The sequence below is a fragment of the Ochotona princeps genome, chromosome 10 (genome assembly GCF_030435755.1).
Source record: "Ochotona princeps isolate mOchPri1 chromosome 10, mOchPri1.hap1, whole genome shotgun sequence".
NCBI lineage: Eukaryota > Metazoa > Chordata > Mammalia > Lagomorpha > Ochotonidae > Ochotona > Ochotona princeps.
The window spans coordinates 74,509,432-74,575,769 of NC_080841.1; the positions used below are offsets into that span (position 1 = coordinate 74,509,432).

At 46.1% G+C, this 66,338-nt stretch overlaps 1 long non-coding RNA gene across 1 annotated transcript; it reads left to right on the top strand.

Annotated features, from left to right (window-relative positions):
* Window positions 1-21,104: 21,104 nt before the first annotated feature.
* Window positions 21,105-22,231, top strand: LOC131481206 (uncharacterized). Its single transcript, XR_009246125.1, has 3 exons — window positions 21,105-21,461; window positions 21,583-21,744; window positions 22,103-22,231. It is a non-coding gene; the product is annotated as an uncharacterized LOC131481206 (long non-coding RNA).
* Window positions 22,232-66,338: the final 44,107 nt, after the last annotated feature.

Below are 66,338 nucleotides of genomic sequence, written 5' to 3' on the forward strand. Positions count from 1 at the left end.
GATTCTTAGGCAGGTTTCATCCAGGGCCCATTTAGGAGAAGACTAGGAAGGGGCCTTACAAGAGGGACCCAATCTCCAAAGCGTTGGCGAGAGACAGGCCTGCCTGGGAAACAGAAAAGGAGTCATAGGCGGGCATGGTGCCAAGACAGCAGAAAGAGAGGAAATACCAGGGGTCCCAAAAAAGGGCAACAAATTCCCCTAACTGTACTAACTGAAAGGAAACCTCACCAAAACCCATGATGAGGACAGAAAATGAAAAGGAACCAACAATGTGACCAAGCCTGTGTAGCAATGCTAAGAGTAGGGAGGCCTAACCACAAGCCACGAGGACGAGAGCAATTGAAAGGGGCCCACCAATGAACAACAAACTTCCTTACTGTGCCTGGGAAAGGCCTGCCTGGGCACCAACATGGGGTCTTCCAGGCCCAACGGAGAGGACAAAATACTAGGGATCTGCCTAGGCACCCCATAATGGCTCAGGACAAGCCTACATGAGCACCTGACAAGGAGCCATAGGTAGGCCACACCCCAGGCCAACACAAGGGGAGGAAATAATAGGGGCCTGACCAAAAGGCCACAAACTCCCGCAATTAGGCTAACTGCAGGCCTGCCTGCGTACCAAAAGACGGTACCTAGCAGGCCTCACAACAAGAAATGAAGACAAGAGCAATTGAAAGGGGCCCACCAAATGGGCCCCAAACTCCCTTACTGTACCAGCGAAAGGCCTGCCTGGGCACCAACAAGGGCTCTTCCAGGCCCAACCGAGAGGCCATAGTACTGGGGTCCTGCCGAGGCACCCCATAATGGTTCTTGGGCAAGATTCATCCCGGGCCAAATGAGGGAAAGACTAGGAAGAGGCCTTAAAAGAGGGTCCCAAGCACCCCAGCCTTGGCTCGGGACAGGCCTGCCTGAGACCCGATAAGGAGCCAAAGGCAGGCTCATCCTGAGCCAAGACAAAGAGAGCCAATTAAGGGTGCATTAACAGGGCCCCAAACTCCCCTAACTAGGTTAAGTGTAGGCCTGCCTGGGTAACTAAAGACGGTACCCAGTAGGCCTCACCAAACGCCAGGAGGATAAGAGCAATTGAAAGGGGCCCACCAATGGATGCCAAACTCCCTTACTGTGCCAGGGAAAGGCTTCCCTGGGCACCTACAAGGAGTCTTCCAGCCCCAACCAAGAGGACAAAGCTCTAGGGTCCTGCCTAGGCACCCCATAATGGATCTGGGCAGGCATGCTAGGACACCCAAGAAGGAGACATAGGCAGGACTCACCCCTAGCCACCACAAGGGGAAGAAACAATAGGGGCTACCCCAAAGGTCCCCCAAACTCCCATAACTAGGCTAACTGTAGGCTTACCTATGTACCTGAAAACGGTGCCCAGCAGGCAACCAGATGACTTGAAGAGGAGAGCAAATGAAAGGGTCCCACCAATGGGCCTCAAATCCCTTACTGTGCCAGTGAAAGGCCTGCCTGGGCACCAAAAAAAGGTCTTCCGCACCCCAGCAAGAGCACAAAGTGCTATCCCTGCTTAGGCTGCCCATAATGGCTCGGGACAGGATTCATCCCGGACCAAGTGAGGGCAAGACTAGGAAGGGGCCTTACAAGAGGACCCTGAGTGCCCCAGACTTGGCTTGGGACAGGCCTGCCAGGACACCCAAGAAGGAGCATTAGGCAGGCCTCAGCCCTAGCCACCACAAGGGAAGGCAACACTAGAGGCCGACGAAAAGGCCCCAACCTCCATTACTATGCGTGGGCACCTACAAGGGATCTTCAAGGTCCAACTGAGAGGACAAAGTTCTAGGGTCCTGCCTAGGCATACCAGAATGGTTCTTGGGCAGGATTCCCAGTCCGAGTGAGGGGAGGACTAGAAAGAGGCCTTACAAGAGGGCCTCAAATGCCCCAGGCTTCGCTTCGGAGAGGCCTGCCTGGGCACCGGACAGGCCTGCCTGGGCACCGGACAAGGAGTCATAGGCAGGCCTCACCCCTAGTCACCACAAGGGGAGGAAATAGTAGCGGACCAACCAAAGGTCCCCAAACTCCCATAACTAGGCTAACTGTAGGCCTGCCTGAAAACGGTACCCAGCAGGCCTCACCACATGCCATGAAGAGGAGAGCAATTGAAAGGGGCCCAACAATGGGCCCCAGACTCCCTTACTGTGCCTGGGAAAGGCCTGCCTAGGCACCGAGAATGACTTTTCCAGGCCCAACTGGAGGACAAAGTTCTAGGGCCCTGCCTAGGCATACCATAATGGTTCTTGGGCAAGATTCATCCTGGACCCGAGTGAGGGGAAACTAGGAAGGGGCCTTACAAGAGAGCCCAAGCACCCCAGCCTTGTCTAGGAACCAGGAATTCTGGCACATGACAAGGAGCCACAGGCTGTCCTCACCCCTAACCACGACATGGGGAATCAATACTAGGGCCAACCAAAAGGGCCCAAAACTCCCCTAACTAGGCTAACTGCAGGCCTGCCAGGGTACCCAAAGACGGTACCCAGCAGGCCTCACAAGCCATGAAGAGAAAAGCAATTGAAAGGGGCCCAACAATGGGCCCCCAACTCCTTTCCTGTGCCAGGGAAAGGCCTGTCTGGGCACCCAGAAGGACTCTCCCAGGCCCGAATGAGAGCACAAAGGGCTAGGGCCCTGCCTAGGCACCCCATAATGGTTCTTGGGCAAGGTTCATCCTGACCCGAGTGAGGGGAAACTAGGAAGGGGCCTTACAAGAGGGCCCCAAGCACTCCAGCCTTGTCTAGGAACAGGACTGCATGGGCACCCAAGAAGGAGCCACAGGCTGGCCTCACCCCTAACCACGACATGGCGAGTCAATCCTAGGGGCCCAGCAAAAGGGCCCCAAACTCCCTTAAGTAGGCTAACTGTAGGCTTGCTGGGTACCCAAAGACAGTACCCAGCAGGCTTCACCACCTGCCATGTGGAGGAGAACAATTGAAAGGTTCCCAACAATGGGCCCCAAACTCATTTCCTGTGCCAGAGAAAGGCTTGCCTGGGCACCCAGAAGGACTTCTCAAGGCTCGACTGAGAGGACAAAGTGCTAGGGCCCTGCCTAGGCACCCCATAATGGTTCTTCAGTAGGATATTCCTGTGCTGAGTGAGGGGAAACTAGGAAGGGGCTTTACAAGAGGGCCCCAAGCACCCCAGTCTTGTCTAGGAACAGGACTTCTGGGCACATGACAAGGAGCCACAGGTGCTCCTCACCCTTAACCACGACATGGGGAGTCAATACTAGGGGCCCAGCAAAGGGCCCCAAACTCCCCTAACTAGGCTAACTGCAGGCCTGCCTGGGTACCCAAAGACGGTACCCAGCAGGCCTCACCACAATCCATGTGAAGGAGTGCAATTGAAAGGGGCCCACCAATGGATGCCAGACTCCCTTACTGTGCTAGGGAAAGGCCTGCCTGGGTACAACCAGGGGTGTCCGGACCAAACCGAGAGGACAAAGTGCTAGTGCATTGCCTAGACACCCCATAATGGCTCAGGACAGGCCTGCTAAAGCACCAAAGATAGAGGCAAAGGCAGGCCTCACCCCTAGCCACCACAAGGGGAGGAAATAGTAGAGGACCACCCAAAGGTCCCCAAACTCCCATAACTAGGCTAACTGTAGGCCTGCCTGAAAACGGTACCCAGCAGGCCTCACCACATGCCATGAAGAGGAGAGCAATTGAAAGGGGCCCAACAATGGGCCCCAGACTCCCTTACTGTGCCTGGGAAAGGCCTGCCTAGGCACCGAGAATGACTTTTCCAGGCCCAACTGGAGGACAAAGTTCTAGGGCCCTGCCTAGGCATACCATAATGGTTCTTGGGCAAGATTCATCCTGGACCCGAGTGAGGGGAAACTAGGAAGGGGCCTTACAAGAGAGCCCAAGCACCCCAGCCTTGTCTAGGAACCAGGAATTCTGGGCACGTGAGAAGGAGCCACAGGCTGTCCTCACCCCTAACCACGACATGGGGAATCAATACTAGGGCCAACCAAAAGGGCCCAAAACTCCCCTAACTAGGCTAACTGCAGGCCTGCCAGGGTACCCAAAGACGGTACCCAGCAGGCCTCACCACAAGCCTTGAGGAGGAGAGCAATTGAAAGGGGCCCACCAATGGGCTCCAAACTCCCTGTTTGTGCCAGGAACTGAACTGCCTGGGCACCAACAAGGGGACTTCCATGCCCGACTGAGAGGACAAAGTTCTAAGGCCCTGCCTAGGCATACCATAATGGCTCGGGACAGGCCTGCTAGGACTCCCAGGAAGGAGCCATAGGCAGGCCTCATCCCTAGCCATCACAGGGGGAGGAAACTATAGGGGCCCACCAAAAGGGCCCAAAACTCCCATAACTAGGCTAACTGTAGGCCTGCCTGGGTACCCAAAGACGGTACCCAGCAGGCCTCACCACAAGCCATGAGGAGGAGAGCAATTGAACGGGCCCCACCAGTGGGCCCCAAACTCCATTACTGTGATTGGGAAGGGCTTGCCTGGGCACAAACAAGGGATCTTCAAGGTCCAACTGAGAGGACAAAGTGCTAGGGTCCTGCCTAGGCATACCATAATGGTTCTTGGGCAGGATTCCCAGTCCGAGTGAGGGGAGGACTAGAAAGAGGCCTTACAAGAGGGCCTCAAATGCCCCAGGCTTGGCTTCGGACAGGCCTGCCTGGGCACCGGACAAGGAGTCATAGGCAGGCCTCACCCCTAGTCACCACAAGGGGAGGAAATAGTAGCGGACCAACCAAAGGGCCACAACCTCCTTATCTAGGCTAACTGCAGGCATGCCTGGGTACCCAAAGACGGTACCCAGCAGGCCTCACCACAAGTCATGAGGAGGAGCAGAGCAATTGAAAGGGGCCCAGAAATGGGCCCCAAACTCCCTTACTGTGCCAGGGAAAGGCCTGTCTGGGTGCAACAAAGGGTTTTCCAGGCCCAGTGAAGATGACAAAGTGCTAGGACATTGTCTAGACACCCCATAATGGCTCGGGACAGGCCTGCATGGGCACCTGAGAAGCAGCCAGAGGCAGGCCTCACCCCTAGCCACCACAAGGGGAGGAAATAATAGTGGCCCGCCCAAAGGGCCCCAAACTCCCCTGAATAGGCTAACTGCAGGCCTGCCTGGGTACCCAAAGACGATACCCAGCAGGCCTCACAAGCCATGAAGAGAAAAGCAATTGAAAGGGACCCAACAATGGGCCCCCAACTCCTTTCCTGTGCCAGGGAAAGGCCTGTCTGGGCACCCAGAAGGACTCTCCCAGGCCCAAATGAGAGCACAAAGGGCTAGGGCCCTGCCTAGGCACCCCATAATGGTTCTTGGGCAAGGTTCATCCTGACCCGAGTGAGGGGAAACTAGGAAGGGGCCTTACAAGAGGGCCCCAAGCACTCCAGCCTTGTCTAGGAACAGGACTGCATGGGCACCCAAGAAGGAGCCACAGGCTGGCCTCACCCCTAACCACGACATGGCGAGTCAATCCTAGGGGCCCAGCAAAAGGGCCCCAAACTCCCTTAAGTAGGCTAACTGTAGGCTTGCTGGGTACCCAAAGACAGTACCCAGCAGGCTTCACCACCTGCCATGTGGAGGAGAACAATTGAAAGGTTCCCAACAATGGGCCCCAAACTCATTTCCTGTGCCAGAGAAAGGCTTGCCTGGGCACCCAGAAGGACTTCTCAAGGCTCGACTGAGAGGACAAAGTGCTAGGGCCCTGCCTAGGCACCCCATAATGGTTCTTCAGTAGGATATTCCTGTGCTGAGTGAGGGGAAACTAGGAAGGGGCTTTACAAGAGGGCCCCAAGCACCCCAGTCTTGTCTAGGAACAGGACTTCTGGGCACATGACAAGGAGCCACAGGTGCTCCTCACCCCTAACCACGACATGGGGAATCAATACTAGGGGCCCACCCAAAGGGCCCCAAACTCCCTCAACTAGACTAAATACAGGCCTGCCTGAGTACCCAAAGACGGTAACCAGCAGGCCTCACCACAATCCATGTGAAGGAGTGCAATTGAAAGGGGCCCATCAATGGGTCCCAAACTCCCTTACTGTGCCACGGAAAGGCCTGGCTGTTAACCCATAAGGGTCTTCCAGTCCCGACCAAGAGGACAAAGTGCTAGGTCCCTTCCTAGGCACCCCATAATGGTTCTTGGGTAGGATTCATCCTGGAGTGTGTGAGGGGAAGAGTAGGAACGGGCCTTACAAGAGGGCCCCAAGCGCCCCAGCCTTCTCTCGGGACAGGCCTGCCTGAGCTCCCTGTGTTATGGTCAGGCCTAACTGGATATTTCTACATATTGTCTCAAACTGAACAATAAACCAGCCGTGTTCCTCTAAGAAGTGATTGAGCCCCCGTAAACGCTGGAATCTTCCTGTTTACGCCAATTGTGTGGTACAACTCAGAAGCCTAAACTCGAGCGCTTGAGAGACCTAGGTGATTAATTTTTTGTGCCTCCAAATAATGGCCTAGCTCCCTGGGCTGTATTAATGTGAAACCTACCTTGGTACCCTAAACAGGGTCATAGGTTACCTCACCCAACCCATGACAAGGGGATGAGTTACTACTGGTCTGTTGAAAATGCCTCAAACTACTCCTCTCATCCCTATGTGTATGCCCTCCTTGTCCTCCAAAAAACCTTAATGTGGGTGTCTAACCAGGGCTAAACAGGGTGAGAAACTCATGAGCCCCAAAAGAAGTCCGCAAACTGCCGCATAATTTTTCTTTGTGAGAGTTATGCCTGCCCAGCACCGCATATCGTGCCTTCCAGTTCAGTCTTAAGGGAGAAATTCCAAGTGGCCCTTTGAGAGGGCCACAAATTACCTTCATTTGTGCTGGGGTGAGGCCTGACTTGGCACCCCAAAATGAGGCCTTAAACTGGGCCCCACCCAAACTGAGGTCAATAGTTGAACTATCTGGGTACCCAAAAAGGACCCAAATCTCCCCTGGCTGTGATGAGGGTGAAGGTCAAATGAAATGGGAAATTGTGCCTCAGAAGAGACTATGGGAGAGTAATTGCTAGAGGGCATGGTGAAAAGGCCCCAAACTCCTCAAGCTCTACTATCGCCGACCTGTCTAGGCACCGGAAATAAGACCTCGTAGGTCCTCACCCCAAGCCAGGATGAAGGAAGTAATTGCTAGCGGCTCAGCAGAAGGACCCCAAACTCCCCCAGCTGTGACAAAAGAGCCCTTACAGACCAGTTGGAAGGGAGGAATCTGCAGGGGTCCCCAAAGCCCCCCGCCTAGGCTACGGTGGGTCCTGCTGTGCCTCTAGAACCACCTTAAGGTGGGCATCACCCCAGGCCCCAGTGAAGGAAGGAATTGCTCAGGATTCCAAAAGAGTTGCCCAAAATACCTTAACCGTGTTAAGGGCAGCTCCTCCTGGGTACCCCCAAAAGGACCTAGACAGTCCTCACCCAGAGCCAGGCTGAGTGGAATAACCGCTAGTTGCCCAATAAAAAGCCCCAAATAACCCAGCTGAGTTATGAGCAGGCCTGCCTAAGCACTGCAAAAGGGGTCTTCCATGCCAAACGAAGGAGAGGAATTGCTAGGGGCACCAAGAGAGAGTCCCAGATTCTCCAAACGAACCTAGAAGAAGGCCCTCCTAGGTCCCGAAAGGAGCTTAAAGTGGGCCTCACCCCAGGCCAGGTTGAGGAGAGGAATTAAGCTCCCCCAGCTGTATTAGGGGCAGGCTTGCCTGGTACCCCAAATAGTGGCCTTAAGCTGGCCATACATACCCCAGGCCAGGCTGAGGGCAAGAATTTCTAGAGGCACCAAAATATGTCCCTTATTTCCTAGCTTTGCTAGGTGCAGGTTTTCCTGGGTACACTAAAAGGAGTCCTAGGTGGGTCTCACTCCAGGACAGACTAAAGGGAAAAACTGCTAGGGACCCTACAAAAGGGCCCCATACTCTGCCTGCCAGACTAGGGTGCAACTGCCTGGACACCCCAGATGGCACCTTAAGGTGATCCATCAAATGCTATGCATAATAAGGAATTCCTTAAGAGAGACAAAGAGGGCTCCAATCCCCCAATTGTGTTAGGGGCAGGCCTAACTGGGCATCCTAAATCTAGGCCTTAAGACATGCCTCACCCCAAGCTAAGTCAAGGGGAAGAGTTGCTAGGTGCCTCAAAACTGGGCCCCAAACTCCCCTGTCCAGCCCAGGGCAGAGCTACCTGAGAATTAAAAAAAAAACAAAAACAAAAAACGGGGACCCGTGGCAGGCCTCTCCTCTGTCCAAAAGAACCTCCCCCTGCCTGCTAGGGTCAGGCCTGCATGGGCACCTCTAAAGGAACATTAAAGGGGGGTCTATTCCCAGGCCATGCCAAGGGGAAGAATTGCTTGGGCCTCGAAACTGGTCCCAAAACTCCCCTGTCCAGCCTGAACTAGGTCTACCCTACCCCCAAAAAGGGGGACTAAAAGGACCTCTTCCCAGGCTTAGCTAAGGGGAGGAATTGCTAGGGTCCCCAAAAGAGAGCTTCAAACTGTGCTAGGGTACATCTGCCTGGGCCCCTCAGGGACTCTAAATTGGTCCATTCACTAGGCTAGGCCAAGGTTACCAATCGCTAGGGGTTCCAGGAGAGTGCCTTTAACTGTCCCAGTGGCAGGCCTTCCTAAGCATTGACACTAGTATCCCATGGTGGCTCTCTTTGAGTCTAGGCCAATGGTTGGAGATGCTAGGGGTCTGCTGAGCGGGGGCCTCAAACTCTGTGACCAGAATGAGGGCAGGCTCTACTGGGTATCCACTCAGCCTCATTAAGGTGGGCCTCCCTAAGCATGGAAACTTAGAGGAATTGCTAGGAGCCCCATAGTGTGTGTTGATTCCCACAGCTAGTCTGAGCACAGAACTAAGGCACCCACCAGGCTGCTCTAAATTCAGCCATTCCCCATGCTAGGCCAACGGGAGGGATTGCTGTGGGGCCCTACATTAGGGCACAAACTCTCTGGGCTAAGTTGGTGGTGGGCCTTTCTGTGCTCCCTAAGAAGAGCCCTAAGGTGGGTTGCTCCCTAGTCTGGGCCAAGTAGAGTAATTGATAGGGGCTCCATGAAAGGGGCTGACCTGACTAGATACTTACATAGGAGCCTTAAAGGTATTCAGCCCTAGTCCAGATCCAAGGGAGGAAATGCTAGTGACAATAAGAGGGGGCCCAAATCCACAGCTGTGCTGGGACAGGCCCTTCTAACCACCCATGCAGGCTCACTATTGCGGGGCCTCCCCATGCTGGACAAACTAGAGGAGTTGCTAGGGGCCCCCAAGAGTGGGCTGAAATTCCCACAGCTGATCTGAGGGCAGGTCTAAGGCACCCACCAAGGTGCCCTAAATTTGACAACTCCCCAGGCCTAACCCTAACTCCATGCATGGGCTCCAAGGCAGACCCATTCCCTAGGCTAAGCCTGGTGGAGACACGGCTAGAGACCCCACATGAAAGCCCTAAAATCCCTCTGCCACTCTGTTGTAGCAGAGCTGGGTCCTGCCAGATTTGCCTCCATGAACCTGTTTTTGACCAGAGGACAGGTGAGGCTGTTGCCGCACACAAGCCTGGGACTACATGCATGGATCCTAAGGCAGGCAGCTCCTACAGAATATGCTGAGTTCAAGCAACTCAGGCGCTCCACTCCAAGGTCCTAAAACAGGACATTCCCAGAGGCAAGGTGTGCCACTGGCGCAGTGCCAGGCTTGGAGCAAGCAGTTTAGGAGCCCCTTATAGGGATCCTAAAGCAGGCAACACTCACGGCCTGCCACCACATCCTATTGGGAACAGGCAGGCTAGAATCCCCACTGCAGGGATCTGCTCCAGTGATTGGGAACAAGCATCCCAGGGGCCCAATGGTGGGGTTCGCATGCCATTGCACTGGTCCAGACTACTGGGCTAGGAGCTGTGATCCAAATGATGCCTTTGGGAAGCCAAGTCTCTGACATGTTCTAGAAAGACTGCTTGGGGCACAACACTGCCCCAGTCTTGCAGCAACAGGCCAGGAGCCTCTGAGTCCTTGGCATGCCACCACACTATGCCAGGAGCCTGAGGCTAGGGTGCGAGGCAAAAGGTTGGTTAGAGCTGAAATGAAAGCCACACCTTCCCCAACCCATGTCCCATGTAACACTGTCTGCCTATCTGTCAATCAAATGAACCATTTTCCAGGATGTACTCCCCTCTTACCTGGGACTTGAGGATGATGTCATGTAACCACTCCCATTTCCAGTCTCAGAAGAAGCCAGGTGATGGGTAGAGTCTGTTTTTCCAACTTTGCCTGTCCCTGCCCAATCTATCCAATATAGGCATGCACAGACATACACACACACACACACACACACACACACACACACACAAACCCCTACAAGCATACAGCATGACCAACTCCCTCAGAAAAAGCAAGCATGGTGCTGCTACATAGTCTATGATTTTTGAAAGGTTTCTTATGAGTTCATGTATGCAGACATTGGGAGAATATTCTCAACAGCAGGCACAGAGAGTCCAAGCCATGTAGGAATGCCCAAACCACAGAAATTGGAGGGTTTTGCATCCAAGGAATGGATTCGGTTGCATTCCTCCTGATGTAAGGGCATACTGAAATACACTTGTTCTGCACTGATGAGGGAGTGAAAGAGTAAAGTACCTACCTAGTGAGGAAGGAAACAGATGTTGAGTCAGTGTTAAAAGGTTATTAATAAAGACAGAGCTGTCCCTATCTTGATAGGACTCCTCCTGGTCATTCCACTAAAGTGAGTCATTTGTATTAATGTGAGTGGGACAGGTTCTCAAATACAAAGGAGCTTCTCAGGGACTCAGGAGCAGAAAAATGGAGAGCTGTTGAATGGGTTGACAGAGTCCACCAACTGACAGCGATTAGGATAAGAGTGATATTTTTGAGCTTGGCTCCGTAACAGTATTGGCAACCTCGGCTTAGGTGATTTCACAGGTGAATTACTTCGAGGTTAATTGTGTGTTATGTGCCCATGTGTGTGCATATGCCCAAATATGTGTTCGGGCTAAGCAAATAGTGTTTTGAGTGTAAGCATATAATTTGAAAAGTCTGAAATCTAAATCCATTATAATAGCAGGCCAATATTGGTAATGAAGAAACTCCTGGGTGTGCTATGAAGGCAAGGCCTTCCCACTTGGAGTCTAAGATGGTCTGCGTGAAATACAAGAGTGATAGCTGTGAGAGTGGCATCAGACTTAGCAGTATACTTCATCCCCAATCTAAATACCGAGCGGAAGTAGTGGGTTAGAAGAGGGCATACGGAAATATGTGAATGTGGCTATGCAATCTAGAACATGTTCTGAGACAGTACCATGACCTCAGATAAACACCAGGTTGCTGTTCTGAGAAAGGAAAATGGGAATGATTTCAAGGTCATGCAGCAAGACCCAAAGCAGAATAGTCAGAAACACTTGCTTCTCTCAAGCACATGTGTTCAGCAGGGTGCATCCCTGATTTGAGAGCATTATGCAGTACACCTCTCATCTGGCAAGAGAGAGTCAATAAATACATTTCCAAAGAGCAGTGCAGGCCTGGAGTCAGTATTTAACTGCCTGCTGAAGTCTCCCTGGTTGCTCTGTCTGGAGCAGTTCTAGTGTTTCCTTTGTAACAGCACTACATAAAGGATGTGGAGGAACCCACTACACAGAAACACAAAGGAAACTGCAGATTTCAGGAAGGGGAAGATGGAAAATGGATGAATTGGGGTGAAAAAGTCCACCTATGGTAGAGATTCAGAAAAAGAGTATTCCATGTACATTATTGTCTAAAGATACTGACAAGATTGGTCTGAATGTTTTCATAGAAGATATACATCCAGGTATGTGTGTGTCTTTGTGTACACATAAGAAAATAGTGTTTTGAGTGTGGGTATACAATTAAAAGTGGGAGAAATCACTTAAAATCTTCTGAAGCCTTTTCTAGAAGATTCCTTAGGTTTGTTATCAGTAAGGAAGATACTAGCTTCTATGTGGGTATTAAGACAAGCTCACCCAAGGTGGGATCCAACGTGGCAACACTGAAAGTTTCCAGACCACTGGACACCAAGGGTTGCTGCTCCAGTGACCAAGAACAAGACCACAGCTTTCAAGTGCAGCCCAACGGAGCTGCACCAGCCACCACAGCTATCGTATTTTACCACGCATGTCTGGAACGGAGACCGGTTTGTTAATTTAGACAACCTGCCTAAGGCCTGCCTTTCTCTTCTCTCTTTTCCTTCTCTCTCTCTCCCTCTCTCTCTCTCTCCACCCCCTGCCCCACCCCATAGTCATTTGACAATATTGCTTAGATTATATGATGGCAGTGTGCACTATCTTGGTGTGGATTAGAGTATTAGAATGTAAGATAAAATCATACTGCTAGAGCATCGTGTCATCTGACTGACCCCTCCTTATGGAGGTCAGAAAAACCTGTGCTCAGACTCAGCCACGTATGGTTAATGCAGCTGCCTGAGGTTAGAGGGGATGCTCCTCTTGATGTAGATGTTAACCCTGCCTCCTAAGGAGTTTTGCGAGGGTTGTTTTAGTCCCACTGACTTACTGAAAATAATACGCTTCTGATGCCATCTTACTGTGCCTATGCTGAACTCCTGTTGTCAGGAGCCATGTTCTTGGTTCGATACAGAATATAAGAACTATTAACATTAATAATATGAGAGGTGAGATTTAGGGAACCTTATTGCAACAATAATCTTAATACATACAGTCTTTGTATATGAAAAGTATATAGCAGCACAGTATTAGGAAATTTATTCAATTTGTTTCCAAAATACCTCTGGGAAAAATATGTATTGAACACCACACACAAGAAAACTCAAATAAGTTATCGTATATAAATGTCAGATAATAGGCCATATATATGATTGCATATAGAAAATACACATTGACATCAAATATTAGAATTTTTAGCAAATAAGAGATCCCAGATAAGCTTAGTTAGGAAGACAGATAATAGGAAACAGAAGGATAATATAAACATCACAAATTTGGCCAGCCTAGGAGTAATAATAATAGTATAGGAAATTGATGCATTATTGGCAATTAAGCACTCTGTGACAGAGAAACAAAAACCAATCTGATTATTTTGCAGTGGCAGATGGCATTCGTGTCACAAAATAGAAAAAGGACAGATTATAAAATTAATGGTAAACATACTTAGTCCAGAGATTAGTGGCTAAAACTAGACTTATTACATAGCCTTCTAAAAATGTATGTTACCAATGTTTCAGAATGCGAAACAGCAGTGCTCCAGAAGATTACCATCACTGGGCAAACAAATCCAAGTCAAACCATACAATGTCTCATTAGTATTAACAGACCAAAAAGGGAAAGGAAACTATCTTCTACATTTCAAGACTAGGAGGTTTATACAGGAAAAGTTTGACCCACTTCGAAATAGATACTAACAGTAGGTTCCTAAGGAGTTAGCCCACAGGACACTGAGACAGAGCTAACTGACAAAGTTGTAATAGAAGAACACTGTATCACAGCATATGCAGGTGAACACAGCATTTAATAATGCTTTCAAAAGCAGAATTAGAAAATATGGCAGAAAATGAAGATTGATGAGATCTTGTGAAAAATGTAAATGTTTCACAGATAAATTTTAGGTTTAGAGTCACATGATACTTGTGAATGTGACACATTTATTCATTTATTGGCCCTGGAGAACTACCTCATACTAAGAAATATGCCTGTGCCGTAGTGGTATCTATTCTGCAATAGAAATAATGATGTCCTATCAATATCCAACTGCAGCAAGCACACAAGAAGTAATTTTATATAAGTGTAGACATTATGAATCACCAGATTATTGAAAGTGACCAAAGGTCGCACAGTAGTGATAAAATATTCAACCCATGACTGATCTTGGGATCTCCAATGGCATTTCCATTTGGCCTATAATGCAATTGCATCATGCTTTACTGAAAAGCCAAACTTACATTTAATTAAAAGAGAACTGAAATTGATAAGTATAGAGCCGTGTCTACAACAGACCTTACAAATAATCTTATTTTACTTAAATCCAAGAAATATACGGCATAAACAATCACTACATAGCTATTTAAATACTCGAGCAGATATTGATAATTCTCCAAATACCACTATAACCCCAAAAGCACCTTATCAGATAATGGCAAAAATTCATCATGAAAGACAGAGTAAACTTACTCTGATACATAACATGTGTATCGAGGGAAAGCCAGAATTCAATATCAGATTGATCTGTTCCCTTTTCCAGATTTTACAGTATCCACTATGAACCTCATTAGTACTTTTCTGTACCCAACCAATACTGAACCTAATATAGGTCCTGCTGAACTTAGCACGCTGATACCCTTGTTTGTCCCAATGGAAACAGTGCGCAGGTCACCTCATACTATTGTAAATGAATTAACAATTACATTTTGTGCCTCATGGAAGCCTTTCTGTAGAACTACTGCATGGTAATAAAACAAGTGATCACAGAGACCAGCCTCCAGATGTCCTCTAAGGGAAGAAAAGAAACTTAAAGACACATTCTTACAGGTATTTGCTGCCTTGCACAATATCTTGAATGGCAATTTCTGTCAAGATCTTACCTTGATACTATACTATCATTTACATGTTTGGCAAATTTTTATATATAAAAAATGCAGAACTATCCATATACAATATTTCCTGAGACATACCTAGGTTTATCATATCCTTCTGTGTTCCTACTACTTTTTGAAATATTGCTGGACAAATGTATTATCTAGTTCTTCTGCCTCTTTATTCTTTACTTGCTGCCACTATTGCTAATCCACTTTTAAATCATAATGTGGGCCCAGTATTGTGGCTCGTTAGTTAATCTTCCCCCTTCAGTCACCCGGATTCCATGTACATGCTGGTCCACGTTCTGACTACTCCACTTGCCATTCAGCTCCCTGCTTATGGCCTGGGAAATCAGTCAAGGATGGACCAAAGCCTTGGGACCCTGCATCCATGTGGGAGACTTAGAAATTCCTGAATACCAACATCCGATAATGGCTCTGGCCATTGCGGCCATCTGGGGGAGTGAACCAGCAAATGGGAAATCTTTGTTTCTTCATCTCTGTGTGAATTTTCCTTTCCAATGAAAATAAGTCTTTTTAAAAAAAACTCAGAATGCAATCACTGTACCTATTTTTCCTGAGGGAACATTACAAAGGAATTAAAAATTTATATTATATAAAACATGACATATATGTATATACATACACACATATGAGAGGGCTGTGGACTTTAACAAGTCTTGCATTCAAACTAACTGTCCTCATTACAGGGCCAAGCTCTGGAGCTTCAGAAACTAGTGCTCAAGCCCTGAAGGAAGAACTAGAAGCTCTCAACTGGTGCTGAGCAACCACAAGTGACCACAGATGTGTCTTCAAAGTTTTTGCTAGTGTAGACCTGTCACCTGTGGGAGCAGCTCAAAGCGACAGTTCATCTGGACAGGGAGCAGCACAACAGAACTGTCTCCACTGAGCTGGGATGCGGCTTTAGCATTTGAATTTATGTAAACAAGGTCAAGAAGAAGAATCTACTGACAAGAATTGCAATGAATGAAGATAAAAGACAGAGGCAGAATGAATATTATAGAAGACTTGCCAGCAAAGGAGCACAAGAATCTACCATCTTCAGACTTAACTGATGAAGACATCAACAAAATGGGGGGGGGTATGGAATTCAGAATGTTTGTTATAATGCTTTTGAACAACAATGAGAAGCACATACAGGAAATCAAGGAATTTAAAGAGCATATCACAGGAAATAGGAGCAATGAATCAAATGATAGCTGATATATTAGAAATTAACGAGCCCGGCACGGTAGCCTAGCGGCTAAGGTCCTCACCTTGAACACGTCAGAATCCCATGTGGGCGCCGGTTCTAATCCCGGTGGCTCCACTTCCCATTCAGCTCCCTGCTTGAGGCCTGGGAAAGCAGTAGAGGATGGCCCAAAGCCTTGGGACCCTGCATCCACGTGGGAGACCTGGAGGAAGTTCCTGGCTCCTGGCTTTGGATTGGTGCAGCAATGGCCGTAGTGGTGACTTGGAGAGTGAATCATTGGATGGAAGATCTTTCTCTGTGTCTCTCCTCCTCTATGTATATCTGACTATCCAATAAAAACAGAAATTAACACAGTGGATCAAATTAAAAATACAGTGGAAGACCTAGCGTTGTAGCCTAACAGCTAAAGTCCTCACCTTGTATACACCGGGATCCCATATAGATGCCAGTTCTAAACCCAGTGGCCCTGCTTCCCATTCCAGCTCCCTGCTTCTGGCCTGGGAAATCAGTCAAGGATGGCCCAAAGACTTGAGACCCAACATTGGCATGGGAGACCCAGAAGAGACTCTGGGTCCTGGTTTCAGATCAGCTTAGTTCTGACCATTGTGGTCACTTGGGGAGTGAATCAATGGATGGAAGATTTTCCTCTCTGTATATCTGACTTTCCAATAAAATTAAAAGTACAATAGAAAATCTTAGTAATAGAATGAATGAAGTGAAGAAAAAACATCTCAGAATTGGAATATACTTCCTGTCACTATGGGGAAACAGCAAAAAGCTGGAAGCAGAGCTGGGTCCAGCTAAAAAAAAAGTATTCAAGAATTAAAAGACACTATTAAAAGGCCCAATATAAGATAGCGAGAATTCCAAAAGGCATAGAGAGAGCAGTTGGTGTCAAAGGTGTATTCAATGAAATAGTGAATGAAAACTTTTGTAATCTGGAGAAAGAATTGGAAAACAATATCCAGGATGGACACAGAGCTCCCAACAGAGTTAATCAAAAGCCCAATACAATAATAGTGGGGGACTTTAATACCCCTTTAACATCAATGGGCATATCGACAAGACTGAAACTCAGCAAAGAAACAACAGAACTCATCCAGACACTAGAGCAAATGCACTTAGTTGATATCTACCTATCCTTTCATCCTACAGAGAACACACTTTTTTTCATCAGTACATGGAACCTTCTCCAGAATTGGCCATGTTATAGGCCACAAAATAAGCCTCAGCAAATTTTTAAAGATTGAAAGAGTACCATGCATCTTCTCAGACCATCATGGAGTGAAACTAGAGACCAAGAAGTCGAAACACCTAGGAAGACATGCAAACACATGGAGACTGAATAATATGTTAATAAATGAGCAATGCATTAGAGAGGAAATCAAAGGGCAAATTTAAAAATTGCTTGAAACAAATGAAGGCATCAACACAACATAACAAAACTTACGGGACACAATCAAGGCAGTGCTAAGAGGAAAGTTCATCTCAATCAATGCGTATGTTAAGAAATTAGAAAGGTGGGCCCAGTACGATAGTGTTGCTGTTAAGGTCCTCACCTTGAACATGCCAGGATCCCACATGGGTGCCGATTCTAATCCCAGCAGCCCCCCTTCCCATCCAGCATCCTGCCTGTGGCCTGGGAAAGCAGTTGAGGATGGCCCAAAGCCTTGGGACCCTGCACCTACATGGGAGACCTGGAAAAAGCTCCAGGCTCCTGGCTTCGGATCGGCTCAGTTCCAGCTGTTGTGGCTGCTTGGGGAGTGAACCATTGGATGGAAGATTGTCCTCTCTGCCTCTGCTCCTCTCTGTATATCCAGCTTTCCAATAAAAATAAGTAAATCTAAAAAAAAAATTAGGTATCAAGCAAATCAACTCACCTTATACTTGAAGGAACTAGAAAACAACAAAACAATCCCAAGATTAGTAGGAAAAAATGAAATCAACAAAGTGAGGAATGAAATAAACCAAATATAGACCACAAGAACAATACATAAGACCAATAAGTCAAATATCTGGTTCTTTGATAAAATCAACAAAATATATTCCCCACTAACCCAAGTAACCCCAAAAGAGGAGGGAGAAGATATGCATCAACAGCATCAGAGATGAGAAAGGAAATATAACAAAGACATACAGAGAATTATTAGGATCTATTGCAAGCAACTATGTGCAAACAAATCAGAAAACCTAAAAGAAATGAATAGGTTTTGGGGCACATACAATCCACCAAAATTAAATCATAAAGTAATTGATAAGCTGAATAGACCTACAACACGGACTGATATTGAATCAGTAATTAAAGTCCTACCAGCCAAGAAAAGTCCTGGGCCAGATGGCTTCACTGCTGAATTCTACCAAACATTTCAAGAGGAACTTACCCCAATCCTACACAAGCTTTTCCAAACAATAGCAAGGGAGGCAATCCTTCTAAACTGTATGAAACCGATATCACCTTATTACCAAAGCCAGATAGAGACATGGCAGAAGAAGAGAACTGCAAACTGATATGCTTGATGAACATAGATGCAAAGATCCCAACAAAATACTAGCCAACAGGCAGATCATTCACCTGAACAAGGTGGGATTCATACCAGGCATTCACAAGTCAATAAATATGATAAACCACATCAACAAATTGAAAAATAAAAACCATATGATCATCTCAATAGATGCAGAGCAGGCATTTAGTAAAATCCAACTGCAGTTTACGCTGAAAACCTTAAGCAAAATAGACATAGAAGGAACATCTTTTAACACAATCAATGCCAGCCTCATACTAAATGGGGAAATGCTGGGAGCTTTTCCACTAAGATCTGAAACTAAACAGGGATGTCCACTCTCACCACTACTCAATATAGTACTGAAATCAAAATTAATGAACACAAATCGATGGCACTTGTGTACACAAACCATTCCATGGTTGAGAAAGAAATTGTAAGTTTAGTCCCCTTTAAAATAGTGGAGCAGAATCTTAAATACCTAGGAATTAAACTAAATATGCAGAAGACTTCTGTGACGAAAACTATAAACTACTAAAAAGAAGAAATAGAAGACACTGAAAAATGCAGAAACTTACCGTGTTTCTAGATCAGCAGGATCAACATCATCAGAATGTCCATATTACCAAAAGTAATATACAGGTTCAACACAATTCCAATCAAAATCCCAACAACATCCTTCTCAGAAATAGAAAAAAGGTACAATAATTCCTCTTGAAACACAAGAGACCACAAATAGCCAAAGCTCCCCTAAGAATAAAAATAAAGCTAGAGGAATCACAATTCCAGACCTCAAGATATACTACAGAGCAGTGGTCATCAGAACAGTCAGTCTGGTACTGGTATAGAAATAGAAAGTCAATGAAACAAAATAGAAACACCATTGAAGGGTGTATAAACACAAGTATAAACAACTAATCTTTAACAAGAAACTGAAAAAATCCAGGGAAAAAGCCTGGTCCCTTCAATAAATGTAACAACTGGATTGCAGATTTAAGAAGCAAGACCCACCACTGTCACATTATACTAAATCAGCTCTAAATGGTTCAAGGATGTAAATCTACACCCAGAAACAATCAAACTATTAAAGGAAAGCATAAGCACCCTCCAAGTGATAGGAATGTGGAAAGACTTCTTAGAAAAGATACCAAAAGCAAAGGCAGGCAAAGACAAAATAAACAAATGGGACTTCGTCAAATGATAAAGCTTCTGTACAGCAAAGGAAACAATTAACAAAGTCAAGAAACAACCAACGCAATGGGAGAAAAATCTTTCTTACTATACAACTGATCAGAGACTAATCTCCAGGATGTACAAAGAGCTTCAAAAACCCAGGGACAATAAAAAACAAAACAAACAAACAAAAACCTGTGAAGAAATGGACTAAAGAAATGAACATTTTTCAAAAGAATAAATTGAAGTGGGCAATAGATATATGAAAATATGTATAGGCTCCCTAGCTGTCAGGGAGATACAAATGAAAACCACATTGAGATTCCACCTAACTTCAGCGTGATTGGCCTACATTCAGAACTCTACTACCAACACCCACTGGCATGGATGTGGGGAGAAAGGCACCCTCCTTCACTGCTGGTGGGAGTGTAGGCTAGTACAACCACTATGGAAATCAGTTTGGAGAGTGCTTAGAGAACTGAAAATAAACCTGCCATATGACCCTTGCTGCTAGGAATAAACCCAAAGGAAATGAGTCTACAATAGCAAAGACATGGAACCAACCCAGATGCCTATTCAAAGAGGAGTGGATAAAGAAACTGGTACATGTACTCCATGGAATATGACTCAGCCATTAAAAAGAATGAAACCATACCATTTGCAACTAGATGGTCCCAACTAGATACTATTATGCTCAATGAAATAAGTCAATTCTGAAAGAACAAATGCTATATGTTCTCTTTGATATAAGGAAATCATCATGCAAATTGTAAGTTCAATAAGCCATTCCATACTGCGTTTTTGGCTGCATCCCATGTGTTTTGATGTTTTTTATTTCATTTTTATTTCTTCCAAATACTTTCTTTTCTCTTGTCGAATTCATCACTGGCTCATGAATCGCACATTGGCATCATTTTGTCTAAGAGGTTTTTTTATTTTCTTTTTCATTTTTTGTTAACTCACTGGTTATTCAGTTGCATGTTATTTAACTCCTTGTTTTAATTTTTTTTAACTTTACTCCTGTTGTTAGTTTTGTTTTGTGGCATTTCATTTAAGGAAATGTATAGTAGCTGTGTAATACAGTCTATCATATCCAGATGTGAAGCTACAATGCAGTATGCATCTCTACTTCCAAATCAAAGATGGACTCCTAATGAAATTGCTGGATGTATCTTGACAATACGATGCTGGACTGTCTGCCATTGTCCATACCCACAATGTCAGGATACACTCAAATAGCACAATGATAGACTTAAGTTATTAACAACTGCTTATGAAGGACTATACAATTATAATATCATGGGGAAAATCATTCGGGGTGGGAATTTGGGGATGGGTTAGGGAAATCCAAGACCCTATAGAATTGTACCATAAAATTGAAAAAAAAAATCCAGGGCACACACTGCCTGAAGTATAATAAACAACATTGGTTATGGAGATATTAAGAACAGAGGGCACATGATGCTGCCTGAAGCACAACAACCATGACATTGCTTATGGGGACATTAAGAACACAGGGCACAAGCTGCCCAAAGTACAGCTACCGTAATGTTGGTTATGTGAACAGTCTGAACGAGGTCTGTGGCTGAGACGATTAAATTACATGGGAGCATATTAAAATGAAGATCTCCCTTCAAGATTTATGAGGTTTTCTGCACATCTCATTCCAAAAAATCAAGAGGAATAAAAAAATTTGGAGAGGGTAAGTCAACCATTTTTTTATGCTTATTTGCTTTAATGACAGAATGATGGAGAAAAACATGTTTTTACAAGCACCAGAATAAGCAATGTGTAATAATACAGAGTCCCTTGTCATCAACAGCTTTACCCACTTTAGAATTGACCAGCTTATTGCATGATTGAAGAGACCTCGTTGGTGGGGACATCAGAGGAATCAGGTGTACCTGGTGGTGGGCAGTATCGCAACTGACTTGGCTGCACGTCTGCATCTCCAAATCTCAGACGTTTGGTGTCTTCAGCTTTAGAAATGCTTTTGCTCAGCTTGCAAGAGAGACCTGAGTGTCAAGGCTCAAATTGCAGCCAACCCAGGTAGGGATTCCTTCCTTTATTTTCTGTAGGTTACTACTTTCTCCCTGATTGGGATGTATGGTTTGCTTTTCCAATCTCTGCCAGGTGCTTCTCAACTTGAATTTGTCTTTGTCTCCTCTAGATCTGCAATGGTGAACACCACACCTGCTGTATGGCAGGGTTAGAGTGATGTCGATGAGCTACCCTGTGACTTAGCTCCAACTCCCCCTTGGTCCTGGCCTCCTCTCTCCTCAAAGCTGGATAATGTTGGTTTGCTCTTCGGCTTGCAGTTACAGAGGAACTGGTAGGATCCCTGGGATCTTTATCATTCAACTGTGATTCTTTACTAAGTCCTGGAACAAATCAAACCAACGGTTAGGCTTTTCAGAACCACTAGAATAGTTTGCACAATGCTATTCACAGAATCCAAGAGAGTGGTTATTCAGTGGACATTTTGCTTTGTGTAGACTTGCAGTGATCAAAAATCATAGTTGAATGAAAACTATCACTTTTGCTGTGATAAGAGTCCTAGCAATAAACACATTTCTCTGAGCCTCACGGGACATAGGGGCATAGTTGTAGCTGCCTATTCATATGTATTTGTGCTTACACGTATGTGTGCTTATTGGAGGTGTTGCTTTGGTTTTTTTTTTTTAACTTAGGCACAAAGATTCACCATGACTCCCTGGACAAGACCTATTGCGTTCAAGTTGCTTGTACACACCAGAAGTTCTTCTGCTAAGTTTGACTGAGACTTGCATGTTGCCATTAATTTTTTAAAAATGGTTTTATGTTAATGTGATGTGCTTGATTTTGTAAATATATGGATCATGCAGCTATGCCACACAGTAAGTGACTGGCAACCATTCAGTGCCAAAAATGTATACAATTTATACATGTCTGGTCACTGGTACAGATTTTTCTATCATTAAAATGGAAAAAAAATCTCATTTAAGAGGTCAATAGAAACATAAATCTATTTTTGTATTTGTTCTTGGAGTTATTGTCTCTATTTCTGTGAATTATTTGACAGACAAAATATTTAGATATAGCTTTAAATATGGTGTACACGTCAAAATCGTGCCTATCATCAGTCATTGGGAACAAAGTTCTTAGATAAAGTATTTGAAAGGCAGAGTTACAGAAAGGGAGAAGAGGTCTATGATCCAGCGGTTTGTTATTCTGAATGGGTCTATTACCCAAAATATAAAGCAGTAATTTAAAGAAAATATAGGCAGGATTTGACCTCTGGTTGACAGAGGAGAACGAGAAAGGAGATGGAAGAGGAGAAAAAGGACTCTGGTTTCTGCAGGGAAGATGAAATAGAATCATGACGGAAAAGCAGCACTTGCACAGGTTTTAGACAACTAGGTGGGACCAGAGTCAGGACTTAGAAGTCTGAAGATTTTAAACTGTCTTATTCATTATCAAAAATATATATATTTTTGGAAGAGACAAGGGAAAGGAAGAAAGTTGAGTTAAGAGAATGGGACTGGGCAAGAAAACTTGTACTAGATCTTTTTTTAATATATTTTTATTTTGAATTCTGAATTATGTGGTACAATTTCATACAGGCTGGGATTCCCCCCAACTCCCACCATCAACAGATTTTCCCCATTTAACTACAATAGTGTAGTCCTTGATAAGGAATCATAATTCTGTAATAGATCTTTCAATTCTAGGCATTGAAAAGCATATAATACCCACAAAACAACAGATCGAATTATACATGTGGTTAATGGTGGGAAGTAGAGAAGAGCTGTTCAACCTGGACCTGAAAGAAGACATATTACAAATAACACATAGGTTACATATAAGTCATATTTTACGTTGAATTTTGAAATTGAAAGAAAATCTTTTTTGTAAGTTTATGAATATAAAGAGAACAGACAATGTATCTGATAGAAACAATTCCAAGCAGACAAACGCATGGCCCTCTTATGGGACCAGCTATGTAAAATTATAGCCATCCTAATAACCTTGCCTTAACCTGATTATGTCTATAAAGACTACTATATCAATCGCATCACATTCACAAGAATTAGGGGTTAAAGTCAAATGGTTTTGGGGGAAAGAGGATACAACCCAACCTATAACAATACTTAAGAAAAAATCTAGGCAGCATGCCACCCAGGGTTGCCCTACCACCATTGCAGCCCAACATGGGAGGACCGTGCATTTTCCCTTGGGCAAGAGGTCTGGCATAGGTGGGCAGGTTGGGACTGGCCCTGTACCAGTCAGCACACAAGAGAACCAGGTCAGTTAAAAAAAAAAATAGAAGAGAAACAAAGAACCTTTAATTCAGGGTTACACAAAAGGAAATAAAAGCAGGCTTGCTTTAGGTAATGATTCTTTAATATATGAAAAAATATACTATTTTAATTTTTATATCTTGATAACCACAAGATGGCACCAATATCCCACTTTTTAAATTTCAAATTTGAACTTTGAAAATACAGTCATTTTTCCTTGTGACCATTTTTTTCAAGATTATAAATCAATGGGTAAGAATTGGTTATAACTGTTCCTAAAATAGAGACTCATAGATAATGAAAACTACAATAAACACATCAAATTTGAATGCTTAAGTAGAATCAGATTTGTGTTTTTGCATTGTTTCTGTTATGTGTAGAAGCAGTGGTCCCACGAATGAGTTACAGAGGAAGTTTCTAACTGAAAACCACATATGATGGGTTTAATGAGTCTTCCATGCTGCCAAGGAAAGCTCTACTTGTGATAAGGCATTTTCAGGGACCAAATGTGAAATCTTGAAAGGGGCACAAAGGCAAGTGGCCACTGTAACCACTTTTTCCTACTAGTCCCCAGGGATGGGGTTGGAAGCACCCTGTGACAAGTAGAAAACATTCTGAGCTCAGCATAGTCCAAGAGTGAATTTATAGGAGGCAAATTGATGGGAAGGAAATAATGAAATCTATTCTTAAATAATCAACAAAATGCATTTTTCAGCACCCCCGAGGTTCGCATACAATAAGCATCTTACAACCTTCCAGAAGAAAACCAGGGCAGGGTGATTGAACTATGTTGTCTTCAAAATTTTTGTTTGAAGGTGAAGGAGGCCATCAACTGGGTGGAAAATGCAAATATTGTTCTAAGAGGTATTGAAATGATAGATTATGCTTTTTTCATACTTGCTGGAAATGGAACAGTGGCATGCATAGCTTCTTATGTTATTTCTAACAAATTTTTGGCAACAGCTTGCAATAATGTGTTTTCTCCTAATATGCTCCCTCTGTAAAACACTGAAATAAAAATAAACTATTTTTGGTACGTTATTGCATTTCTTTTTCTAAAATATCGAGACACTCATTTAACACTTGATGGGAAGAATAAGTGATGTTTTTAGGTCAGAAATCAGGATTGAGTAAGACTTTGTCCCCTTCTTGACTCTTGAACCAAGCAGCAAGAGTCTGTGTTTTCATCGTTTCTGTGAACCTTGGTGAAAGACACAGCTGTGCACCCAGAGAAACATCTGGCTTTATTGAACAGCATTGTAAAAGACCACTGAAGAGACAGCACAAGAGGCATTTAGACACCGAAGCTGAGAAGGAAACGCCTCCTGTTTATGGGGGCATATATTTGCAGGATTGTAAGATTTCAGAGAGAAAACAGAGAAGATTATCATGGGGGAAAATAACCTAGGAGAAAGAAGAATGGGAAATCCAGCCTTGAAGTTGTGCTAGATTTAGGAATCCCTGTAGTGCCGTGTGTGTTGTGTGAATAATGGCTGTTAACTTTATTGGTAACATGTATCAAAAAATTATGCAACCCTACTAAAGCTCATCTTGGGTGCAACTGATTTAATCCCAACTGTCTGTTTCTTTAATAAATGATTTTTCAGAAACCTCAACAGCTTCACCATAGCCTGAAATAGATTCTTGGCTCAAGATTTCATTGGCTTTAGACTACTATTGAGTAGCTACGTGTTTTTCCTATTAGCATTTCTTTTTTGATTTTCATAGCTGTTTAACACCTGGAATGTAGTTGTCCTTTTGGAGGAAGGAGACTTTCTTCCTTCTTGCAAGATCCTTGATGATTTGCCCCATCATGTCACCGGTGGCCGTTGTTTTTGACGTGAAGATCCCCTGGGTTTATTCGGCCTGAAGCTTTGGGTGCACCTGCCTTTCTTGGACCAGCATCACACCAAAGCGAGAGACCATGCTGTTCTGAATCCGTGGAAGACACTAGACGTCTGGTGTGCATGTGTAAATCACCATCGCCTAGTGACCCACAAAACATAATCCCCTAATTTTTTAAAGTAATCTCTCTGTTGTTGGATATTGGGTTTTTATACACTTCAAAAACCAGTCTGCTTCCATGTGTTTTACGGTGTCTGCTACACCATTTCATCACAAAGACTCAAGGGACAGACACCACATCAGAATCAAGACATAGGTCCCAGCGGTTGGATTGTATGTCACTTTATGGAATTCCTTTATTTTTATCCTCGGTCTCCTGTCAAAAAGACCGTTCTCCATAAAACACACTCAATGACTCCTGAAAACATGAAGATTTTTTAGCACATCAGAGTGAGCATAGGATCTTAAAGCTTGGTTGGAGTGCCTGGATAGTATGAAAAAATGAGATTTAGAATAGTTTTTATTTTTTTTAAAGATTTATTTATTTTTAATTGGAGAGGCAGGTATGCAGACAGGAGGAGAGACAGAAAGATTTTTCCCCCACTGGTTCACTCTCCAAGTGACCTCAATGGCTGGAGCTAAACTGATCCGAAACCAGGAGTTGCTTCTGGGTCTCCCACGCAGGTGCAGGGTCCCAAGGCCTTGAGCCATCCTCGACAGCTTTTTGAGGTCACAAGCGGTTAGCTGGATGGGGAGCTGGGCTGCCAGAACACAAAACAGTGCCCATAAGAGATCCTGGTGAATATGAGGCAAGGATGTTAGCTACTAGGCTACTGCACCAGACCCCAGATTTAGGATCTATTTAAATTAGGAAATCATCCTGGAATGTTAATTTCTTTATTGGTTTTGTAGCTGCAAACAGTGAACCTTTAAATAGAATGAATTCTGTTAAAATAATTAAGTGTCAAAGTAACCATTCAAAATCAGTTTTCTTGCCAATACCAAGAAAAGTTAATTCTGACTCTGAGTCATTTTAGAAAAGAAGATTTTTTAAAAAGACTTATTATTTATTTTTATTTAAGAGGCAGATTTACAAAGAGGAAGAGAGATGAGAGAAAAACCTTCCATCTGCTGATTCACTCCCCAAATGGCCACAATGGCCAGAGCTGAACCAATCCAAAGCCAGGAACCAGCAGCCTCCTCTGGGTCTCCAAGGCTTTGGGTCATCCTTGACTGCCTTCCCATTCCACAGGCAGGGAGCTGCAAGTGGGAAGTGGAGCATTCAAGACACAATCCTATGACCATATGGGATGTTAGCGCTTGCAGGAGGTGGAGTAGCCAATTGAGCCATTGTGCCAGGCCTGAGAATAAGATTTTAATGAATATGCTTCAGGAATCCATTTTCACTATTTCCCAACTTGGCCACACACCGTAGGGCCCAGGCGCTGCCTTCCTATGTAGTGAGGCTTCCCCAATTTTGCTGTTTCTCAACAAAATAAAAAGGAAAAAGTAAATACCGGCTTCACTTTCAAAGTGTGGTGTTTAGCTATGAGTAGACAGCCAGGCAGCATAGCAACTTGCAGATGTGTTAACAATCATGTTGCGTAACAGCTGGGTTACATCCACCTGCAGGTATTAGGTAAATAGGATGGGCCAAGTGGCCGAAACAGCTGAGACCAATGCCAGGAAGATTATAACCCAATGAGGAACTGGAGAAAGGCCTGTGTGCCAGGAAATAAACCACTTGCTGAAACTTCACAGGGTGCTGGCCCACTAGGCACCCAATCTTGCAAGATTGTTGAGAAGGTCTCCCTTTTGTACATTCCCTAAGTCTGAGTCCCTGGTTTAAGCTGACACTTGTCCTGACAATTATCACATCTTAGTATGCTACATACCCACTTATTTATCTTAATTTTTTTTCTTTCTCAGCTATTAGAATGTGACTTCCATGTTCCCTGCTGTAGGTTACTGCCTGAAAAGAGATTCTGCCACAAACATTTGAAGAATGTTCACAATGTGCATTCACTTGTCACACTAGGGTGTTAATAGTGGTGCTGATGAGCCTTCTGCCTCTGAGAAGATGAGCTGTAAACTTAATGACATCCATGCCACATTTGAAGTTAGAATCTGGAGTAGACGATTTGGTGATTTTATTTGTTCAACCATATCTATGTAATAGACAGAATGGCTCAGATGTCCTCCTAGACATTTAGTATAGCTATCAGAGAGAGGGTGTTCACATGAGCTAGACAATGGGGCAGATACAAACCCAGGACTTTCTCTGCCCATCCTTATGGTATGTCTTTTGTTCTCATCAGTTCTCATGTTACCATGATACTAATGCAGAGAAAAGATCCGGTGTCGTTTGCAGTCACAATTCTACGAATGATGTTCTGGCCAGCACTGTGACATTTTGGGCTACTAGATCAGATCATTCTAGATAGTTCTAGTTTGTTAGTCTATTCTCTGAAATAATTTTCTGTATGATTTGTTTATTCGATAGACGAAGTGACACAGCAAGAGGGAGAGACAGAGAGAAATCTTCCATTTGCTGGTTCACTTCCTAAGTGCCTGCAACAGCTAGGGCTAGGCAACCCAGAGCAAGAAACTACAAACTTTATTCAAGGATTTTTATAAGACAAGGATCGCCTGTTAATTCAAAGATTGATAAATCTCCTATGTGAAATCACCTGTGTCCATGCCTTTAAGAAATGGAAAATTTTAACAATAATTCCATTTTTTGGTATGATTGGATGGATTGGGTTTATTTCTTGAGCTAACTTTGATCACTTATATTTTTCTAAAAATGTGTTATGTCATCTTTTAAACTAAGTGTGATTTTTCTGCGGCTTTGTGAGATTAAAACCTGTTCTTTATCAGATTTGTGGTATTTTTCTATTTTTAGGTTGAATTTGTGTCTGATCTCTCTTTTCTTTAATCAAACTAAGCTTTTTGTATTTTCTAGTGTTTTAAGAGAACAAGGTTTTGTTTTGTAGTTTCATTCTATTTTAAAATTCTTTGATCTCTTTCCTAATTTCTACATTTACCTTCATTTTCTTCCTTCAATTTTCTGTGTTCTTTTTCTGATTTCTTAGGTTAACTGCTTCTTGTTTTACAATAAATGCACTCAAAGCTGCAAATTTTCACTATGTGCTGTTAACTCCATCCTCCAGGTTTCAAAATTTTAGCAGTTTTCTGTAAAAATTTCTTCTGTATTTTATGAATTATTTTAAAGTAGAATCGTTTCTACAACAATTGAGACTTCTTAATTACATTATGTTGTTATCATATTATTGTGAGAAAGTGGTGTATATGATGCCAGTTCATTGGGATTTGTTGAGATGTCTTTTATCATCCAATATACAGGTTTTTTTTTTTGCATTTTCTGTATATATACTTGAATGTTATCATCTTTTGAGTATAAGGCTATTTCTCCACATATTTGCTGTGCATTTATGCATATTGATAATTTTACCTGATTTTACTGTCAGAAAAAAGAGAATTTCCACCATATTTGTGAATTTGTCAATTTATGCTTGTAATCCCTTATATGTGCTGGCTATTTTGTTTATGATCTATTGGAGATAGTCCCTTTTATCAGTCTCAAATATTTTTAAGTCATTGTTTGATAATTAAAAATATCACTGTATCCAGCTTTTATTATTTTCCTGTAATTTTTTCTATGCCTTTTTATTAGGTATGTGTTGTAGCCAAACACAGCAAGATTAAAAAAAAAAGCGAATCTGAAAGTGTCTCTTTAGTAACTGTTCATAACCCAGCTAAGTTTTTCTGTGATTTCCATTTTTTGCTTATTTCTATTCTCATTTTTTGTTTGCTTATCATACTTTTAATCTCCACCTGCGTTTTCTATTGTCATTTGCTCCTTTAATTGGATTGGTATGATTTTACTGATATACATGATTTGCTTGATAAATTTACCTTTAAATTTTCAACACATATGTCAGTTTCACACTTCTCTAAGTAGTTCTCAAAAATTAATAATTCTGTTTTCTTTCCAGAAGAATAAATGTTTTTATTTCTTGTTGAAAACGTTTGCCATAAACTATGTTATTATTATCTAGAATTTAATTTACTTTCCGATTCTTAAATACATTCATGAAAATGGTTATGTTTATTTTTCTACACTTGACACGTAGCTCAATTTAACAATATATTTTTCTGGGCTGATTTTACCATTGTGTTCCCCTCTTTCCTCCATAACCAGTGTTATTGCTGCTGCTGCACGTTATTCAGAAATTTCTTCACAAATGTCTGTGAGGCATATGGTTTTTCATCTCTGAATATGTATTATTTTTCTTCGATGATCATTCAGAATTCTTTTCGTTAGGTATACTGAAGATACTTCAGTGAGCACCGGCTTAGCAAACTAATACTCCACCTGCAAGTACCAGCATCTCATGTTGGTTCCAGTTCATGTGCTGACTGTTCCACTTCCCATACAGATTCCTGTGTGAGGATTGGGGAAGCAGCAAAGATGGGCCAAAGCCTCTGGACCCTGCATCCATGTGGGAGACCCAAACAAATTTCCTGCCTTCTGACTTCAGATTGGTCCAGCTCCGGGCACTGCAGCCACTTGGGGAGTGAATCAGCAATGGAAGATCTTTCTGTTTCTCCTTGTCTCAGTAAGTCTGCCTTTCTGAGGAAAATAAATAAATCTTTAAAAAATAATAATGCTAAATTGAATCAATCGAATTGTCTTTTTTTTTAAGATTTATTTATTTTTATCAGAAAGGCTGATGTACAGAGAGCAGAGACAAAGATCCTCCATCTGCTGATTCACTCCCCAAGTGGTCACAAAGGCCGAAGCTGAGCTGATCTGAAGCCAGGAGCCAGGAGGCTTATTCCTGGTTTGTTCCACGAGGGTGCAGGGTCCCAAGGCTGTCCTTGACTCCTTTCCCAGGTTACAAGCAGGGAGCTGGATGGGAAGCAGAGCTGCTGGGACATGAACCAGAAGAAGGATCCGGGCTTGTGCAAGGTGAGGACTTCAGCTACTAGGCTGTACCACGCCCAGCCTGGAGTCGTCTTTTTTTTAAACAACTGATATTTACTTGAAAGGCAGATACGGACAAACAGGACTCTTCTAGCTGCTGGATGACTGCTTCAAATGTCCCCAATAGCCAAGCAGGACCAAGCTGAAACCAAAAGTCTGGATCACAATGCAGCTCTCCTGTATTGCAGGATCCCAGGTGCTACAGCCATCACACGCCTCTTAGGGTGTGCATCAGGGGAAGGTGGAACTGGTAGTGGACCTAGGACTTGAAGCTAGGCACTTCAGTGTGAGAAGCAAGCATCCCTAGCGATGTCTCAATAGCTACACCACATATCCACTCCAAGTCTTCATCTTTTCATTCCAGAAAACTGCCAGCTTTCTTTCAGAGAATACTCTATCTCCTTCCTCTGGAACTTTTTCCTGTTTTCCTTCTGGAACTGTTAACTGTCCTCAGTGTAATTTTAACCTCTTTTTCTTATTTTGCATTTCTTCAACTGTAAATAGCATGTTGCATGTTTTCCTATGTTCAATCCTCCAAATTATTAGTTATTTGACAGGTGGTAAAAACAGCAATAATAACGAAAATTAAATGACAACTACGTTCTAAACGTTTTATAAGTGCTAATTTATTCTTCTCAATTATTTAGAAGCTCGGAAATGTTATCAGGTCAAAGGGATGTTATAGGTCAAAGGAAGGCACAGAGAGAATTTGCCCAAAATTTCAATTAGTAAGTGACTAAGCCAGGATTCAAGCATATAAGAGAGAGAAAGAGAAAGAGAGAGAGAGAGAGAGAGAGAGAGAGAGAGAGAGAGAGAGAGATTGCTTGATTGGTTGGTTTTAAAAGCAGAGAAATGGCAAGAGAGATAGAGATCTTCTATCTGCTGGTTCACTCCCCAAATGGCCAGGGCTGGGCCAGGCTGAACCTAGGAACCTGGCGTGCTATTAGGGTCTCACAAATTGGTGGCACAAGCCCAAGCACCTGGGCTCCCTGCACCTCCATGGCTTTCACAGACACACATTAGGAAGCAGCTGGATTGGAAACAGAGTAACAGGCACTCAAAAGAGCACTCACCTGAGGTGCCAGCATTGTAAGAGGCAACTGGAACCACTGCTCCACCCCAGCCTGCGGACCTCATTCTTTCACCTCCGTACTGTCATGCTCTCTACAAAGTTTGGCTTCACAACTTTGAATTTCCAAGATGTCCACTGATTCCTTCCTGAAACTATGATTATTCTTGTTCCAGAATAGCCTGTTCTTATTGCATGGTGCCATGTCCTCTTACAAGACTCTGTATGCTCTGCTTTGAATCTGATTTTCAGATTTCAAGTTTCTCATGGTGCAGGGTTTGTTTCTGTGCTTTGAAGCTTCATTGCCTTATCTTGCCTGGCAACCTGTGCCCAGAGGAGTTCTGTTAGTACTTCTAAGTTGTCCATAGCTTTCCCCAGAAAACTCTACTCTTTCACAACTCTTCAAGCAGCAGTCTAGGTTCTCCCATTTTCCTCTGCTTCTGTGTGCAGAGAGGACATGTGACCTTTTATTGTGAGACTACTGTGAGTAGAGCAATTTTACCCATCTCTCTTACTAGATCCTTCGAAAGGGCTTCTGACCAGCAGGCCCCCTCTATCACCGAGGGCATGAGGTGATGTGTTCCTCAGTAAGAAAAACACTGGAGACAGTCTGGTTGAACATACATATTTATTGTAAAGCAAACACAACCTTACATAGACTAAGAAAAGGGGAAGGCAAAAGGGCATTCCCTGACAATCCTCCCACCCCCCCCCCCCCCCCGTGGCACTGTAATTGGCTAGAAGGCAGCTCTACCTTTCTTGATGCTCTAATCCTGCTGCAGGTCACGTACATCACATATAGTTGGCAGGTATGCTGCAGATCACTTATACCACGTGTGGCTGGGAGGGATGCTGTAAGTCATGTATGTCACGTGTGGATGACAGATAATGTGGGACCATTCCAACTTGGAGTTGCTTATCAAGAAAGTCCTGGGTCTCAGGATGGGGCATCTCATGCCCAGATCCCAGATCCCAGCCACCATGTGCACGTGGTGAGCTGTCCCCAGGCAGCCAGTGCACCATTTGGTGCCAGGTTCTGCCTGCTGGCCTCCCGTCCGGGGAGCTCTAAGGTTTTGGTTCTTTGAATCACTGCTTAGGTAGCTCCAGGTTGAAACCACTGTGTTTCTGGGACGTGAATCAATCCTAAAGATTCCCAATGACAGTAACTCTTCTTTTGAAGAACTTGTAATCAATTAACAATGCTGAGCACCAAACACCAGTTCATGCAAAAGCTGTGGCTCGTGGCTTGTCCAGCAGGATATCCTATTACCTGACATGATGATGGATCAGCAGACGGGTCACATTAGGCAGGGCCACAACATTAACTAGCACTCGAGAACCATATTCGGGGGTAGATTCTGTGGGGTGATGTGTGGGTCAAACCCTGTGGAAATTCTAGCCCTACTGGTTAGCTCAAGAGTTGGGATGGTGATGGACTAAGCTAGGTGTGATCAAGGAGCCTGCCATCAATCACAGGTAAAAGGACCCACAACAGTCTGGACTGGTCAAGGCAGCAGCACCCAAATGTGCATCCTCAATAGGGTGTGGGGTGGGCCGGGCTGCAACGTGCAAGGCCAAATGGAAGGCCAGACTGCGCCGGGCACTGGCCTGAAAGCCACTGGCATGTATGAGAACTGGGTCTGGGAGTGGATCAAGTGGAGGAACTTGGGAAACTCCCCTGGCGAGTCATAGCTCCCGCTGGTGAACAAGCGGTCCAGACCTGGGGGTCGGACAAGCTGGACGAAGTAGCTCCAACAGCTGGCCAATGTGTGAATTGGTAATGGAACGGCATGTACTGGGCAGGACTGAGCAAACCTTAGCCCACAAGCGATGGAGATGTCCGGGAAGAGAGTTGAAGCTTCTAAGATAGTTAGACGATTTGGACTGCTAGGGTTTTGAACCCTGCAAATTTTGCAGTTATCTTCTCTGTCTCAAATAACCAGATACAATTATGAACAGATCTACATAATGTACTTCTGTGTGTATCCCCCACACTTTCCGCTGACTAGGTAGGCCAGAAGATGCTATAAAGTAACATATGAGATAGCATCTGAGTTCTGTATATAACAATACCTCTGACAGCTTGTGTGGAAACCAAGCTAAAAGATAAGTTTGTGAGCTGGGCTTTGTGGTGCCACTGGTTAAGCCATGATTGGGATGCCCAGATCCCATATTGGGGTGCCTGGGCTTGAGTCTTTCTTCCATTTCCAGTTCAGCTTCCTACTAATGCACAGACTGCAGCAAATGGTGACTCGGCTGCCTGGAGTCCTGCCACAAAATGGGAGGTCCTGACTGAGTTCCTGTCTCCTGGTCCCAGCTCCTATGGACATCTGGGGAATAAACCCAAAGATGGGAAAATGCTCTTTCTTCCACTATCAATCTGCTCTTCAAATAAATAAAAACAAATACACAAACATTTTAAAAAGTTGTATTTCTCTGCAAAAACTTTTATCATTGATGCATAGTTCTTTCAAAACATGTTCTATTTACAGCATTCTCTATATTCCTACTGAAGCAGAGTTTTTGGCTTTTTATTTGCTAGACTTCTTATTTGAAGAAGTACTAGCCTTTTCGCTGTAATATCAATTTAAAAATTTTTTATCTCAAAAACTGAAAAGAAACATAACTAAAAGGGAAAGAAGAAGGGTGGGAAGGAAAGAGAGGAAGCGAAGGACAAAGGGGAAATCATTGTGTTCTTAGAACTGCATCTAAAAGCCATGTTGAATCTACTAGAAACTAAAGGGTTTTAAAAAGAGGTAAATTGTAGAGGTTCACTGAAAGCAATGTGTTTCTCATTCATTTTTGAAAAAAATTTAAGATTTATTTTATTATCTGAAAGGCAGATATACAGAGGAGGAGAGACAGAGAGGACGATCTTCCGTCCGATGATTCACTCCCCAAGTGACTGCAATGGCAGGAGCGGAGCCAATCTGAAGCCAGGAGCGAGGAGCAAGGAGCTTCCTCCAAGACTCCCATGCAGGTGCAGGGTTCCAAAGCTTTGGGTCATCTTCAACTGCATTCCCAGGCCACAGGCAAGGAGCTGGATGGGAAGTGGGGCTGCCAGGATTTGAACCGGTGACCATATAGGATCCTGGCACATTCAAGGTGTGGACTTTAACCACTACGCTATCATGCCAGGCCCTGTTTCTCATTCATTTTTTTTAATTATTTATCATTTAACTTCAGTAATTACATTGTATTATGTGACACAGTTACATAGATACTTGGGTTTTCCCCACCCCTCCCCAAACCCTCCCACCATGGTGGATTCCTCCACCTTGTTGCATAACCACAGCTCAAGTTCAGTTGAGATTTCCCCATTGCAAGCATATACCAAACATAGAGTCCAGCATCTTATTGTCCCGTCAAGTTCAACGGCTTCTTAGGTATACCCTTTCTGGTCTGATGACAGAGCCAGCAGAGTATCATCCCAGTCAATTGAAAGCTCCATCATACCATCAGCAAAAATTTACATCATTATGGAATTAATTGACATAGTAATGAGTAACCAATATGTTAAAAGTAAATGCGGGTTCCCAGCCGCCTTCAGTGACCACCTCACCTATACTTCAATTTTAGTTTATACACAACATATAACATTCAAAACATAACATGTTATACATAACATCATATCATCTTAAATTAAGGCAAACATGTGGTATTTAACCTTTTGGGATTGGCTCATTTCCCTTAGCATTATGGTTTCCAGTTTGGCCCATTTGGCCACAAAGAACTGCATTTTGTTTTTTTTAATAGCTGAGTAGTATTCCATGGAGTAGATGAACCATAGCTTTCTTATCCAATCCTCTGTTGATGGGCATTTTGGTTGTTTCCATGTTTTTGCAATTACTGATTGTGCTGCTATGAACATAGGAGTGCATGTTGGTTTCTCATAGAACAAGTGTTCTGGATATATTCCTAGGAGTGCTATTGCTGGATCATACGGTATGTTGAATTTGAGTTGTTTGAATATTCTCCATACTGATTTCCATAGAGGCTGTACCAGCCTGCAGCCCCACCAGCAGTGGAGTAGGGTTCCCTTTTCCCCGCAACCTCGCCAACAAGTGTCGTTGGTGCTTTTATTCATGTGGGCCAGTCTTACTGGTGTTAGGTGGTACCTCATTGATGTTTTAATTTGGATTTCCCTTATTGCCAGGGAACTTGAGCATTTTTTCATATGTTTATTTGCCATTTGGGTTTGTTCCTTTGTGAAGTGTCTGCCCACTTCCCGTGCCCATTTCTTGAGTGGCTTGTTTGTTTTGACATTTTGGTTGTTTTGTAGCTCTTTGTATATTCTGGAGATTAGCCCTCTATCACCTATGTCGTGTGCGAAGATCTTCTCCCATTCTGTGGGTTGCCTTTTTACTTTGTTGATTGTTTCTCTAGCTGTACAGAAGCTTCTTAGTTTGATGAGGTCCCAATTGTTTATTTTGGTCTTGATTTCTACTGCATCTGGAGTCTTTTTTAGGAAGTGAGGGCCTACCCCTAAGTGTTCCAGTGTGTTTCCAACATTTTCTTCCAAAAGTTTGAAGGTTTCTGGATGTAGGTTTAGATCTGTTATCCATTTAGATCTGATCTTAGTGTATGGTGAGAGATGTGGATCTATTTTTTTGTTTCTGCAGGCTATCAACCAGTTGTCCCAACAGCATTTATTGAACAGACCTTCCCATTTGCCTGGGTTGTCGTTTGTCTTTTTGTCAAAGATTATTTGGCTGTATCTGTGTGGGTTTCCTTCTGGCGTTTCTATTCTGCTCCATTGATCTTCCTCTCTATCTTTGTGCCAGTACCACGCTGTTTTGATAACCACTGCCCTATAGTATGTCCAGAGGTCCGGAACTGTGATTCCCCCTGCTAACTTCCTGTTCTTCAGGATAGTTCTAGCTATCTGTGGTTTTTTGTGCTTCCAGATGAACCTTTGGATCATTGTTTCCAGTTCCATGAAGAATGTTTTGGGCAATTTGATTGGGATTGCGTTGAATGTATATATTGCTTTTGGCAGTATAGACATTTTAATGATATTGATTTTACCTATCCAGGAGCATGGGATGTTACTCCATCTTTTGAGGTCTTGTTCAATTTCTTTTTTAAGCAGTTTGTAGTTTTCTTCAAATAAGTCTTCTACATTTTTGGTTAGATTTATTCCCAGATATTTCATACTTTTCTCTGTTATTTTGAATGGTATCTTGCTGGTTAAGTCTTTTTCCATCTTGGGGCTGTTCGCATACACTATGGCTGTTGATTTTTGTTCATTAATTTTGTACCCTGCCACTCTACCAAACTCCCGTACAAGTTCTAGCAGTCTGTGTATTGAGTCTCTTGGCTCTTCTACATAAAGAATCATATCATCTGCGTATAGTGAGAGCTTGACTTCTTCGTTTCCATTTGGATTCCTCTGATTTCTTTTTCTTGTCTTATGGCCTCAGCGAGTACCTCTAGGACTATGTTGAATAGTAGTGGAGAAAGTGGACATCCCTGTCTTGTTCCAGATCTCAGTGGGAAGGGTTCCAGCTTTTCTCCATTCAGTATGATGCTGGCGTTCGGTTTTTCATATATGGCTTTAATTATGTTGTGGATTTTTCCATCTATGCCTACCTTGGTTAGGGTTTTTAGTAGGAAGTGATGTTGGATTTTGTCGAAAGCTTTTTCTGCATCTATTGATACTATCATGTGATTCTTGTTTTTCAGTTTTTGGATGTGGTGTATCACATTTATAGATTTTCGAATGTTGAACCATCCCTGCATTCCAGGGATGAATCCTACTTGATCTGGATGAATGATCTGTCTGATGTGTTTTTGAATTCTGTTGGCTAGGATTTTGTTGAGAATCTTAGCATCAATGTTCATCAGAGAGATAGGTCTGTAGTTTTCCTTCTCTGTTAGTTCTCTGTCTGGTTTTGGGATTAAGGTAATGTTGGCTTCATAGAATCTCATTCATTTTTTTAAGGTCCCCTTGTGGAAGTAACTGTGAGTAGATTGAAGATTCTCTATTGTGGTGTGGTACTGTCAGCAACACATGTGATTTCTGTCCGTGTTCCCTGAAAAGAGCTTCAGAAATATCCAGAATTCCCTGAGCAGTAGGTGTGTCATTGAGGCATCTCACGTTGGGCCCCAAGCTAGCTTCAGGATGGAGGCTGATGACCGCAAGCACCTAGCAGGTAACTACAGGAAAATGCAACCTCCAGCCTCCCTAGGGTTTGGAGTTCAATCACAAGGGGCAGTAATGCAATTGGTCTTGCCTGTGTCGTAGAACTCCAGGTCAGCAAAGCTGGGAGAGCTTCCTGGGTGGTGAACACAGCCATGTGCCCAGAGGGTGGTGGGCCTGACTTGTGGAAAGAGAGCTTGGATGCTCCATGCCAGGGCCTCCCAGGTCCTGTCCCATGTGTAACCCTAAGTACAGCACTTCCTTTACTTCTTTTAGTCATTCTGGTGCATTATCAAATCTGCAGAGATTATGAGAGAAATGTGGGGCCCAGGGACACCGCCAGCGATCAGCACAACTAGGGCTAAGCCTGTGAGGGGTTGATTCCTAACACCTGTGCAGTGTGAGGCTAGCTCTGGGTTGTTGCATCAGGACTGTTCGTTCCTGTTTTGTGCTGCTACAACAGAAAAACAGATTCTTGGAGATTTAAAATGAACACATACAGGTCCAGCACAATAGCGTTGCAGATAAACTCCTTGCCTTGAATGCACCTGGATTCCCATATGGGTGCCAATTCTAATCCCAGCAGCCCCACTTCCCATCCTGCTTGTGGCCTGGGAAAGCAGTCAAGGATGGCCCAAAGCCTTGGGACCCATGTGGGAGACCAGAATAGGCTCCTGGCTTCGGAATGGCTCAGCTCCAGCCACTGTGGTCACTTGGTGAGTGAACCATTTAATAGAAGATCTTCCTCTCTGTATATCTGCCTTTCAAATAAAAATAAATTTTTTTAGGATTTTTTTTATTGTAAAGTCAAATATGCAAAGAGGAGGAGAGACAGAGAGGAAGATCTTCCATTCACTGATTCACTCTCCAAGAGAGCGCAACAGCCGGTGCTGTGCCGATCTGAAGCCAGGAGCCAGGAACCTCCTCCAGGTCTCTCATGCGGGTGCAGGGTCCCAAGGCTTTGGGCCGTCCTCGACTGCTTTCCCAGGCCACAAGCAGGGAGCTGGACGGGAAGTGGAGCTGCCGGGATTAGAACCAGCGCCCATATGGGATCCTGGCACATTCAAGGTGAGGACTTCTAGTGGCTTGGCCACGGCGCTGGGCCAAATAAATCTTTTTTTTTAAAGATTTATTTATTTTATTACAAAGTCAGATATACAGAGAGGAGGAGAGACAGAGAGGAAGATCTTCCATCCAATGTTTCACTCCCCAAGTGAGCCGCAACGGGCCGGTGCTGTGCCGATCCGATGCCGGGACCAGGAACCTCTTCCGGGTCTCCCACGCGGGTACAGGGTCCCAAAGCTTTGGGCTGTCCTCAACTGCTTTCCCAGGCCACAAGCAGGGAGCTGGATGAAGTGGAGCTGCCGGGATTAGAAACAGCGCCCACATGGGATCCTGGCACATTCAAGGTGAGGACTTTTAGCGGCTTGGCCACGGCGCTGGGCCCAATAAATCTTTTTTTTTTTTAAAGATTTATTTATTTTATTACAAAGTCAGATATACAGAGAGGAGGAGAGACAGAGAGGAAGATCTTCCGTCCGATGATTCACTCCCCAAGTGAGCCGCAACGGCCGGTGCACGCCGATCCAGTGATATAAGATGCTCGACAGAGGCAGGTTGAGCACCAGCTGCAGGGCCAGAATCCCATAAAGACACCCACATGCCCTTGTGATAGTACCTTTCACACTAATACATTAGAACAATTGCCATTTTTTAAAAACTCTCCAGTCTAAAGTTCTGGTAGTTACAAAGCTAGGCACTAATTGTGCCTCAGAGTAGTTAGAGCAACATATGGTAGCATTTACAAAGGCATACAAGTAAGTGACCCAAAATAATGAATTAGGCATTTATACTCTGCAATGTCAGTGTTTTGCATCGATGTTTGCTTATCCTGTGTGGCTGACAGTTGTTTTGGTGACTTTTCCATGTAACAGATGGAAGACATTAACTACGATTTTCCACACTTTTCAAACATGTTTTGTAGTCATTACCCTAATTTTATATGTATACATATTTTTACTAGAGCAAAGAAAATATTCATAACTGAACTATTGGTATGAGAAATGAGCTAGAATTTAAACTAAAATAAATATAGTTGGAGCTTGAGCTGAACTCCGGTTTGAAGTTGAAAACCATGCAGAAATAAATGACAGGGATTTGCTTTTGCTTTCTCGGATGTTCTTGCAATAGTTTGACATATTTATAGCATCCAGAAAGCTTAGTCTGTATTTTACTTCCCAGTTAGTCCTGGAAGCTGGCAATAATTTTTCATCAACACAAATGTACTAATTCATCAATAAAGACTATGCTGAAGCTTTCGGTCTGATTATGTCATTGGGGATAAGCCAGCGTTTACACCTTTATTTTTGACAGTTAAAACCACATCTGGAAATAATCTTTGCCATGGTTTCAGAAGTTTAAGATTTCATGAATTATTGTGGATTATTTAAAACCAATGCTCAAGGACTTCAGACATCTTGGGGAGCCAAGTGGCTATCTGGCCTTTTATCTGTATTTTACAGAAAACTGAGGAAGAGAACAGATAATGTTTAAAAGCTTTATTCCTGGGGCCTGCCTTGTGGCACCATAGATTACAGCACAGACTGCCATGCAAGCATCCCATAGGAGCACTGCTCTGCTCCCAATCCAGCTCCCTGCTGATGCACACAGGAAAGCAGCAGAGGATGGCCCAAGATCCTGAACCCCTGCTGCCTCTGTGGGAAACCCGGATACAGCTGCAGGCCCCGCTGTTGCAATGACTTAAAGAGTAACCCAGTGGATAGACAATCTCAGTCTCTCTCTCTCTCTCTCCCTTTCTCTCTCTCAATCTCTCTCTCTCTCTCTCTCGATGTGTCTGAGAAAGCAGTGGAGGGTAACCCAAGTGCTTGGACCCCTTTAGACACATGAGGAAATCCCCAAGCTCACTCCACCTGCCTAGAGGTATGCGCCCAGGTTCTCACACACCTACCAGTGCTTCAGGCTTCCCCCACATCCGCCCAAGCCCGCATCCACATCTCTCTCTCTCTCTCTCTCTCTCTCCCTCTCTCTCTCTCTCTCTCTCTCCTTCAAATAAATAAACTTAAGAAGCACATTGCCATCATTCCTTTAGGCTACTGATGCTTTCCTCACTTCAAGTGTAGGCTCAGGCTAGTGTCTCCACAGTAACTATGAGTCTGTGGAGCAATGAAGTGAAGAAATTGGCTCCTCTCACTCAGGGAAGTCAATCCCAAATCACTTCTTGGATGCAACTGATTGTTCCGAGAGTGGTCATGGGAGTGGAGAAGCTGTGACGCCAGTGGCTGACCGCCTCGCTACAGGCCCTGCACATGACCCATAGGGATCAAGTCAGTGTCTTTTCCTAGAATTTTAGGACTGGAATCAGGAAGCTGTTGTGATTCGAATTCAGATTAGTGGACTTTGAGAGAAAAACCCTTTGTTTTGAAAGGGGAGAAAGGAGTCTTGCTGTTGTTTCTTCTTGGCTGGTTTTTGGTTTTGGTTTTGCTTTTGGTCTTTGCTTGTTTGTTTGTTTGCTTGCTTGCCGTTACTCAACTTGGTTCTGGTGTATGCCTGAGGCGCGGCAACAACCCCAATCTTCCAGAAGCTACATTCCTTTGTCAAGCCAACAGCTTCCATTTCACAGCTTCATTTTTACAATACTGTTATTTTTTCTTTTAAAAATGTATTTATTTATTTTGATAATTTTTACATAGATAGTTAATGTGATAAGGGTCAAAGGCTATAAGAAGGTGGATGAGACTATTATTTCCAAATTCTCTTATTCCTTCCTGCATCTAGGAAAAGGGGGTAGATAAGGGAAGAAGACACACCACCCTCCCAAACACCTCTGCACCCTGGGATGGAAGACAGTCACTCGGCACAACCCCAGGATCCCCGATGTGGGCATGCTCCGAGGGTCCTGCTCAAGTGTTTTTGATAGTTCAGCAGTTCTGAATTACTGCCCATCTTGCCACTCCAAGCATGATGAAATCCACTGGTTGATACAGTCCACCTTAAGGTCTCTGTTTGTCCAGATAGTCACTGCCAACACTTGGCTGGAGTAGTGGATCCAATTGTACTGTCCTCCATCCTCTGTTATGGACTTCTGCAGACTTCAATGTATTACTGTATCCTCCATGTGCACCTGGATATGCTGCCCACTGTTTTGTCTAAGCCACTGAAGAGGTCCAGCTCTTGACACATGCACTCCATGATTAGACCATAGAATTCTATTCATGGTTGAAGTTCGGAGTCCAACAGATTAGTTGGGGGGAACCCCCAAAGAAACTTCATCTGGGGCCCAGGGAGTGGTGGACCACTGCCATTCCTGTCCTGGAAGCTCATTGATCCCACGGGATGGCAGAAAGTCCTTGCGGGGGGCGGGGTGGACGGTGGATATGAGCTTGGGTGGATGTGGGGGAAGCCTGAGGGTATAGCACTGGTAGGTCTGTGGGAACCTGGGAGCCTACCTCTAGGCAGGTGGAGTGAGCTTGGGGATTTCCCCATATGCTTGCTCCTGGGAGGGGAGAGAGGAGAGGAGAGCCACTGGTCAGCATGCTGCCCTGGTGTGCTGTTGGGTCAGGCATGGAGAACCTGAATGACCCTGGATCTTGCGTGTGTGGAGAGGTAAAGCACCAGGCCAGCTCATGTGCCAGAAGCTTGGGACTCTGGTGGGTGGGGAAAGCTTGGGATCATCACACTACCAGCTAGGCTTCCAAAGGCTAGGCTAAAGAACCCATGCACTCCTGGGCATGAGGATCATGGATTGAATAGCAAGAGAATATCGGGTAGGGAGGACTGCCATGGGAGTATGTTGCAGGTAAGGAGGGACTCCTGAGGGACTATCAATGACAAGCCCACTGTACTTGCAGGTAAGCAAGGGGACTTTGACCTGGTGTTTTGGAGAAGAAAGACCAGAAGACCTTTATGGGTCAGACCGATGGACCAGCCCACATGGGAGACCTGAGCTGGGCTTGTTAGCATGGATCATTGCTAACCACCACACGCCAGACCACATGAAAGATAGGGCTGGGGCCTGCCTGGCAAGGACACATCCTAGCACGTGACAGTGAGTGTCAGAACAGGGGACAGGTCACAGGAGGCTGGGCCATGACACTAACCAGCTTGCAAGAGAACCAAGCCTGGGGGTGGATTCAGTAAGGGGTATGTGGGCCAAATCCTGTGGAAATACAAGTCCTGATGGTTGGCTTGAGACTTGGGGTGGTGATGGGCTAAGCTGGGCAATACCTTAGGACATACTACACAGCTGCTGGGGCTGGGAACAGGCTGGGCAGCTCCAGGCTGCAGCAATTGCATGGACACCCTAAAACAGGATGTGGGGCAGGCTGAGCTGCAATATCAACCAGCCCATACAGAGGGGGGGGCGGCCTGTGCCAGATAAAGGTCTAGCACCCAGTGCCGTGCGTAAGATCTAAGTCTGGGAGTAGGCCTAATGCGGGAACTTGGGAAACACCCCTATTGAGTCATAGCTCCTACTGGTGAACACATGGTCCAGGCCTGGGTGTTGGGCAGGTTGGTAAAGGTGGCTCCATCTGCTGGAAAGTGTGTGGGTTGGTTTTAGAAGGGGACAGACCAGGCAGAGCCGAAAAAGCCATAACCAGGCTGGAGTACAGGTCATGCCAGGCTAGGCTGTCACACCTACAGATGTACATGATCCAGGAGTGGGAACAGACTGAGCAGGGCCAGGTTCCAGCACCTGCCAGTAAGAGTTGGGATTGGGGGCCGGCTGGGTCAGGACAGTCTACAGCATCCAAAGATGAAGGCCAAGATAGGGGAGGGCCTATGCCAAGCTGGGTTAGAGCAACCACTGGCACATCCAAGATCTATGGCTAAGAACAGGCCTGGCTGGGGAGCAAAGGGGATGCCCTGGCTGGGTTATGGGTCCCGGTGGTGAGCATGAGCGCTGGAGTGGGTGCTGCGATCTGGTCTGGACATGGATGCAGTGTCCCTTGCATGGGCATGGGTGTGAACTGGATCTGGGATGTGCCAAACTGGACTAGACTCCAACACCCACTGGTGCTCATGAGAACCAGGGTGGGTGTAGGACAGGCTGGGCGAGGTCTCTAACCCTGCTGAGCTGCACATGAGCTGTATCTGAGTGTAAACCAGGCTTGGCGTGGCTGTAACATCCAACAGTAAGAACTGAAATCGGTGAGGACCATTCAGGAAAGGCCACTGTTCCTGCTAGGACGGGAGGTGGACTACGTGTGGCTGGCCCATGGATTCACTGGTGGGTGCAAGATCTGGCATTGGGAGGGGTTCTGATGGAGGAGCTTGGGGAATTCCTCTGTCAGGACACAGTTCCTGCAGGTGAGCGCAGGAACCAAGAGAGGGAGCAGCCCAGACAAGGCCAGGATACAGTACCCACCAGCATACATTTGGCTCAGGTCTGGGCAAGTCAGGCTGGGCCAGTTCATATCATCCACTGGCAAATCTGGGAACCAGAATGATGTGGTGGGTTGAGTCAGTCAGGCTGCATTACCAGCCTGCTTACATTAGGGCCAAGACAGGGGGCTGACTGGTCTGGGCTAGGGTTATAGGCCCTGCCAGTGTGAGCTGGAACTGGGGGTGGTGCCTGTCCTGTCCAGGCTACAGCACCCCCTGGCAATGCCAAAGTGAGGTAAGCCATGTCAGACTGGGCCACAGCACCCAACCAGTGCACGTGAGACCAAGGGATAGGGAAAGAACACAGTAGAGGGGTTGCATGGGGCTCTCCTCTGGATCCTTACTCCCTGGTGAGCATGAGAGCTGGGATTGGGAGTAGACCAGGCTAGGCAGGGCTACTACACCTGTTGGCCTCATATGAGCTAAATCAGGGAAAAGCCAGGCTGGGTTGACTATTCCTACCAGTGCATACACAAGTAGAGTGGGTATAGATAGGTTTGGCTTTGCCACAGCATCAACTAGCATAGGCTGGCACAGGGAGCAAATTCTGCTAAATTAAACAGCAGAACCACCTGGAGAATGCAAGATCTGGTAGTGTGAGTGGGAGTGGGCCCAGTAGGGAATCAGTGGGCACCTCCCTCTTGGGATATGAGTCCCACTGGTGAGCATGAAAACCAGGACTGGGGCAGGCATGGCTAGACAGAGTAGCACCTGCCAGCAAATGTGTGGGCTGGATAGTGTGACGGGTTGAACTAGGTTTTAAAGCACGTTGACATGTATGAGAGCTGAATGGGATGTGGAACAGACTAGACCAGTCTGTTGTACATCTTGGCAAGCTTGGGAACCAGGGCAGGGGTTGGGCCTGGTGGGGTTATTGGGAGTTGCCCCAACTAGGCTGTACCTCCCACGGGTTTACGTGGCCAAGTGTGTGGTGGGTGGGACCAGTCTGGGCTGCAACTGAAGAACCTCGGAATCCAAATTCCAACCATTGGCTCATTGCTCATTACTAACTGCAAAATTTTCTGCCCTTCTAATTTTTCCTTTACCTGTCTAAGGACTGTTTGAGCTTGCAGGCCTAGCAATGTACATAGATAAGTCATGAAGACAGAGCATTCCTCAAGGCAAAGACCCATGGTGTGTCTTTCAGATAAGATTTGCTCATAGTATGCCCCCGTAACCATTACCCTTGCCTGTAGCTAACCCCACTTTGCTTAAGCCAGCCAACTTGCTTAACAGTTAAACTGATCAATCATGACTGTAATTATGTAAAATTGGCCTGAAGTGCATAAAATCCCTGCACTGTCCAACCTCAATGCTTCCTGGTCCTGAACTACTGCATCTGGGACAGCTGGAAGCCCAGGCTAGCCCAAATAAACTGCTCTTATGCGTTTGCATTGACGTCTGACTCCTGGTGATTCATTTGGGGAATTCAAGACCCAAGCATAGCAGCAGAGCTGTTGCTGTCTCCACAGACCCCGGGACCGCAAATAACATTCTCATTGCTATTCCTGCCACAGCAGATCCAGAGCTGTCACTGTTACTGCTGTCATGGTCACAGCAGGACTGTCACAGACACTGCGGATCTGGGCACAACACAACACCCACTGGTTTACATAAAGGACAAGGCTGGAGTCAGAACTGACCCAGCAATCACAAACACCAGTGTGTGTGTAAGCTGACTGGGGCAACAGACTTTCTTGTATGTGCTTGCTGGATTCTGTATTGGCAAGGACACACAAGAATCAGGTCTGTGATCACCTCAGATGAGGTTTCTTTTAGGATCACACAAATGAACCGCTGGACTCAGAACTTCAACCACGGAGAGAATTTCAGGGTCCATGGCCTAACTGTGGAATCCTTGTGTCAGAGCTAGGCCTCCTCAGTGACTTAGACAAAACAGTGGAAAACATGGTCAGATGCACATGGAGGACATGACAGTACATTAGAATCTGCAGAGAACATCTGGTACCATAACAGAGGATGGAGGACAGAACAAATTGATCAACTACCCCAGCCAAGTGTTGGCAGTGAAAATCTATGCAAATGGAGACTCTAAGGTGGATTATGACAGCCAGTGGATTCTGGAAAGGTTTAATCGTGCCTGGGTTGGCGAAACTGGCAGCAATTCAGAACTATTGAACTATCAAAAGCACTTCAGTGGAGCCCTTGGAGCATGTTCCACATCGGGGACCCAGGGATAGTTGGGAGGCTGGATGTGGCTTTTGCCCTCATCTCTCCTCTTTCCCCAGACACAAGAAGTAAAAAAGAGAATGTGATAACAATGGCCTTTCCCATTTTCCTCTAGCCCTTGACCCTTTGTACCCAAATTAACTACATAAAGCTTATCAACAAAATAAAAATAAAGAGAAAAAAATCAACACACACGATGATCAAGGATTTTTAAAGGCTTGTACCATACAATGCACAGGTGTTGTAGCCCTGCTTAGTGTGGTCTGTCCCCAAACCAGCCCACGCTCTCCAGTGGGAGTAGCTTTCCAGTGAGGGGACCAGCCCCTAAATTCCCATGCCGGCTCTGCCCCTCCTGGTTCTCACGTGCGCTGGTTGGACGCTGTAGTCAAATCTAGTACTGGTAACCTCGCCCTGACATTCCACATTGTATGCTGGTTTTGTCGCAACCAAACCTGGCCCAACCCACACTCTGTTCTGGTGTTTGGATTTGCCAGTGGACAACATGCACTGATTCAGCCTGGTCTGCCCTTGTCCCATGCCAAATGTATGCCCACGGGAAATTTGCTGGGGTGGCTAGACAGAGAGGAACTCAACAACATCCGTGGGGGCTGGATGGCTGAGCTGGTTAGTTAGAACTAAGCTTTAAAACCCAGGGAAAAATAAGAGAGCTAAATGGGATGTGGGACAGACTGGACTAGTCTGCTATACACACAGGCAAACCAGGATAGGGGGCGGGCCTAGTGGGGGTTATTGTGGGTCGCCCCGACTAGGCTGCAGCCCCCACTGGTTGACACAAGTGCCGAGTACGTGCTAGGCAGAACCAACCTAGTCTGCAACACCCACTGGTTCCAGAGCAACTCCAGTCCGAAAACAAATCAGCCCAGGAATTGCACCTACAAGCTGATTGTGGCGATGACCAGCTGGACTCAGAACCCTAGCCAAGAAAAGACAGAGGACAGAACGGGTCAATCAACCATCTCAGATATATGTTGGCAGCGAAAACTGGGCGAATGAAGACTCTATGATGGACCGTGTCAACCAGTGAACTCTGCAACGACCTCATCGGGCTGGGAGTGGCGAGACTGGCAGTGATTCATAACTAGAGAAATATTAAAACCACTAGGGGTTGATTGCAGCTAAATAGTCTCCCCAAGAAGCTGTTCAATCCATCTGGACAATGAGCAGCTGGACTATGTGCATGGCATCTGTTTGTAAGGGAAGAATCTTGATTGAATTTGAACTGTAATGCTGCAACGGGAGGGTCCACCGTGGGGGCGGGGCATAGGGAGGGGTGGGGGGGGAATCCCAGAGCCTATGAAACTGTCACATAATGCAAAATAATTAATAAAAAAAAACATCAGATAAAACACTCCAGTGTTCCCAGCCGCAGCATGATGGCAAGTCCACGTGGTTCCTTCGGCAGTCCTACGCCAATGCTCCTACCCACAGCATGGTGATGGCAACTCCACCTGGTTCTTTCAGGAGTCTCTAGCTCTGTGGGTCTCTGCACTGGCCAGCACCTCAGAGCTGAAGGCGCCAGGAAGGTGCCAGCGTGGGGGCACTGCTTGCATACCACAGCCAATGGGAGCAAAATCCTGATCAATCAGAACCACCGAGGAGTCAGGCCTAACCTTTTCTGCTCACAGTGTGTTGGGGGTCCGTGCAGTGGATGTGGGGGACATGAGGGTGTGAGGAGTATTGTTCCATTCTTGGCAGGGCCACAAGGAACTTCCCGCTGTAAGGCAGGGCCCAGGCAGATGACTCTACAACCACCTGAATGCATCGCCACCTTCCTTTGCAAGGATACGGGACCACCCTGCGGAAGAATTCTAATCCATCCAGGCATTGGTTGCTACTGTGGAGTTGGCCAAAATTTTACTCAATCTGAGCTTGGAGGTTAATGTCAATAATAATGTCTTACAAAAGGGCCTTCTATTATTCCTACTGTCTTGGCTGTCCCCATTGACCTTACGCTAATCAAGGGACCTGTATTTAGGGTTTCATTCTCTCCTTAATCTTTAGGTTCTCCTTTTCTTTGTGATACAAGATCAGGTTGTAGAATAAGAATTGTAGCAGGAACTTCTATTGTTTTTGGGTAAAGCAGGTGGCAGGGTTGTCCTTAGAAACACCCACTTGACCATGACGTGGAAAGTCTGAGCCAGAGTTTGACTGATTCTGCTTAAATAAAGCAGACAGCAATATTGCATAGTCCATTATCATCAAGGAATTCTGGTGGTCCGTCTGTTTCTTTATTCTTTCTGCGCCTCTTCCACGCACCCTTCACGAGTTCCGAACCCGGGCTGGAGCTGGACTCTGGCAACAGTGCTCCACCTATCACCAGAGAACACACCAAAGGCAGTGAGGCCAGAGCTGAGGAATGAGCACAAGGAAGACCCAGCACTGGCAGATGCTAGCATGTCCACACATTTTAGTTCTGTGAAGTGCTGGTACATATTCTTGGTTCTAGCATGATTAAAGGTTCATGGCACAAAAGAGGTGCAGATGTAAACAAGTCTGGGTGTGGCCCAGCTGCGTATATAGGATTCCTGAGGGGCCTAGTGTTAGCCCATCCTGTGCCTGTGCACCTAAGGCAGATGGCACCACCCCACGCTGCTTCCAAATTGGATGCTTCTGTGCTCCTGCATTTTCAACCTGACCAGGACTGCACAGCACAGATGGTTAACCCCCCTCCTACTCTCAGAACCCATTCGGGCCGCAGTCGGCAAGGAAACCTCCAGGATTAGCAGGCTGCAGGGATCACTGGGTGTCCATGGCTGAGGGAAAGCGAGATGCAAGCGTGTATAAGAACATAACCAGATGATGGACATGGTGGTAGCCTCCTGAGCAGTCAAGTAGCAAACAGGAATTACACAGATTTTTCAAGGAAATACCTGAGATTGGGAATGTGGATTTATTGGACCGAGTTTCCTGCATCAAAACATTTATAGAACCAAAGACCCTCACGTGGCAGGAGGGTGCTGTGACTTGAAACAGGGGCTGGCTGCAGCCTTTCTCTCTCTCTCTCTCTCTCTCCCTCTCTCTCTCCCTCTCTCCCTCTCCCTTTTTTCCCTCTGTATTATTATTGTTCTATGCTTCACACTCTGGCAGCAATCTGATAATGGCTCATACTTATTGTGTGTATGTCTACAGAGGTAAAATCAGGGCTGGACTGTGCCAGGATGTGATGGTAGGAAAGGTTAGTGTATGTCTTATATATTCATTACTTCACTGTTTTGCCTCCCTATAGTCAAAGCCAGAGCCAGATTACCCTACCAGTATTGCTCTTCCTGAGAGCATGGATTGTGATCTGGTGACAGAACGAGTAACTCCCATTTTGCTTTGCCTAAGCATCTCTACCTCAGGGATCAACTCAGGGGATGCCCGGCCAGGTTCACACACACCAGGACAGGTAGCCCAGGGATGGGGCCAAGGATGGCCACCAGGCTCACATGCACCAGGGCAGCTGCCCCAGTGTTAGGGGCCAGGGACCTTCCAATGGGCTCACATGTAGCAAGGTGGGCGGCCTAGGGCCAAGGTCCAGGAACCACACACTGAGCTAAAACACACCAGGACAGGTGGTCCAAGATAATAATTCAGGTACAGCCCACCAGACTCATACGCATCAGGGTAGGGCGTCCTGTACCAGGCTCACAGGCACCAGGGTAAGCAACCCTGAGCAGGGGATGTGCCATACACCAGGTAGGCAGGCCAGTGTCAGGGTCCAGGGACCAATTGTGGGGCTCACACACACACCTTAACACCTTAACACACAGGCCAAAGCCAAGGACTTCCCAGCATGCTCACACAATAATAAAGCATTCCTGAGCCTGGGGGAACATGTCCCAAGGCTCATATAAGGGCAGGTCACCTTGGCCCAGGGGCCAAGGAGACCCTGCTAAGATTTCATGGACCATGACAGGAGGCCTGGAACCTGTCCCAGGGACTGCTACACTCTCTTGCACTAGAGAAGGTTGTCTGGGACCAGGGGCCAGGGTCTGTCTCGCTCATTCATACCAAGCCAGGCAGCTCAGGGCCAAGGGTCTGGACCCAACCTTGAGCTCACAGGAACCAGGGCAGATGTCCTGGGGCCAGCACCAGTTCACTCAACTTGTATTCATCAGGGCAGGTGGTCCAGAGCCAGAGATGGTCACTGGATAACACACCCCAAGGCAGGTGATATGATCAAGGGACTAGAGACAGCTAGCAGGGCTCACAGGTAACACGGCTGGCCACCAGGGCCAGAGACAACATACCAGGCTCACATGTACCAGGGGAGGCAGCCTAGTGTGAACAGCCAGGGACAGTCCACTGGATTAACTCATCCCAGAAGACGTGTCCCTGGACCAAGGATTGCCCACCAGGTCACCTGCATGAGGGCTGGCGTCCTCTGCTGAGTACAGCATGCCCAGCTCACACACTCCATGGTAAGTATAGCAAGTGGCCCAGGGCAGGCGCCAGAGGCCAGGGACTGACTCCTGGGCTCCCTCGGATCCAGGCAGATGGCCCAGTGCCAGAGGCCAGGAACCACTCTCCTGGTCACACATATCAGACAAGGTGGCCCTCAGGATAGGTTTACACACACTAAGACAAGGGGCCTAATTCTGGAAGCCAGGGAATGCCTGCTGGGCTCACATGCACAATGATGGCAGCTCAGTTCCATGTACAACAAACAGCAGGTGCACATGCACTAGGGGCAGGCGATCCAGGGCCATGGCCTGCCTGCCAAGGTCAAACACATTAGGGAAGTCAACTTGGTGCTAAGAACTGTCCTCTGTTCTCACATGCAACAGGGTACGTGGCATGGGCCCAGGGGATACTCCTTTATGCTCATATGCACCAAGGCAGGAAGCATGACGCCATGGACTGCCTTCCAGGCTCACTTGCACCAGGGGAGGCTGCCTGAAGTCAGGCACAGGGCCTGTCAGGTAACAAGCACTTGGGAATGGACTTGGGGTCAGGGACCAGGGACAACTCCCCAAGTTCACACTAACAAGGACAGGATGGCCGGGGTTTTTAACAGCCTACTGGGTTTCACAATCACCAGGGTAGGTGATCCAGGGCCAGGGATGACCCAGAGGATCACAGGCACCAGAGTAAGCAGCCCAGAGACTGCCCACTGAGCTAACATACAGCTAGGATGTTGGCCAGAGGCCAGAGGACATATACCACACTGGGCTCACAAGCACCAGCAATGGCAGCTCGGTGCCAAGGGCTAGCAACCAACCACTGAACTTACATGCACCAAGGCAGGTGTCCTGTGGCCAGGGCCAGGGACTGCCTGTCATGTTCACACACCAAGGCTGGCCAAAGGCTCACTCGCACCATGGCAGGGTGCTTGGTCTCAGCGTTGGCCCTCCAGTCTCACACGCAAAAGGGCCAGTGGCTACAGATTGTCTAGTCCATGCTGGGCTCTTACACCAAGGTAGGCTGAATGCAGCCAGGGACAGTCCACAAGGTCACTGGTCCTTGGGCCGCTTACTGGGCCAGCTGTTAGGGACAGTGCACCAGGCTCAAAAGCATCATGACAGGGGACATGTGGCTGGGGACTGTCCACTGGGAGCACAAGCATCAGGACAGGCATCACAGGGTTGAATACAACCTGCTGGGCTCACACATATGAGGGGAGGAACCCTGGGACAAGTGGCAAGGGACTGATTATCAGGCTCACATAACACGAGGGCGGGTGTCTCAAAGCTGGGTATGGCAAGGCCAGGGGGCAGGGACTGCCAGCAAGGTTCACATGCATCAGGACAGGCTGCCCAGGGCCAATGGCCAGGGACAGCCCACTGAACTCACATGCACCAAGGCAGGGGACCTGGTACTGGGGACTGCCCACCAGGAGAACAAGCACCAGGGCAGTTGTCCTGGGGTTGAATATGTCCTTCCGGGCTCAACATATGATGGAAGGCTGCCTGGGGCAAGGTGCCAGGTACTGGCTCCCAGTCTTCCACACACCAGGCCATTGTCCCAAAGCCAGGACTCAGAACTGCCCACGGGGTTAACATGCATCAGAGAGGGTAGCCTGGGGCCAATGGCCAGGGACCACCTGTTGGGCTCACACACACCAGAGATGGCAACTTGGTGCCAATGGACAACACCTGATCACTGGGCTCACACATAGCAGTGCAGATGGCCTAGGGCTAGGGACAGCCTGTCAGACTCCCATGCATCATGGCTGACTGTACAGGGCTAAGAACAACATGACAAGCTCGCATGCACCAGGGCAGGCAGCTACTGCCAGGGTCAAGGACCCAGCCACTGAAATCACACAAACAAGGACCAATGGGCCACGTCCTGGCATGGCCTGCCAGGATCACACACACTAGGCCAGATGGCCTAGGCTGAGGGAACACATATCATCCACCCAGCAAGGTACCTGGCCAAGTGTCAGGGGCCAGGGACTAACCACTGAGATCACATGCAATGGGCAGGCATTCTGGGGACAGGGACTATCCCTCCCTCGCCAGGCTCATCTGCACCAGGGCAAGCACCCCTGGGACAAGAAGAGCCTGCGACCTCACACGCACCAGGGTAGGGCACCTACGGAAAGGGGGCATGGACCAACAGCCTGGCTCGCACACACCAGGCTAGATGGCCTGGGGCCCTGCAGGAATAGCTCACCGGGCTCACACAGATCAGGGCATACACATGGACACATGATATGGGGCCCATGACTTTGTGCCATGCTCACATGCTCCCAAGGCAGGTGGCCTGGGGTGGTGGACATTCCTCCCACTTCTAATGCACCAAGGCATGCGTCTCAGGGCCATGGACTGTGCACCATGCTCACTTGCACCAGGGAGGCTGCCTTGGCTGGGGACAATCCCACTGGGTCATAGGCACCTAGGAAGCACCAGGATCCAGGTGCCAGGGGCCAGAGACTAGTCCCTGGGCTCACACAGGGCAGGTCTCCCAGGGACTATGATGACCCAGTGGGCTCACACTCACCAGGGCAGGTGATCTGGGGCCAGAAATGGCCCACTGAGCTCACAGGCACTAGGGCAAGAGGTCCAGGGCAAGGGTCCTGGGAACATCCACCAGACTCACATTAGCTGTGAAGGCAGAAAGAGGCTAAGGGCACATATGCCATGCAATGGGCTCACAAGCAACATGGCAGATGCCTGGTGCAGGAGCCAGGGATGATCTGCCAGACTCACAGGTCCTGGTTCAGGTTGCCTGGGACCTGCATCGAGCAACCACACACTAGGTTCACACACACCAGAGGGCAGGCAGCATGGAGCCTGGGATAGCCTGGTAGGCTTGAATGCAACATGTCTGCCACCTTGGAGCCAAGGTTCAGAGACCCACCACTGGGCTTTCATGCACCAAGGCATGAAGCTTGAGGTCAGGGATAGACCACTGCGCTCACATGCACCAGTGCAGGCAGCTTGGGGCCAGGTACATACTAGGGCAGAACCCTGCACAAAGAGACCACCCACTGCACTCACATGCACCGGGTCAGGTTGCCCAGAGCCAGAGACAACAAACCAAGTGAGTCACACGAACCAGGTGAGTCAACCCAGGGTAAGGAGACATGAACCAACTGCTGAGCTCACACACAACAGGGCACTCATCCTGAGGTCAAGGGGAAGGGACAGCCCATCAGCTTTACATGCACCAGAGCTGGCAGGAAAGGGCCAAGGACTGACATCCCATTCCACAGGCACAAGGGAAGACAGGAAAGGGCCACAGGCCAGGGAATATCAGGCACCAAGGCAGGTGACACCAAGGAGGTGAAAGTACAACTTGCTGTGCTCACACACACCAGGTAGGTCACCCAGCGCCAACAGCCATGGACCAACTACCAGCTCACATGCAACAGGGCCTGTGGCACAGGGCCTGGGTCTGGGGACTGCCAATGGAGTTTACATGCATCAGGGCAGATGGCCTGGAGCCAAAGCTAGGGACAACACACTGGGCTCACAAGAACCAGGGATAGGGCTCAATGTCAGGGAACAAAAGCTGACCATTGGGCTCACATGCTTCAAGGAAACAGGGAGGCAGGTAAGAGCCGGTAATCGCCTCCCGGGCTGTACCCACATGAATAGGCAGTCCAAGGCTCACAAGCTGGGATCACAAGTATCATGGCAGGTGACCCAGAGTCAGGGGCCACCCACATTTTCACATGCATCAACGCTGGCTGCCTGTGACCTGGTATGGCCCAATGGACTCACAAACACCGGGTCTGGCAGCCTAGGACCAGGGACTAACTGCTTAGCTCACACACTCCAGGACAGGCTGCTTAGGGCTTGAATTGCCTGCCAGGCTGCCCTGCAACAGGTCAAGCATCCTGGGGCAGAAAACAGCTTGCCAGGGTCACATGGACCAAGGTGATAATCTGGAGTCAGAGGCCAGAGCTGCCCACCGGACACTCACAAAACACACAGGTGCCCTGTGGACAGTGCCCACACACCAAGATAACATGCAATGGAGAAGGGAGCCTTAAGTTGGGGACATACACCCAACCCTGGACTCAAACGCACAAGGGCAGAACCAAACAGGTAACTAAGCATTTGAAGGCAAGCACATGAGGGAAGACACTGTTCTGCGGGCATGGAGCGAGGGGAACTGGTCAGGGACCCAAAAAAGGAAATCAGAGGGAAGGACCCCAAGGAATCTGCTAGGAACAGGGCAGGAGAACAGGAAGCAGAGCACTCACTGCACTCAGGATGGCGACCTCCCTAGCAGGCTGGGCTGGGCTGATCAGGACCCTCCTCCTCCTGTGGGACTCCAGCATGATCCTCAGGGCCACTGCCTCCCTAGCTCCATGGGTCTCTGCACTAGCCAGCAGCTCAGAGCTGAAAGTGCTCAGCAGGTTGCATGGTGAGCGCATTCTGCAGCCAATAGGAGCAAAATCCTGATCAATCAGAACCACAGAGGAGTCGGGTCTTACCTTTTCCTCTAACAGTCATCCATCTGTCACCGGAGCACCCACCAAAGGCAGCGAGGGCAGAGACAAAGGTGCAGAATTAAATGGATAAAGTAAAATTGGGAAATTTTAATGCTATGTTGCTGGAATTTCATTGTGACATTCTCTTTCTGGTGTTAATTTTTAAAAACTGTAGTCGATATGTGGTGGAAAGAGCCGTTTTTCTTGGTCCTTCCTTTGGGGGCAGAATTAGCTTCACTCTCCTTTGAGGCTTTGGGTAGTAAGAATGTAGATTGTTTAATAATCTGGTTTCCCATGAGAGGGCCTGGAGGGAGAGATTGTCCAGCTACCCACAAATGCCCTGGCCTTCTCTATGGGATGTTGGGAGTGAGCCAGTCGCTATGAGCGCTGCCCAGGGTGCTGGATCTCCTCTTTCCATGGTGATGCTCACGCCCTTTACAGATTGCAATCATCTCCTAGAAGTTTATCATCTGTCCCACTGCCTACTCTTGGGGGGGAAAAAAAACAAAAAAACAAAAAAACTCCTGTGCACATCTTATGTGTTGAAACGATTAAAGGAAACCAATGCTTGACTTTACTCAAGAGTGCCTCCCGTTTGTCCTCTGAGACGATGACAGACAGGCTGCCTTGGAACTGGAGCCTGAGAGAACAGCCCTGATGTTCAGCCACCCAAGGCTCGAAAGGGTTGTCCTAGCTTTCCCATGCTCAATCATCACTCACCCTTGAGGGTAGCTCCCCACTCTTAGTTTTTGGAGCAGGTGTCTATACGGGATGACAGCACGACAGGCAGCGTCTTTAATGGTTACACCACAATGCCAACCTCAGTGCAGTTTCTGAAATCCATGGCTGGTATTGTGGAAGAGTGCATTCAATCTCAAGTTACAAGGTCAGCCTCCCAAGTAGGAGCACCATTTTGAGTTCCAGCCACTCTATTTGTGACCCAACTCTCTGCCAAGGTGTCTGGGAAAGCGGCAGAACATGGCCCACATCCTTGGGCCCATATCACTAATGAGGGAGATCCATGTGGAATTCTCAGCTCCCTGCTTCAGCCTGACCCAGCCCAGGCTGTTGTAGACATTTCAGTAATGAACCAGCATATGGTAAATCTCCCTCTCTTTCTGCTTCTTTTTCTCTCTCTGTAATTATGCCTTTCAAATTAAAAAAAAATTATAAACATGGAAAAATGACTGGGAGACAAACAAAGAGAAAGGCAATTTTTTCATCTACAGATTTACTCTCCAAGGACTCACAGCAGTCAGGGCACAGCCAGGCTGAAGCCAGGATCAAGGAACTACCTCTAGGCCTCCGAGAAGAAGGCAGTCAAGTACTCACTTGAGCCAACATTTGTTGCCTTCCAGGCACATTAGCAGGGAGCTGGATTGGAAACAGAATTAAGTCTCAAACCCAACACTCTGGTGTAGGATTTATCCTCCCAAGCAGCCACTTCATTATTGCATCAAATACCTTCCCTGTCATTTGGGACTTGTAAAAATTTCTTTATTCATTTTAAATTAATGGAAGAGGAGGTAGAGGGAGAGAAGGCGGAAGAGAGAGAGTGAGACCATGTGCCCAAATGGGCACAATAGCTGAGGCTAAATCAGGCCAAAGTCAGGAACCTGGAACTCCATCCAGCTCTCCCACTTGGGCCATTCTTTACTGCTTTCCCAGGTCACATTAGCAGTAAGCTGTATCAGAAGTGGAGCAGAAGTGGCATTGCGGCATAGCATGTTAAGGCACTGCCTGTAATAGCACTATTTCACATGGACATTAGTTCAAGTCCAGCTGTTCCATTTCCAGTTCCGCTTCCACCTCCCAACCTTGGAAGGGACCCAGAAGAATCTCTGGACTCCTGGTTCAACCCTGATTATTGTAACCATTTGGAGAGTGAATCAGCAGATGGAAGATCTCTCTCCCTCTCTGTATAACTCTGCTTTTCAAATAAATAGATACTTTTTTTGTGGGTAATACCATTTATTCATTAATTACATTGTATTACGTGAAATACTTTTTTAAGGAAGAAGGAGTATGAGGAGAGCAGTCAGAACTAAAACTAGCATTGGGACATGTGATTCCTCTGTCACACATGGTAGCTGGACCATATGCCAGCCAAGACATCTAGATTTTAAAGCATCTCAGGTGTATCTGAGATTTAACCCTAATTGAAAGTCACTGGGTTAGAGAGGGACAGAGGATGCTATTTTAGGGGATGAATCTTGTGCTAGGCGACATGAGGGCAGGAGTGACAGAGCAAACCAAAAATACGCTTGTAGCACCTTGCTGCTAAGTGGTTTGTCCCAAGACTAGGAAGGAGGTAAATGCAGATGGAAAAAAAGGTGAAGGGAGGAACAAAGCAGTATTGGGTTGAAGAGGAACCAAAGCCAGATCATTTAGAGCTGCATATGACGTGAGCAGAACTTGGCTTTATTCTAATGTGACAGGAAACAATAGATAGTTTTGAACAGAAGTGAAAGAACTCCAGCAGAACTGACAGAAGGTACAAGAGCAGAAGGGAGGGTTGGTGTGGACCAGGGTGACAGCAGAGAAAGAGGCAATGAGGAATGGCTGGACCAGAGATAACTGCTGGAAGTCAGAACCGCAGGAATGTGCCCTTCAACTCAACACTGGATGGGAGAGAAATTAAAAAAAAAAAAAAAAAAAGGAATTAGGAATGGCTCCCAGGCCTTTGGCTTGAGCAGACATTTATGGGTGGATGGTAGTATCATCAGTCAGCAGAAGGACACGAGAAGAACAAGTTTGTGAGGGCTGGAGGAGATCTAGTGTTTTCTTCTGGGGCATGGTAATGTGTGAGGAGATCTGATGCTGACAAAGTACTTGTAAACCATAGTGGTGTTTTTTGTTTTATCATCCCCTTTTGGCAAAAAGTTAATAATGCTGCTCTCGTCATTATAAAACTTGGAGTATACATGAATATTGTAAGGCAATGATTTTTGAACTATAGAGCATGCTTGGGAACTATAACAGTGTTTATAAGTATCTCCCAGAAAAAAAAAGTGTAAGATAAATGAGAACATTTGCAATTTAAAAAAACTAATGATCCTTCTCTGACTGGATTGTCTAGGTCCAGCATTTCTTGGATTCGTTCTTTCCCTAAAATGTTTCCATTCTTTCGGAATCCAAACTTTAGTCTAATATTAGATTTGGAGGAGTCACACAGAAATAAATTCATCACAGTGGATGGGCCAAATCCTTCATTTCCATGCCATATTCCATGTGTAAAATTAAGCTCCTTGGTAGTTTAAGGCATGTGTATTCATCGTGAAGTCTCAGAAGACAAGATCAAGAATCTCCATGAACTTGAAAAATGCCTTTGCTTTCAGCACCACGGGTGACACCTCAACTTGACACACTGTTAAGACTCAGAAGTGTTCATATTTAGCAGTGCTGCACTGAGGGTCTCAGTTTTTCCTACGATTTGGCCAAGGGAATGATAACATTGCTCCCTGTGATATCAGCAGCCACACTGAGAGTGAGTGTGTGTGAGAGCAGAATTCCCTGGGGCAGTGTCAAGTGAAGGGGACAAAAACTCATGCCACCTTTCTCCAGCAACAGGGGCAACAAACCAACAAACAAGCAAAAAAACCAAATACATTTTCCTCAAAGAAAAATCAGAAATTTAGCAAGACATTTGGAGCAATCAGTGGGGCACCACCTGGGAGTCTAGGGCCTGGGTGGAAGTCCTGGCTTGAGGCCTAGGTCTGGCTCCCTGTAGTCAATGCTCACTCAGGGAGGAAACAGTAAGTAGTGTATGAGTTCGTTCCTTCCCATCCAGTGACAGTCCCTGGCTCCTAGCTTCAGCCTGATACAGCCGTGCCTGATGCAGACATTAGAGAATAAATCAACAGGGAAAATCTGTGTGTGTGTGTTGTATGTCGTGTGTGCATGCACATAGGCACATCTTTCAAATAAAAATAATTTTAAGAGAAAATTTGACATAACTAAAATTAAAATGTCTTAGAATCTGCATAACGTTCAACGAGACTCACTAACATCCAACAACCTTTCTGTCAACCGCCAAAATGCACCAGTCTCCAAGTCGAAAACAAACTTGACAGTGTTAATACAGAAGCAATGAAATCTACCCCTGTGTGCAGCAATCACATTTTGTCATTTCATTTATTGTTAATTGACCTGAAACTAAGGCACAGCTAGGTGCCATCAGAGCCTTATTGGTACCAGAACTGTGTACCTGCTGCAGTCACCTTCTTGTCTCTTCTATATAAATACAGAGTGTAAGCAGCCAAGCACGAGTTTTTTGTTTTGCTCTTTTTGTTTTTAACAACCATAATACTTCTACCAATTTCTCTTTGTAGATCCCAAAGCAGACCCAGTGTATTTGTTGAGGAACTTTAGGAAAACTAAGTGTGCTCCACAGAGACCTCCTTAGGGGGGCTTCTGCTGGTCCAGCACTGTAGCTTCCATGGTGACGGGAGCTGCCGGAGAACCTCCCCAACAATTCCAGCCGCCTCGCCTTCCTCTGCCTCAGGCATCAGGCCACTGCTGCCTGACTGGAATTTACCCCAAGCCCAGTGGTATTCAAATGCATGATCCTTCTGATTAAAGCTGCTAATGAAATCCTGCTGACACAAACAGAACTCGCTCTATTCACACACATACAGATGCCCGACAACAGCAGCTCAGTGTGTTCTTTGCTTTCGATATGATTGTTGACTCCTGGAGATGACTCTTCCTGACAGGGGCATTATTCTTTTCACAGGCCCTGGAGACTGTCTGTCCACTGAGCAGAGCAATGGAGGCTCCACCAGGGTTTCCCCTAATGGTCACATCAATCAAACCTCCAGGTTTCTGGTTCATGGATAAATCCAATAAAGCGCTCGAGGACTCCTAGCCGCCAACCCTGCCAGAGATTGCCCCACCTGGCTAGGTCCTCAGACAGAAAGCCATCAATGAGCACACTCAGTCAACAGTGTCCCAGGAGGTTGAGAATGCAAAACGCTAGACCCAGCGGAGGGACACTATTTTCCCATCTGGCAACATCTAGTGGATGAGAATAAGGAACGCACAGTAACTGCCTAATAAAACCACTTTCCCTTTCTCCAACATTTAATTTGAACAAAGGAAAAAAAAATGGATGGAACTTTTTGGTTTAAAAAGACTTAGGTCTGAAAGGTGCCATCTGGAAGCAAGCAACAGTTCAATCCTGGTTTGCTTTTGTTTTAAGTAAATTCTTGAACAGAAGTCTTCGTTTTAACATTTTACAGATTGTGAAGCTTCCTAAGAGCAAGACATGGCTGGCTTTCAGGCCTTAAGCTCCTTTAGTAGGAAAAGTCTTATCTTAAAAAATGTTGCTCTGGGCCCAGCGGCGTGGCCTAGCGGCTAAAGTCCTCGCCTTGAACGCCCCGGGATCCCATATGGGCGCCGGTTCTAATCCTGGAAGCTCCACTTCCCATCCAGCTCCCTGCTTGTGGCCTGGGAAAGCAATTGAACATGGCCCAAGGCTTTGGGACCCTGCACCCACGTGGGAGACCCAGAAGAGGTTCCAGGTTCCCGGCTTCTGATCGGCGCAGCACCGGCCGTTGCGGCTCACTTGGGGAGTGAATCATCAGACGGGAGATCTTCCTCTCTGTCTCTCCTCCTCTCTGTATATCTGACTTTGTAATAAAAATAAATCTTTAAAAAAAAACGTTGCTCGCTGAAAAGCTTCAGCAAGCTCTGGCAGCACTTGGAATTATGAACAACCTTGTCTTTCTCAAACTATTCCACTCAGAAGGCGCTTGAGCTCCTCGCCAAACGGTTGGGCTACTCCAAACCGTGCTGCCTCCCAGAAGGCGTCTGCATCAAATTTGCCTTGTCACCTCTCCTGATTAGTCCTGGTTCCCTGCACCTGTGCAGGGGTAGATCCAGAGGCTGGCAATGCACTTGGGCAGCCCTTCCCTTTGGACTGTCAGCCTGAGGCAAGGCCAGGTGGCTGGTGATTGAAGTTGAAGCTAACTTTGGCTCTGTCCAAGCTCTGGGTTTTGATCTGTAGGGAAACTTCTTTGTAATCTGTGCCAGGAAAATGCAACTTAAAAATAAAATAGTAGTATGTGAGGAATTGTTATATAAGAGTAAAATTGCTTTGTGGGATGTTCCAAGCACCGTGTTACAAGATGGAAAATGTAAAGTGCAGGCAGGTCACAGCAAGGTTTTAGCAGGAAACATGCCTATTAAGAAGACTGGACCTAAGCTCTCCTTTTACAGGGTGGTGGGGCCATCCTCACACTTCAAAAGTAATTCACTCACAGCTGCTACTGTTGCGCTGCCCTCAGTCACGCAGCTACTGGGGAAATCACAAATCATAAAACCACAAGGAATCCTTCACTGCTGTCTGTCTCCATCACTGGATGTGAGACTTCTTAAAACAGTTTAAAAGTTATACACTAGGGCCAGTGTTGTGGTGCAGCTGGTTAATCTTCTATTTGTAATACATATCCCATATTGTATTACCAGCTTGAGTCCTGGCTGCTCTGCTGCTGATCCAGCTTCCTGCTAATGTGCCTCAAAGGCAACAGATGATGAATGGCCCAAGTACCTGCGTCTCTTATCTTCATGTGGGAGACCCAGAAGGAGTAGTTACCTGGCTTTAGCCTGAACCAGTTCCAGCTATTAGACACATTTGGTGAATGAACCAGCAAATGGAGGTTCAACCTCTCTATTTGCGCCCTCACAACATTTCAAAAATACACATAAACTTAGGTACTAGGACAATATAAGTCCAAATTAACATCAGGGTCACTCATTTCTCCTTTTATCTCATGACCACATTTTATTGATACATTTATTAAAAATCTGTTATCACAAAAGCATTTTAGCTTTTTCTTAAAAAATATATTTATTTTTGCTTGCAAGGCAGACTTTACAAAGTAAGGGGGAGGAATAGAATGAGAAGGTCCTGGACCACTATAAGAGCTGAGCTGATCCAAGGCCAGGGGCCAGGAACTTCTTCCAGATCTCCCATACAGATGCAGCATCTCAAGGACTTGAGTCAGCCTCTGCTGCTTTCCCAGGCCATAAGCAGACAGCTAGATGGGAAGTGGAGAAGCCATATGGGATGCTGATGCCAGAAGGGTAGAGGATTAGCCTGATGTGCCCCTGAGCCAGCCCCTCTAACTTTTTATTTATTTGCATTTTGAGAGACAGAGAGAGAGAGAGATCTTCCCTCTGCTCATTCACTACCCAAATGTCTGCCACAGCTAGGGCTAGGCCCGGTTGGTGGCAGAAGACTAAAACTAAAACTAAAACTCAATCCAAGCCATGAGTCATCGTCTGCTGCCATCAGAGTATGCAGGAGCAAGAAGCTGTACTCTGAAGCAGAGCCAGAACTTTCTTTGTTGTTTATTTCAACTTCTTTTCATTTTTCATGATATAGTGTCATAGGCTCAGGGATCTCCCCTCCCCCAACATATTATTGCAATAGGATAGTCCTTCATCAGCAGTCTAAGTCCAGCAGGACAGCAGCAACTTTTTAAAGGAAACATTTCTGGCTCAAGTTCCATTTAGCCAACTAACAAATCAAAGACATTTTTTTTTCTTTGACTTAGAGACTCAAAAGAGTGACTCAGTGCACATAATGAGTACCTGATGAAGAAGAAAGTTCTTGTTTTTGGTAATAGTTGAAAAATCATTGCTGGCTATTTTCAGTGAAATTCATGTATATTCTTGTTTGGTTGGTTGGTTGTTTTTTATTAATTACATTGCATTATGTGACACAGTTTCATAGGCTCTGGGATTCCCCCAACCCCTCCCCATGCTTACCCCACCCCCATGGTGGATTCCTCCACCTTGTTGCATTACCACAGTTCAAATACAGTCAAGATTTTTTCATTGCAAGCATATACCAAGCATAAAGTCCAGTATCTTATTGTCCAGATAAATTCAATGGTTTCTTGGGGAGACCATCTCTGGTCTGAAGGCAGAGCTGGCAGAATATCATCTCAATCAATTAAAAGTCCCAACATAACATCAACAACAATTTATAACGATATGGAATTAGTTGACATGGTATTGAGTAACCAATATGTTAAAAAAAAAAATGCAAGTTCTGGGCCCGGCGGCGTGGCCTAGCGGTTAAAGTCCTCGCCTTGAAAGCCCTGGGATCCCATATGGGCGCCGGTTCTAATCCCGGCAGCTCCTCTTCCCATCCAGCTCCTTGCTTGTGGCCTGGGAAAGCAGTTGAGGACGGCCCAATGCATTGGAACACTGCACCCTTGTGGGAGACCCGGAAGAGGTTCCAGGTTCCCGGCTTCGGATCAGCGTGCACCGGCCCGTTGCAGCTTTTGGGGAGTGAATCATCGGACTGAAGATCTTCCTCTCTGTCTCTCCTCCTCTGTGTATATCTGGCTGTAATAACAACAACAACAAAAAACTCCATGGGATTCAATCATGCGGCATCATGCCAATGGTCTAATCTAATTCGTCCTTTTTCAAAATCCCATCTCCAAATACCACAGTTGATTACATTTCCTCTCTCTCTCTCAGATTTATTTTATTTCATTGAAGGAGTCTGTGTGTGAAAGAGGGAGAGACAGAGAAAAAAATTGCTGATTCGCTTCCCAAAAGACCACAACAGCCAGATGTGGGGCATGCTAATGGCTTAGGTCAGGACTTGGGAACTTCCTCCTGGTGTCCCAAGCATTTGGGTCATAACCCACCACTCTCCTAGATTCATTAGCAGGAATCTAGATTGGAAGCAGAGCAGCCTAGGTTTGAATCCGTGTTCCAGTACGGAATGCTGGAGTCAAAGGTGGCCACTTAACCTGTTGCGCAACAATGCTGGCTGCAGTTTCTACTCTGATGATACCATAACATAAGATGTGGGGATTTAAATTCTTGCATGAGTTTGGGCGGGGGGGGGGGCAAATTAGATGGCAACTATGGAAGGTAGACAGTAGTTAATGGGTATGTGGCCATTCCCTGTAAAATTCTTTCGACTTCACTGCCAATACAAAACTCTAGGTAATAAAAAGGGGGGGAAGAGGGGAGAACAGAACAGACTTACTTAATAGAACCTCTCCAACATCCTCATTAATTTACAAAAAAAATATATGCAAAAAATAAAAGTCAGGCCTCTCCAGTAGGAAAACTAAGTTTACTCTAAGCTGGGAAGAGTTATGCTGACTCCCAGCCCTACCTGTTCAGATGCCAACACACCTACCATTACAAAGCAGGCTGTGTTGCATTCCAATCTTATTTCCACAAAACGGGGAGGAGCATCCCTGAGTGGAGTTTCGGCAAAGATCCAGCTTTTACCTACAGCTAAAGAGAACCTGGCAAAGGTCCAAGTCCCAACTCCCCTTCGGGGTTTTCCAGTCTTGCTTATTTCTGGAGAATTCCATTACCTTCAGTATCATGATTTGCCTGCATGGTATGTGCTTCCCTCCAAATGTTACCAGTGATCAGCTGCCTGTAGGCACTTGTCTTCGCACAAGTAAGAATTTGGATGTGTGTAAGAGAGGTTAGTGGTGGGCCTGGCACAATAGCCTAGTGGTTAAGGTCCTCGCCTTGAATGCGTCCGGATCCCATATGGTCACCAGTTCTGATCCCAGCAGCCCCACTTCCCATCCAGCTCCCTGCTTGTGGCCTGGGAAAGCAGTCAAAGACGGCTCAAGGCCTTGGGACCCTGCACCCATGTGGGAGACCCAGAAGAGCTCCTGGCTCCTGACTTTGGATCGGCTCAGCTCCAGCCGTTGTGGTCACTTAGGGAATGAACCATCAGATGGAAGATCTTTTTCTCTGTCTCTCCTCCTCTCTGTATATCCGCCTTTCCAAGAAAAATAAATAAATCTTAAAAAAGAAACAACCAAGAGAGGTTAGTGGTAAGTGAAGTGCAGTGCTGATAAATAGCCCTCATAGAGCAGGCGGGCATCTCAGGAAAGAACTGAGCAGCCAGTGTGCTTTGGACTGGGATGATTGTGTGCATGAGCCTAGGCCCCCCAGTCCCTTTCTCTTCTGGGCAATTGTTGCATGAGGAGTTCCCAAAAACCTTGTCATGATATTCATCTTCAGTACTGTCTTGTGGGGTCTAACAACCCCATTTGTGCAGGACAGAGGAATTGACCTGACATGTGACACGACTATAGAACACGAGCAACTACTTCAGGTGTGCGTGTGAGTCTGCTTACAGTGCTTGCTTCTTGATCCATTACAAATTTTTTTTTCTTCAGCCCCTCTTACACACCTACACTAACATCTACCTAGCCACCTAACATAGGATCTGTTCTTCATCTTCATCTTCGTCAGATGAGTCCAGAAGTTTTGTTTGTCTTCATTCTGTCCATAGCCATGGAGAGTCTTGAATCCGTGTGTTATTGCCACTGACTAATCTAAGACGTTTCTCAAGCCATGTGTTCTTTCTCTTTTCCCATTCTCCTTTCGCTTTCTGTAACTCCAATTGCACATAGAACCTTAGCTCATCACAGCTATTGTTCCCCAGAATTTAGATTATCTCTCTTTCGTTTGTTTGAAAGGTAGAGTTACAGAGACAGAGGGAGAAACACCAAGAGAGACAGAAGTCTTTCTTCCATTGGTTCACTCCCCAGTCAGCCAATAGCTAGGCCTGGGCCAGGCTGAAGTCAGGATACGGAAACTCCATCATGGTCTTCCACATGGATGCAGCAACCCAAGCAAATGGGCCATCTTCCACTGCCCTCCCAGGCTCACTAACAGGAAGCTGACTAGGGCGTGAAGCAGCCAGGACACCAACCAGCAGTCATATGGGATACCAGCTTTGCAGGCAGCCAGCTTCACCCATTGCAGCGCAATGCCAGCCCCATCTCTCTCCTTTAAACCCTGTTTTTCCTCCTCCCAGTTTATTCAATTCTCATGATTTCCACCGACTTCTATATATGCTCACTGATTTTCTCCCTGCTGTTCTAGTCTGATAACCCTAACGAATGCTTCTCACAGCTGTTACTTTACTTTTTATATCTTTTTTTTTCCATTTGTTTCTCACTTTCTGAAGATACTGCGCACCTGTTTCAATTATGACGTTTATTTAAACACCGGATCCTGAAGCTCCTGGCTTTGGTCTGGACTAGCCTTGACATTGCATCCATTTGAGGGAGTAAACCAGCAGATAAA